Source organism: Periplaneta americana, chromosome 6 (genome assembly GCF_040183065.1).
Source record: "Periplaneta americana isolate PAMFEO1 chromosome 6, P.americana_PAMFEO1_priV1, whole genome shotgun sequence".
Taxonomy (NCBI): Eukaryota; Metazoa; Arthropoda; class Insecta; order Blattodea; family Blattidae; genus Periplaneta; species Periplaneta americana.
In genome coordinates, this window is record NC_091122.1 from 69,254,812 (window position 1) to 69,326,900 (window position 72,089).

At 34.9% G+C, this 72,089-nt stretch overlaps 1 pseudogene; it reads left to right on the plus strand.

The window, feature by feature from the left end:
* Positions 1 to 23,384: 23,384 nt before the first annotated feature.
* LOC138702252 (protein IWS1 homolog) lies at positions 23,385 to 54,378 on the plus strand (annotated as a pseudogene).
* Positions 54,379 to 72,089: the final 17,711 nt, after the last annotated feature.

Consider the following 72,089-nt stretch of genomic DNA (forward strand, 5'->3'; position numbering starts at 1 on the left):
GTTTGGGATTATACCTGAAACTTAGCAACATTCATCCTACCGCGTTGCAAAGTGTCACTCTTCCCTTGTCTCTTTCTAGTCAGTCGTACTCTGTCGTTGACCGAGTAAGCTACTGAGCTATCTGCTTCAAAAACATTGACTGCTGATATTATTGTGTGTGTAATAGTGAGAGTGTAGCCTATATACATATATTATAGCGTTAAGGAAAACCATTGGAAGTGATTCGTTGTGGTTTAGTGAAATAGTGTAAGTGTACATATATATATATATATATATATATATATATATTATAGCCTTAACACATAGACCTAATAATCTAGTGCAGTGCTTCAAAACATTCAATAGGTAGTTAACAACTTGTAAATATGGAGAAATCGCCTGAATGTTACAATAAGCTAAGTGTGAAAATAAGAGTACTGAATTCCAAAGAGAGAGGAATAGTGCTGAATGTATATAGGAACAGTGGCGCTTGTTCTGTGTCTCAGGCTGCCAAGCAGACTGCAGATGCTACCGGATTTTCATACAAGCTAGTACTTGCGATAAAAAAAGAATTCCTTACAGCTGGAAAATTATCAACTCCAGTGAAGAAAAGCCCTGGAAATCAGAAGACTAGGCTGCAGTTATATGATTCACTGACTCAATCTGGTATTAGAAGGCAAGTTCATTGTTTCTATAGACAGAATAAGTTACCCACTTTAAAAAAAAGTTAAAATCTGTTCTCGACGCTGATCCTGATCTTCCAAACATATCATTATCGACACTGAGATGGCTTTTAATTGACATGGGTTTTGAATTTGTGAAAAGAAAGAGAGACTCATTATTGATAGACAGAGACGATATTATTGCTTGGCGTCACAGCTATCTGCGATCTATCAAACGTCATAGAGCTGCGAACAGAAGTATTGTGTATATTGATGAAACCTGGATAAATGCAGGCTCCACTATTTTTAAATCTTGGATTGACAAGACAATAACCTCAGCATTAGATGCAAGAAGGAAATTGCTTACAACAGGGAACAAGCTGCCATCAGGGAAAGGTGGATGCATTATATTAGTTCACACCGCACTGGTACCGAGAACGGCTTCATTCCAGGAGCCCAATTGGTGTACCATGGAAAAAAAGATGGAGATTACCAAGACGAGATGGACGGTCCCATGTATGAGAAATATTTGAAAGAGAAGCTTCTTCCGAACATTCCACCAAACAGTGTCATTGTATTGGACAACACGACTATCCATTCTAGGAAAACTGAAAGACTTCCAACTAAAAACAATACTAAATTAGCAATTCAGTCTTGGCTGACAAGCAAGGGCGTACAATGGGATACTTCCATGCTTAAGACTGAATTGTTGAAACTAGTGGAATCTGTCCATCCTCTCTATGAGCCCAAATTCATAATCGACGAAATGACGAAGGAATATGGATATGAAGTGCTGCGTTTACCCCCGTATCATTGTGAACTTAACCCAATAGAAGAGACCTGGAGCCAGATTAAAAGGAAAGTTGCGCTAGAAAATAACACATTTAATTTAAATAGGGTGCAGGAGCTTGTGGAAGTCAGTGTAAATGATGTGACGCCTGAGCAGTGGAGGAACTATGTCTCTCATATTAAAAGTATCGAGCAACACATGTGGGACACTGACTGTTTGCTGGACGTTATTCATGACAGCGTCATCATAAATTTAGAAGATTCTTCGACGACAATAGCGACAACGATGACGTAGATTCTGACTCTGACTTGGGTGTTGCGGTGCTACCAGACTAATAATGCAGCTGGCAGGTGAGTTAAGTATCTTGACAATACTCTGTTCTGAATGTTTTGTAAATACTGTACTGTACGTGATTAGACTTACAGTGTTTCACGTAAGTAGTAGCGCAATCGCAGGCCGAGGTAACAAACCCTCTGCCCCTACATTCTGACCATCGTGGCTGTTGTCGCGGCAACGTCTTTGTGAGGGAAAGTGTGGGAACATCGTCTTCCCCATAAAGACCACAGTAACCTCAAGGGGTGAATCGCAGTGTAGAAGAAACTGTTTACTAGAAATATCTTCACCAGTAACAGATGTATAACTTTGGCCAGAATTTCTTTTAATCTTCTTCGCAGCACAGTCTCTTCTTGACTGTCCCTAGCGTTTCTTAGTTCCACCATTAACAGCTATCTCAGACATCTTCAAATAACATAATAAATAACACAACTGTAGTTCATACTCGTAATGGCTTGTCTCTCGTACAACTGATTTCAAAATGATTGTCACACATTCATAAATCGAGATATCGCAATGAAACTTTACAGGCATAACAATGCAACTATAGACACTCAGAAAATCCAATCTCCCTGACGGTATGAGCCCGTATTACGTAGAATTCCTCAATTACTCTCTAAAACTCATTTCACTTTGGAAAGGTATCTCATTTTCATTTCAGAAAGGTACGTAAATCAACCAAGTTTGAACAATTTTTTACGCTAAATTGTTTCAATTACGAGCATTTGCCTATACAGGATCTATTTCTTACCATTAGATTATGTAGTAGTTTTTCTTCGTTACTTTACATTCTCAGTTATTGTGGTAGACAGTTTTTTTTTCATTCCCTACAACTTTGTTTCAAGTGACTTAGGTACCTTCCTGCAATGACACATTCAATTATAGCCTATTTTCTCGCGACAGACCAGTGTTTAAATTAACAGTGACTGGATTTCAAATATAAATATACTGATAAGTCCACAGAATTACATTTTGCAAGTTAAAGAATAGAACTTTATTTAAGGAATAATGTCTAGTCACGCCCACTTTCTAGAGAGAAATTAAAGTAATTGCATATCTTGGTCTCGATTTCACGCTCCACCACCGCTCGCGACTCCAATGTACTAGTGCGCCAATTTTGATACCAAAGTCCAGAGTGCAAATTGACTGGAAGGATGCTAGGGATCGTCCTCCCCTGCTGAATTTAGTGTCCCCTGCTGAAATGGGTATTAATTTAGCCCTGCCAGGGACAACATTTTTTGGTGCCTTATTTATAGTTTCCGTACTTTATGTTACTAATGCCAGCGGTGTGCGGTGATGACTTTTTCTGAGAAGCGATTCTATGGAAACACTGTATGTAGGCAACAGGCATCAAAGCCCAATCGAGCAATGGCATACATTCAAGCACCGCTTCCCTTCATATCATGCTACCACACGCCACTGACTAATGCAATAAATGATAACTATCTCCATTTATTTTTTATATAGCCTACCTAATTTATAAGTTGAGTGCAACTACAGTACGAGTTGGTCAAGAATGCTAATGATTATGAACGTTATTTTTGATCGAAAATGAGCTTATAAATTGTTGTTCAGCAGTTGTAATTTAAATTTTCGTTTTAAAGGCAGCTACAGACCTCATTAGTTTTTACAGTTTTATCGGGCAGGGAAACTGCATGGGTAAGAATGAAGAGCAAATAATGAATACTAATTTTTTTTATATTTTAATTCTGGCAAAACCAAGTGGGTATTCTGGCTACCCCAGCTATAAAATTAGTGTACAAAATCAATATGCACTACAACCATACAGTAGGTGGAGTTATGGGGGGGGGGCACTGTCACCCCAAACCGGCGAAACTTTTTTTTCTATTAACATTAGAAAATATTGAATTCAAAAGATTTTTCTTGCTTTTGTTTGTGATTGAGTTTCTATGCTTAAATTGACGAATTAATATTTTCAGACCATGTATTTGAACTTAAATTTCTGAATGTATAAGAATTTCTATACCTCATTTGAGGAATGGAAGCACTGTAATGTTTTTTTTTGTAACAGCCTGTACTGATGTGTTAGAACAGGGATGTCGAACAGCACTCTCGAGCTGTGAAATGAAGAGTCTTCACTCCTTTCTTACCATGCAACGGTTGAACAGAGATAACAGGCAGATCGGGAGTAAACAAAAGCGAAACTGTGGTGGCTGGTACTTCGATAACTTTTATACATCTTACTAATTGATTAGGAGCTGATTTTAGATTTGAACTTGATAAATTCTGATGAACAAAGAATGTAGGCCTACATGAGGATGAATATTCCTGCTGCTGCTGCTGCTGCTGCTGCTGATGATGATGATGATGATGATGATGATGATGATAATACTTACTTACTTACTTACTTACAAAATAATAATAATAATAATAATGGCGTTTTATCTACTAGGTCATTCCATGAATGTTGTTCGGAAATAAATCATAATAATAACAATCATAAATCATGTTTAAAGTATCAACTTTGTGTGTATGTATTGTAGCAGTGTAATTTCAAGTTCAGAAATGTTTTGATGTATAAAATCAATTACTTTCAGCGTGACTTGAAATTTGTTCATAGTTTTTGTTATAGATTCAAAAATATCTTCCCCTCGAGTTCGATACCGTAAAGCGGGGTGACTTTGAACTCTGAGGTGACTTTGAACAGTAATTTAGCACCTTTCTAAATTAAATGCTGTACCCAATTGCGATAAAACTGTTTAAGTTGTCAATAAACTCAGTCAAGATCTCCATGAACATTGAAATCTGAATCGACACTCCTTATGAATATAGCTAGTTGAGCCGTATCTTTGCGGTCAGTACTTTCATCAAGAGCTGCACTAACTCTCATTTTTCATTCTTGCTATCAGTTGTCACTCCAAGTTATCTCCCATTTCTGATATGCGCTCTGCAATAATATTACGATATAAACTTATCCTATATTTAAAATCATTAACGCGTTCCGGACATATCTCTTTTGCAACAGCTATGAGACAGTCTTTTACAAATTCTCCGTCAGTGAATAGCTTTGAAGACGTTGCAATAATTTCACAAATTTTATAGCTAGCACGAACTAAGCTTGTTCTACTAAGACCCGATGATGATGATGATGATGATGATGATGATGATGATGATGATGACGATGATGATGATGATGATGATGGAAAGTTTTCTGAATTCAATCTTGATTTTAATCCCTCTACAGGCTTTTCACTAGTGGAACTGGGTAACTTTTCTGGTCCATAAGCTTCAGCGTGTGTTGAATTAAAATGTCTTTTAATATTATGATGGCTTATGTATCCAAATTCCTTTCTACATATTAAGCAATGTGCCTTTCCGTCCTTTAAGATAAAGAAATATCTATCTATCCACTTATTATTGAATCTTCGTTCCATATCCATACCAGCCACCAGAGTTGATAAACACACTACGTACAGAACACTGCTACTGCGACTCAAGTTGACCGTACTGACTGTCGTTTGAGCTCTGCTATGGTAGGAAACAGTATTAATCATTTCACAGTTTGAGAGCGCTGTTCGACATCTCTGTGTTAGAACTCTGCAGGTGTATAAGCAGCCACTTGGAGAAATATGCATACCATACTGCACAACAATGCAGATAAAAGAAAAGTGATCCCGGTATAATGTGTAAACTTAAAGACGAGATTAAATAAAATAATAATTCGAATTTACATTTCACACAATATCTAACTTTTTTTAGATAAACAGCATGGTTAGCACATCTGGTCATGAAACGAGTTGGCCCAGGTTCAAATCCTGGTTGTGACAAGTTACTTGGTTGGGGTTTTTCTTGAACCAATTGAAGCAGAATTGTTGGATAATTTCCGATGTTGGACCTCAGACTCATTTTGCCATCATTAACTCACATATCAACCATACAATAACCTGGGTTAAGTTCACAGAGCAGCGTGCTGTATTTGTACAAGAGCGCAGCCATTCAGTAACCCAATCATTCACAGAATAGGAGTGGTAAGCACAATAAGCCTCAGGCTGCAGTGCAAGACTTTGGGTCCCTCCTCCGTACAAGAGGGGGGAAAAAAAAAGTAAAATTGTGTGTATATTTTGTTACAATTTTACTTTATTACAATACCTTTATTAAATGATCATATTTCGATATATTGTACAAAGGTCAAGCTATAACTGGGGGATGAGATAAATGATGTCCCCCATACTCTCGTTATATTGGGATTCTATGGTTTTGCTTTGCCCCCCCCCCCCCACCAGGAAATGGTTCTCTCTCCACCTGTGACTACAACAGGCAATTGTGGTTTTGTTAAATAAGCTTCTCACATTACAACACTGCATTGTATACTTATTGTTTTATATTTCTGTTAGTAATATTATTTAGAAACTACCTGGGGTAGTCAGACCCGCTTATTATGGTATGGTATATTTTCTTCCTCTTCTCGGAAATTTGTCAAATTATTCGTTTAGTTGTGTTGGACTGACAGATGGACACACAGATGGACAGACAGACGGACAGACAGACGGACAGGTTGACAGAAGGATGGACAGATGGTCTGGCAGAGTGATGGATGGACAGACGGACAGACAATCACATAGACAGATAGATAGATAGATAGATAGATAGATAGATAGATAGATAGATAGATAGATAGATAGATAGATAGATAGATAGATAGATAGATAGATAGATAGATAGATAGATAGATAGATAGATAGATAGATAGATAGATAGATAGATAGATAGATAGATAGATAGATAGATAGATAGATAGATAGACAGACAGACAGACAGACAGACAGACAGACAGACAGACAGACAGACAGATAGACAGACAGACAGACAGACAGATAGATGAAGGTAATATAATGCCACTAAATAATAAAAAATTGCTTTAAACATTTGAAAATATACGAAAATTTATTGGTGTATTTCAACTACCCCGTTTGGTATAAAGAAGGTGCTGAAAGCTTGGGACCATGAAAGTTAATGTCCACCCCTGGAGAAGACATTCAATCTGCACTCTGTACCAAACTAAAGATCTCGTCTGGTGTGGAACTAGTGCTATGTTAATGAAAATAGCTAACTTTACTGGTGAAGGAGAATTTCAATGGAAGTCACCACTAAGTGTTCAGCAGTGGTTTTGTAAAATGTACGGTAAGCTAGTTTCAACAAGGAAATCAGTTTGAAATCAATAAGTATCAATGAAAATAGGTTTTTTGTCATGAGCATCACTATTCTATTCTGGTTCTATTGCTACCATTTTCTAGACCTACTGGATCTCTGGATTCTTTTGTTCTGTATTTAAGATATTGGCTATTATCCATTCTCTCCAAACGTTCAGACCAATTAATTCCATATTCTTTTACATGCAAATTGTGTTTCTTTTCCTAATATCTTCACTTCTCAAATGGTTATGTTAGAATCTACTGCTCTTAAAACAAATTACTTTGGCAGACTGAAATGCTTAATTACACAAGAAGAAAAGTGCATGAAGACTACCTAATCTTGAAAATGTGGATTGTATTCAAGTGTTCCAACGTAGCCTGAGGAATCAACATGACAAGAGAGCAGAAAACAAGATGATGTTTCCAGGTCATATGGATTTCCAGGTTTATCTGCGGATAGTGTTTTCCTTTACAGAACAATCCAAAATATTTCTACAACAATCCTTCTACATCTATGATTTTAAATGGATTGATAGTTCCATTGATATATTGATACCAGTGGCGGCTCTACAATAAGAACTGCAGAGCTGCAGAACCGCCATTTAAATGGACCTGTAAAATTAAAAATGTAAAACGTGCTTTTATGTAATCTACTTCATTGTCTCATTTATTTTTCCAATTCAGTCTCCTTCGATTCGAGATTTTACTGTCTGTAGGAGCCTTGAACTGCTGGAGAATTTTAACTGTAGTGTACTTTTCGGATCTGTGATCGGCAGTTCCTGGAGCTCAATGCAGGGTAGTCGGCAGCAGGAAACAGGTTTTGTTCACTGCCCCATAAGACTGCATTGGAGCTGCAACCGAAGCAGATCTGTTCGAATATACAAAAGAACCGCCAACACCCTCACCTCTTTATGACCTGCGTTAGAACACAGGCTTCTAGACTACTGTATGTCATTACGGTTCCAGTGTGTTATAGTACTGTGGGTGGTGTGATGTGATTAGTCAGTGTGTCTGAGGAAATATTTTATATTAAAAATGAATGAAATGAAAAATCTAATCGACCAACCCTTTTCGAAATTAAAAGAGAAATTCCACGTTAACTTAAGAAATTAGGACATCCTACACCAAATTTAAATATTGAAATTTCTGGAAAAATTCGAGGAAATCATGTAGCCTACTAGTCATTTTAATACCGAAATGTGTAATGGAAACGATTGGTTTTTTGCCGCGCTCATGAAAATGCTTTCTCCCCCACCCGTGTCTTCTGTTTAGAGGAGAAAATACATGGACAAAGACCGGAGTGAAGGATTTAATTAATTTGACTTAAAAACTGTAAGAGCATGAAAATTCGAAAACACATTTCAAGTCAAACAGATTTGTCACTGCTAGCGATATTAAAATATCCTAACACAGCTTGATTCTGCGTATTTGATTAACATTCAGAAACAAGAAGAAAATGTTTCTAAACAGAGATATGGAAGCAAGCTTTCGTTCTTCCTCTTCCAAAAGTCAAAGTTCCCACCGACCCGAACGACTATAGACCAATCAGTATCCTGCCAGCCATATCAAAAGCACTGGAAAGAATCGTACACAGACAAATTACTAACTACATGAACGAACACAAACTATTCGACAAGTATCAGTCAGGTTTCAGAGCTGGACACAACACAAGCACTGCTCTACTTAAAGTGACCGAAGACATTCGTGAAGCAATCGACTCTAATAAAGTAACAATACTAACACTTCTTGACCTTAGCAAAGCTTTCAACTCTGTAAATTTCGACCTGCTCACCCATAAATTGAGAAATCTGCATTTGTCAGAGACTGCTGTGAGTTGGTTCGAATCCTACTTACGGGAAAGACAACAATGTGTTGTATCCGGGAATCGAAGCTCTTCCTGGCTTAACATAACATCAGGTATACCACAGGGTTCGGTACTCGGACCATTGTTGTTCACAATATATGTCAGTGATATTACATCTCATGTAAGGCATTGTAACTATCACTTGTATGCTGACGACCTTCAATGCTACATCTCTTCCCGCTTAGATCGAATAAATGACGCTATAGATAAATTGAACGAAGACATTGACTCGATTGTGACATGGACAAAGAAATTCCATCTTAATATCAATCCTGGAAAGACACAAGCAATCATATTAGGACACAAACGGCAAACCGACGCTGTAAAGCACCTCGACATTTCCCCCGTTAAAGTAAGTACAGTGCATATCCCTTTCAGTTCTTCGGTAAAAAATCTTGGCATTCACATGGATAATAATCTCAACTGGGACATGCAAATCACAGAAACCTGCAGAAAAGTATATTCTATTATTCATGTGCTAAAAAGGATAAATGTTCATCTTCCTTCTTGCTTAAAAAAGTCCCTTGTGCAGACCCTTGTATTTCCCTATTTTGACTATGCTGACATTTTACTGACTGACCTTTCCAGCGACAACAAAATGAAACTTCAACGTGCTCATAATTTGTGTGTACGTTTTGTAAGCAATGTTCGTAAATATGATCATATTACCCCATCCCTGGAAGCAATAGGTTGGCTTAAACTAGATAAGAAAAGAAATTTACATTCACTTCTCTTTCTCTTCGAAATCTTGAACTCTTCTATTCCTTCGTACCTGTCGTCTCGCTTCACTTACCTTTCTTCCCACCACAATCTGAACACACGCTCTCGCCATGAAACAATACTAACAATACCATCCCATCGCACCTCTTCATACTCATCCTCTTTCACAATAGCCCTGCCAAGACTCTGGAACTCGCTACCTGCTAGCATCAGGGACTGTCGAAATAAAATTCAATTCAAACGCAAACTTACTAGGCACTTGGTCAGTAATTGAGACTCGTTCAGACATGGTTTCTTGTAAATAGTTCTTTTAATCTACCACAAAATATCTCAATATCCGGTAATTTCATCACTATAGAATTTTGTTATTGTAGGTTTAATTTGTAATTTAGTAAATACAAAAATATTCTTTGTTCTTAACTTCTATGATAAAATGTCTAGCTTTCATTAATCAGGTATTCTTGTCGTACTTTAATTTTTATTGTAATTGTAATTGTAAATTTAATATTAATTGTAATCTTATTGTTCATGTTATAGTTGTAATCCCCTGGTAGAGGGGCAGAGAAGGCCTGACGGCCTTATCTCTACCAGGTTAAATAAATAAATCTAATCTAATCTAATCTAAATCTAATATGGTCTATCTAAAATAATTAACTGTGTGAAATTCTGTACCGCATTTGAATTAGCGATGCGAGGACTTGCTGAATCCGAAGATTCAACAAACCGCGGTATATTTCGGGGTTTGACTGATTTTACTCCACATTTAGATTAAACTTTCAAAGATCATTTATAGGAGTCGTCACAATTCAAAGGAACTACGAAAACAATTCAAAATTAATTGCTGGATAACAATAAAATTATTGGAAATTTCTCTTCATTGCCACCAAAACAATGACGCTGAAAATTTGATGCAAACTATCTTAATGGAATATAGGCTTAACGGAAATTCAGTCATAATTGAACAACATGAATTAATTGTGCTGGTTTATGGTGGGGCTAACGTAATGAGTGGGAAACACGGAGAATTTGTATTGTGTCCCACAGCTCATTTCTTGCTAAAGAATTAAATTTAATAATGCAACAAACATGTTCACAAACTGGTCAAGTTACGATTCTTTATTGCAAATCTGTAGGAACTTCCAGCTCTCTGTTTTATAATTCCGTCTGCCGGTACATGTAAAGGCTAGAAAAGTTGAAGTAAAGGAATTCGGTAGGAGTTAAAAGCGTTCGAACAATAGAAAGTTCCTGATGGTTGTTCATTCAGGTATCAATGTGTGGGGCACATCTCCAAATGTAACTGGTTGTGCCATGTGGGAGAGGTGTAGCGCACGGGATGGGTAGGGTGCGCGAATTGTTGGAGTACAATTTCGGGTGCACAGTCAACTTCGAGAAGGAGCTGTAATTACACGCGTTATCCGATTTAGATGCAATAAACAGCATGCGTTTGCTAAATACACTATTTTTCATGCAGAACTGCCAACCTTTATAACCGCGGACCGCTACTGATTGATACCATACGGAAACATTTTCCTCGTTTATGTAGTCCATATGATACATATTGATTGCTCTAAAAGCATAAACACGCTTCTCCTTTAAATAAGATGAAAAAAAAAAAAGAACAAAAACGTTGAACTTCTGAGATATGGGGCGATCAGAGCACAAGGGAATCAAGTCACAAAAATAAACTTTTCAGAAAATTAGACTTAAAGTCTTTCATGTACCCATTAAAGGTGAGTGTGATTTTAAACATCTGCACCATTGCAAAGATTGTGAGGACATGTATGTATGTATGTATGTATGTATGTATGTATGTATGTATGTATGTATGTATGTATGTATGTATTTATTAACGCTACAATTGGGTATACACCCGGTGGCAGTGATATATAATATACAATAATTACAATTACATGAAATAAAATATATAAACGTAAATGATATAAAATAAAATAAACGTAAATCTTTAAATAGTAAATGCAATAAACCTAGGACTGTAAATAAAAACTATTCTATAATAACGCCTACAATAAGCAAAAGTAAATCTAACTTATAAGTACTTCTATTTCACCCAACTATTACCAATTTAAATAATTACATATCACCTTAATTAATTACATACCAACTTAATTATATATCATCTTAATTAATTACATATCACCTTAATTTATTTACATATCAACTAAATTACATATCATCTTAATTAATTATATACCATCTCAATTAGTTACATGACACAACTTAAATAATTACACTGCACTTCCAATTACATTTTCAGTCTAATCTTCTCAACCTTTCCTTAAATGTATTGATTTTAAGAGGACCACCCTGAAAGATTGCCGCAGGTAAGCTGTTCCAGTCTACTATTGTGCGTTTAACAAAGGTAAATTTTGCCACATCCGTTCTTTGTTTTCTACATTTAAACTTCCTAATATGATCAGCCCTTCCGAAGTATGATGGTGTTGCTAATCTAGCATTGATATCGGTCCATGCTTTGTGTCCCATTTGTGCCTTAAATAACTAATTACTCGTGGGACCACTTTAGATCCATAGAAGCATCGGACATGATTCTTTTATGATCTGAAAGTAGCCTCATCTGAAATATGTACAGGCGAAATATCTCCCAATTGAGTAAAAGTGGACTTGATTCCCTTGTGCTCTTGAATGGAAGGAAGTTTGTCTTTCGTAATTTTTTTTCACTTATGGCTTGGATATCCTTCACAGCTAACCTTGATTAAGTTGCATGTTTCCCAGTGATAGTGTGATATGGTATGGTATATGGTATATGGTTTATTCTTACTCTAAACTCTGGTCCTGCTGACCCTTCACATTTTAGTATTCAGGCCAGCAGTCCCGTTCATACACTATTTACAACTTATACACTACCCGATGTTAATGACCGACACCTATTCATCATTCCATTGTTCATCCACTATGTCTTTCATGTTCGTTCACCACACTTACTATATTTCTGCGTTTATTAACTATTCCTTCTAATCCTACCTTCTACTATTTCCTATTCATAATAAAAACATACCAATTTCTTTTACTACTCCGCATTCTCACAGACCCTACTTATTTACAATTACAATAGTGTGATATTCTTCTGGCAACATAATTGCCTCTTCTTTTTTTATTTGCTCCTCCACTTTTCCGAATATCCTGTCACAGAGTAGAAAACTGTGTCCAACAACAGAGAATAGAAACCTGTCATATTTCAGGGATAATGGAGCTTCATTGTGGAACAATCAACAGATCATCGATATCATAATAGTATTTTTGTGACCCGCATCCATCTGAGACTAGAAGAATCTTTTCAATTTTATTCCTGTCATTACATGTCAGTCTATGATGAACAACAAATACAACTTCAGAACTTCCTTTAGGAGCCTCCTGTTCTAGCCATGTGTAAGAAAATGCACTTTTGGTCTTAATATTTTGTCTTGTCTCTGCTCAACTACTGTTTCATTGTACATGTAATATTGCCTGGCTTAATATGTTGCTTGGCTAGGAAGACGTGGAAATACCAAATTCTACTGACAATCAAAGATCAAAGTGAGAAGGGCTGGAGTCACTTCATTCTTGACTTTATAAAAACTTTTCACTCTCAGCAGATGAAAACGTTGAGCAGTCATAGCCTGTAATCTTTTGTCTGACGTAGTATTGTCGTAATTCATGAAATAACGCTTATTACATTAGTTTACATCAATATTTTTCATAGCAACACAGTCCTGGCCTTATAAATGAGAAGAGAAGTGTAGACATATAATTACTGTGTAATTAAGCCCTCAACCAGGGACGTCGCTAGGGGGGTGCGAAAGGGTGCGCAAGCACCCCATAAAAAATCGGAGCACCCCTTTCCGCACTCCAAAGGGCAATTTATTAACAAAATACTAGGCATAAATTATTTTGAAGAACAAAAACAAACAATTTCTTGGATGTGAAAAAACTACGTCCCTTAGTGTATCGTAATGGATGTGATGAGCAATAATAATAATAGTAATAATAATAATAATAATAATAATAATAATAATAATAATAATAATAAACAGATGTATAGTATGCGCGCAAGTGCATGAAAGAACATTTTGGATTTTTTATGTACCACATTTTTACAGCTCGCACCCCATCCGCACCCCCCTTGCTCTGATCCTGGCGATGTCACTGCCCTCAACAATTTGATTTTCTGAAAAATCTTGCGATAAAACTATAACCACACAAACTTTGGCAAACATAGACTATTCTGTTTCATGTGCTCTGGAAATATAACGTAACAATAGGAAATATGGCCTATTTTGTTCTGTTTAAATAATGGTTGTCATATCCCATTTTGATTAGCCTAATTCATTAATAATAATACATCCCATTTTGATCTATGCACTGATTTTCTCCATGCATTTTACACGTCTAAAATAAAGCATTTTGAAACTGAACCTTTCACTGTGTAAAGTCTTCAACCCAAACTTGACGTCAATAACTCATTTTATAAAAAAAAGTCACATAGCCCATTTTCGATCTCGGGCGCCTCAATTATAAGTTTCACAGACTACTTTAGTTGCAAGTAGGTGATAAATTCAACTTAACTTTTGCATAAATATGCTGAAATTCTTGAATAGAACAATTTACTATAGGATACAATAATTTTTGGCGACAAGGCAACATTCCAAATATCTGGAAAAGTGGATCATAATAAGGCTAAGTCATAATATGGGATTTTGAACACTCGCATTAGGACACCAACATCAGTAGTGCTATTAGGTGAATACCAGTTTATAGATAATTTTTCCTTTAAGACTCTTACATCATTGTATATTCGCGTAATATTATTAGTAAATTATTAGTTTTTAGATTTAATTGAGTACCTCAGTGGAAAAACGGCAGATCCCAACTCAAAGCAATAGTGAGATAATTGCAGTTAAAGTTTATTGTAAATTACTACTGATGTATAGGACATACATGTATCAAACCTGGCTTAGAGGAAAGAAGACAGATGTACAAATACGACTGCAAATCGGTAGTGCCATAGTCATAAACATATGTATCAGTATTTATTCAAATTTGAAGATAGCTTTACAGGCATATATATGACTACTCAAACTCTGTCTCATCACCAATAATTCGATGTTTTCACCCGTACTTGTGTCATTTACAGTCTTAACATTTCTGTAAAAGCCATGATAAACAGGAGGAATTAGTGGTAAGAGTTTCATTAGGTCATTATACTTGGACAGCTTGATGCAGTGGCCACTTGGGTACCTGAGGTTGAAAGTGATCATTGTGCTTGCTTGCCGACCCCTTCTTTTGTGTTTACTTTCATCCACTCATCTTGATGGCCATAGGTATAACTGAGATCAATAATCTCAGGTTCATCACAGTGACGTTCATACAAATTAAACATTTCCTGAATAGAGTGGACACTTGAGATGTACGTCTTACTTGGGGTTTTTGATCTGCTGTAATGTGATTGGTACTTTGGAAATGACCGTATGTGTTTCCTGATCTCTTCTTTGTCCTCATCTTTGATTTTGTGTGGCCGACTTGTATGCCTAACTCGCTGATCTTGCGAAGGTGTGAGACATGCCGTCTTTGGAGACGTTGGTGTCGTAGCCTATTAATGTTTTCACCTAGAATGGGGAACCGCGTGAAACTCACACAGGAACACGTATAATAATAATAATAATAATAATAATAATAATAATAATAATACTAATCAATTAACAATAATACTAGTACTAATAATAATAATAATAATAATAATAATAATAATAATAATAATAATAATAATAATAATAATAATAATAATAGGCGTACGTCGTACTGTTCGCAGTCTCCATACAAAATATTGACAACAGAATTCGCCGATTGTTAATAGGATCACAGTACTTGTAAGTCCAGTTTCTTTGCGAATAGTCTGGATTCATTCTGTGTTTTTATAAGCCTTCCTCGTCATACATTTTTCAATAAGGGCAAAAAGGTAGGTGTTCTATCTGTTGTAGTCTCCCATATCATAGAACTCCATAAAGAGCGTTTCTTTTTGTTCCATGGTAAGGCTACTGTATTGGCATACCGACTCGGACATTCGACAACACGAGACCAAATTCACCCTACACTTTTTTAACACTTGCTTGTGTGATGCATTTATATATTCCTCCCCTCTATTTCTACATATTTTTCGTTTATTCTTCACCTAATCCTGGGAAGTTCGTGATCGTTTTCTAGCTTTCACAGCAGCAACTTAGCCTCTCCACTTGTTACAGACGCCATTCTAAGACTGGTTGGGATATGCCGATCTTCCACTAGACTAGAGCGCGGCAAGTAGTTTTGCAGAAGCAAAGAATACAGATTACAGCCAAACGACATATCCCAACACAACAAATCGTTTCTCAACATGTTACTAAATCATAGCAGTGTACAATTCTAGTGAAACATACATTTTGATGGCGAGTTGGGATCTGCCGTTTTTCCACTGAGGTACTCAATTCATAAAACAGGATTAATAATGATAATATTACTGTAATGATATATTAAGTATCACGACATATAACGGACTTCTTTATTCCCCAGCTAGATGACGATGTAATTTTCCAGCAAGGTGGAGTCCCAACCAGTGCTGTCATGGAGAACACACAGGGCCATACATCGTTTGGGAACCTACAATTTTTATAATTAATCGTTTGGGGAAAAGAAAATTTTGTCTGTATGGAGCCATACGGCATATGAGTGCCTAAGTTTAGTACGCGGAGATCTGTACAGATTTTATGTCATCTCTTGCTGTTCCTAATGTATTTTTTTTTATATTCATAAACAAAAATTGTCCACCTCTGCAGCACTGGAATCCAGAATTATATAAAATAATGGTTGAAACACAAGAAGTATTGCAAATACACACTTCAAGATTCATCGAAACAAGTGTGTGTCTATGATAGTGCTACATGGTGTATTCTTTAAATCAAATTTGTTGTACAATCTTTACTTCTTCTTTAATATTAAAAAAAAAAACATTAAATGACAGTCGGAGACATAGTTAGAGAGAGAGAGAGAGGAGAGAGTAAAAATATATCTCAAGAGAGAAAACAAGGGATGGGGCGTCTGCCAAGAAAAAAATTACCATGACAGCACTGGTCCCAACCCACTACCACAATAAGAAGCCACATAGCTTTTCATATCACAATAATGGATTGGGCTATCCAGAACTCCAGTTCAGAAGCAAAAATGAATTCCTGAATTTAGGGTTTTATAAAAGACAATGGATATTATAACACTCTGCCATAAAATCTGCAGAAGTTACGAGGAAATACAAGGCACTGTATTTCTTTAGTATAGTGTTCTATGGGTTACGTGAAATATAATCCACTTTGCAATAGGTCCTTTCTACGAAAATGTCCAACGTTTACAAATGTCCACATAGAAAATTCGTCCATGCCTTAAAAATGTCCTTACCTGAAAAGTCCAATATCAGCAAGTCCTCTTCTTAAAAATGTCCTACGTTCAAAAATGTCCACAAATAAATTCGTCCATTTCCCTAAAATGTCCGACAAGGAAAGTGCCGAGAAATTGATTGTCATTTCAATTATGTTATACATATTACATATGTAATACAAACGATACATCTATTGTTAAAAAATTATTTCATTATATATAGTGCGGTAAGTATTTTCACTGTTATTTGCAGTTAGGTAATATACTAAAACTACAAACTACTATACAAAACTTCCAACAATCCCATGCACTGTGAAAAGCTGAAAGAATTCATTTGGTACAGTCATGAACGTACCATCACTGAAAATCGTGTCACTGGCAGCCAAAAGTTCTAAATTTCTATTGGTGGCAAACAATAACACTCGTCCATCATTACGACCTGGCTCAAAGAACATAAAACTTTGTCCCCTCAGTGTTTTGTTGTAGGGTTCAACAATGTCAATTTCTCTTATTGATTGAGGAAGTGGAGGACGATTTAGCTTCTGCTAATAAGAAACCATTCTGATTACTGTATATCTTGGTGGAAGACTTACAATAATTTCTTCTTTATGAACTCCAGCAAGTTCCTGTCTGACAACAGAGCCGGGAGATGAGTTAGTAACTCATCTCTATTGAAAAACCTTGTATGTTGGACCTTTTTCTATGATGGACCTTTTCGTATGATGGGCTTTATAATAAGATGGACCACATAGCTGTCGGGCTTTTTCACACCATGGATAAATTGTATGTCGGACTTGAAATGTTGGACTATTTAGTTTGTGGACCTTTTGTACTTGTGGACATTTTGTTATGGGCCTTATAACCTGGAAGTGTTTTATGTAGTGTTCTGCCGCTGATAGACTGTACCTGGTGGACAACAATGCATCACTGCTGGGCAGAAAACTCTGTATAAGAACGAAAATTTGAGCATTTGAAATGAGAGACATAAAATGTAAGGAATGGTAAATTCTATTGGTTTCAAGTAGTATTGTTAATCAATGGAATTAATTGTTGGAACAAATACATTGTGTGCTGTTACCATGGAAATGAGTTTCGTTTGCTATTTATGTATGGAAAGTGACAGATTTCGCAGTGCTGATCAGTGCTTTCTTATTAAGTATGAAGAAAACAACAATAATTATGCTGAAATTCGTATTCTGTGCTTCAGTTTTATTCTCATTATCGCTTTTTATACTTTGCTCAATTATTCATCTTAACATGATCCAAACTTTACAGCTTAAAACTGCCAAGCTTCTAATTCTATGTCATTACAGTTGCACATAATGAACAATTTGTGAATTATTATTATTATTATTATTATTATTATTATTATTATTATTATTATTATTATTATTATTATTATTATTATTATTATTATTATTATGTTTAAGGGGAGATGTCTGCATTACATTGCTAAACATTTCATGATTCCTTTAGTTTGTGCCATTGCAGTTTGAAATTTGGATATGAGGCACAACATGTGAAGCATGTATAATCATTTTCATTACAATTGAACAAGTATTTTGGACAAGAGTGGATTTTAGTAATTTTGTAGTAATTTTCATTTTACTCATGTGCTGTTTTTATAAACACAAATGAAGATAATTAAATTAAATTTTCTACACTCTTACTTCTTATATAGTTAATTAATTGCTTTCTAGGGTATTTTTACAACACTTTGATTAGCTTATATGATTTTTTTAATAACGTTCCAATATTTATTTTTCTTTGCAACTATAAATTTTGTGCTAATTGAAAAATATGATAGCTATGAAGAGTTACCTCACATAAAAATAAAGCATATGGAAATCTATGTGATGATGATATTAATTTTTTAACCCTACAGAATTCTCTGTTATAGGTATTATTAATTATTAACGAAGTAAAATTCGCTCCAGCACTGAGAAGCCTTGGCGTAGCTCAATGATAAAGCATTCAGTACCGTCAAACCGTCTAGACTCAACCGCTTTTTTTCGTACTTTTAACGCTACTTCATAGACAATGCGATCTACTATATCACTGAAAATGGTATGTTATAGCGCACAACTCAAGGATTGTTTTCTGTTATTTTCATTTTATGAACTTCCACGGTCACTAAGGAAAACAAATTTTAAACACCGGTCGACTCAACCTTGTACATGGTGTTAAGTCGACCACCATATTAAAAATACATGTAAATGAACGTTTGCTCTCATTCCGGTCGATATCGACCTCCTTTTGGATGCTTTTATTATTATTTACTTTATTTTTTTATTTTTAAATGATTTGGGATATGAAAATGCGAACTTTAATACAGTTATTTTAATGTGGATACATTAAATAGGTTAAGGCTCATAAATTTAATAGAAAATGTTTAATTAATTAGCAGACATAAAATTACGTCAAACTACACACAACATTATCACATTAATGTACTAATTAACAAAATAGCCCTGAAAAATACAGAAAATACAGTTTCCTTCTCCTAATTGATATCATAACCCTGAAAATCAACACCAAATTCTACGAATTCCTTTTTCTCCATAGGAACAGGAGCACTTAGTTTTCTTTCTACCTGAACATAGTCAATAAGACTCACATCCTCCACCTCAGGATATTTGAACTGGAATCCACCACAATTTCTAACAAAACAAGTCCTTCTCGTGGAACCAGTTCCTCAATGCAACCGACATAAAATTTAATTGACTTTTAAGATGGAAACTTCACTAAAAGCTGATCCCCTGATTTAGGATCATCGAAATTGTCATTATCATTGTTATCTTCCTCTTCAACCCACTCATCTGACGAATCTTTAGTGGAATGTCGTCTGTCTTCATCACTATCACTGGACTCCTGGTATCCTCTCTGTTTTATTTTCTTGGTGGTTTTCTTGGCTTCTCTTTTTCTGGTCTCCTCACTTGAGACAGGATGAGAGATTTCTTCATTTGACTGAGATGTTCCGCCTTCAGTAGGCCTACTGATGCAATACTTTTTCCTGGTTCAATTTCAATTTTCCTTTTCCTTTTCTTGGCAGGCAATTATTTTTCATATCTCATACCCTGGAGCACTTTGAGGACCTCTTCTCCCACCAGTGCCGGTGTGGATTGAGATTCTGGAGACTCTGTCATATCAGACTGTGGTAGTTTATTAAGGACTCTTTGTAGCTCGAATGGATAAATTCCACAGGCCTGCATGGTCGACTCTGTACTGGAATACAACTTTAACTTCTGACATCTCTCAATAATATGGAAAAATATTTTTGTTGTAATATGTTGTTAAGCTTAAAATTCTGATTACAGAAATACAGTTATTTTGTATTGCATTACAGTTAAACAAGGCTAAATTGTTAAAAGTTAGACAGAGTACTTTTTTGTTACTATTTTTGGTATTGGCAACAATGAATTTTACATAATCAAGGATGCAAAATACGTTTGGCACTACCTTGCGAGATTGAAAGGGGAAGTGTTATCAGTCAGCTGGACGCAAGCAGTGGCGGCTAGTAGGCAATTCTATTGGAATAAACACGTGAAATTAGAAAGTGTACACAGTGGTCGAATCTAGACACCCAGGTCGACTCTAGACGGTTTCACGGTATCTATATATATATATATATATATATATATATATATATATATATATATATATATAAGGTCTTGGATTCGATCCCCAATGCCAGATCGAATTTTTCTCTGTTAATAATGAATAATAACCATAACAGAGAATTCTGCAGGCTTAAAAAATAAATATCACCATCGTATACTGTAGGTCTAATTGTGTAACACTTAACTGTTGGTTCCCAGCTGCACAAGTCACTTAATTAGGGTTGCCAGATGTACGGTTTTACCCAGAACAATACAGTTTTAGCTCTTTTTTATTCCGCGTTCAGTGCAAGTCTTGAACCGTATGCTAAATGTTCTGTTTTCAAATTTCAAATCCCGCGCATAGTACCTACTTCACATTTCGAGTGTGGTTGATGGTGGCATGTGACAGTACCAGAAAAATTGGTGTGTTTTATAGATTAAATTGGTGCACAAAAACCTAAAAATATTGTAATTGTAATAAAGTTCTTGCTAAACTTTTCCCCATTTATGGTGATTGTTTTCAGTAATGGCTACAAAATGGAAGGATGAAAAGAGTAGAATACTGCAAATGTTATAAAAAAAATGTGAAATTTTGTATAATTCAACAATGATTAAAACTGTAGTGAATTTTACAAGATTGTGTTAGACAAATAAATACCGGTAGTTAAATACGGCATACTCAAGTGGCAAATACAGGTTAAATATAGCAATATATAAATTAAAAGTATAAATTCACAATATAATTATATGTACAGTTATTCTGTATTAAATAATTATATATAATGCATAAATCATAATATGATTAATATGTAATAGATTGGTTGGGCCACTGACTGAGAAGAAACTCCCTATTGAAGGATGCACTGGAAAGAATGGTGAAAGGGAGAAAAGTTCGGGACAGAAGAAGATATCAGATGATGGATGACATTAAGATATGAATCATATGCGGAGACTAAACAGAAGGAAGAAAATAGGAAAGACTGGAGAATGCTGGATTTGCAGTCAAAGACCTGCACTTGGGCAGAAAACTATGATTGAAAGAATGAATTCTCTTCGTATACACTCAATAAAAGTCCCCGCCATGGCGTCGCGGTCTAAGGCATCCCGCCTAGGACTCGCATTACGGAATGCGTGCTGGTTCGAGTCCTCATGGGGGAAGAAATTTTCTCATGAAATTTCGGTCAGTGTATGGGACCGGTGCCCACCCAGCATAGTGATGCACTTGGGGAGCTATGATAGGTACGAAATCCGGTTGCGAATACCAGCTAAAACGACTGGGGGGATCATCGTGCTAACCACACGATACCTCCATTCTGGTTGGATGATCGTCCACCTCTGCTTCGGCATATGGGCGTGAGGCCAGCAGCCGGCTGGTCGGTCTAGGCTCTTCATGAGCTGTAGTGCCACGGATTATTACACTCAATAAAAAGTGTTTGTTTTTCTAAGAAACCGAATGTGGATGAAAGGTGTTCCTTATTTTGATCTCCAAATCTGGCAACCCTACACTTAATATATGAGTGCACTCCTATAATATAATTAGATACTGTAATGTCGAAACATGGAGTAGGCCGAAAGGGAAAAAATAAGGAAAGGAGTTTGATCCGGTACTATGGATGGAGCTCCAGTGTAGCTTAGTGGTAGAGCATTCAATATGTAGAATTGAAGGTCCTGGGTTCGATCCCCACTGTCAGAGGAAATTTCTCACCATTAATAATATATAATATGCAAAGTTAAGCAAAATTTCAGCATAATCCATCAGTTAGTTTCTGAGTTATGGGTACATCTTTGTAAAAAATTTAACTTTCGGAAGATGGAAGTGTAAAGTTTAGGATTATGAAGAAGAGTGGCATAGTACCATGACATTTAATAATTATTTTGGAGCACTTCCCAATAGAATTTCGAAATAGAATTCTGGCAACCTTACTTTTAAACTTCAGACAAAAAAATAAAAATAAAATTAAAAAGAATCGAATATTTCACCATTTTCTGAAAATGAAGAGTTAAATCACACCCACAGTAGTCGGAGACAAACAGTATTACCACAGTCTAGTATATACAGTCACGAAGCTTGAGTTGTTAAGAGTAATAGGAACAATAGACTGTGCCGACATTGTCTGTAATGAGGCGATAGTAGTGATCCTAGTGGTTAGAAACTATCTATGGATGCATATTCCCTACGTATTGAGCTTCGTGACTGTATATACTAGACTGTGGTATTACCATGTTCAACTGCAAGCTCTTCATTATATTTAGAATGATAAAAGTTGATTGTTGCTTGGTTGCTAATTATGATGTATACGTATAACTGTAGATATACATAATATTACTACTACTATGGTATGTACTCTTCTATGCTCCGTCCTCTTTTAAGTTGAACACATTGTACAAACTTGAAGTGTAGTGAATTTTTTTCTATTACATCTATGTATTCCATATTCTATGTAATTTAGTCATTATAAATTTTTAAGTTCACTATAATAATATGATACACACTGTAGATTTGTCATACTACAATTAGTTGTCTCTGCTGTTAAGATAGCACTCTTGGTCTGTTCGTGATCCACTGTGGTACATCTAAAAGTTTTTGTAATTAGTAACTTATTTGGCATAAAAAACTTTATGATAGTGCCGCAGGTTTTTTCCACATATACTTAAAGCTAGCAACTTGTCAGTAGCATGCTAATACTTGGCTTCAAGATTCTGCTGTAGAATTTTATTACGTCTTGTCTCGTATTATTGGAGTTACTGTTGTGAATCCAGTCATGGCATGTCTTACATTTCAAGATATTATTTTATATCTTTGTGTAAATATTTTCCAGTATTTCACTAATACTTTTTTTCTTTCTTTTCAATAGAGGGTTTGACGAAATGTCTGACTTTGAGCTTATGCTGTTGAGAAAAAAACAGATGTTAAATAAAAAGAGAAGGAAGAGAAAATATATTGACATTAACGATAATGATGATATTATAGCACACCTGCTGGCTGACATGAGACATGCCGCACAGGTGATTGCAGAGAAGATCATTTGCGCACACAATTAATTTTATTTGCTAGGGACTTTCAATTTTATTTACTTATATTTTCAAGAAATTACAATAACTTATTTTTAAGTGTCCTATGGAATTTAAATGCGCAATAACATTGCTATAAGCTTACTTTCAGTAGAGATTGATTGCAATGTACGGTTACCAGTACCACATTTGTGTGCTCATATCTTGCACAGAAATTAGTAACTAATGTTTGAAATTGGTTCGGAATTTCACTAAACAGATTTTATATTTGCAAATCCATTCAGCTGTATTCGTTTAAACTGAAATTTTCCTTAAAAGCAAGAATCAGCAACATTGTTTGTAGGCCTATTGTAGTTTTGCTAGGACTTCTGAATTAATTTCTTAAAACGAGAATGCTAAAACGAGTTTTACTGTAGGTAGAAAAATAAGTAAATATATATGCAGTTGAGCCCCACTTTTACACTTTTTGGAGACCAGGAAAGAAAATGGTTTAAAGTGAGAGAGATGGTATACAATATACCACTGAAATTTTGGATGTCATATTGGGTAACCAGAAGTTTCTGTAACCAGTCACATGGCTTACCAGTATTAGATCATATAGACGGAACACACACACACACCAATCCAGAAAATTAAATATGTGTTTGAAAATCACATGGGAAACTCTTAATTCAAAATATTATAAGAAACCATGAAAATAGCTGATCATGTTTAGAAATTAGCAGGCTAGTAACCTTTAATGATGTTTTCTTATAATTTACTTTTTCAGAAGAATTTATTATTATTATTATTATTATTATTATTATTATTATCATCATCATCATCATCATCATCATCATCATCATCATCATCAGGTTTTACAATGTCCTAGGTCATCTTCCTGCACCCATTTTCAGGATTTTATAGCCTTTCTCCATTCCTCTCTATTCTCTCACGCCCCATTTTCCATCCCCTTTCTCTCAACGGTCTAATTATTTCTTCTATCCATGTCAATTTTGGTCTTTCTTTTCCTCTTTGGAATCCATTCATACACCTTCTTCAGCAATCTATATTCTGTCATTCTCTTCATATGACCAAACAAACTTAATTGTTTTGTTTTAATATGGTTTGATGTCAACATTTACATCCATGTAAGGTGGACCTCACAATTTTGTATCCAGTGCCACAATTACATTAATTACAGATGTACCTTTTGTAGACGCTCTTATAATTTAATTTTCGACCCCATTTAAATTGATCAGTATTCCCACCTTTAAAACCAAACAACTTAATTTAAATCATTTAAAATTGACACTTTTACGATTCTGTTCTTGATTTTCAGTTCACTTATATCGAACATACACTGTTTCTAATAATATTTGTTACTAAAACATACTACACCATTGCTCAATATGTTCGTTATTATGTCTGTTTCTTGTGTACCAGTACATTCCCTTTTCAGATCTCACTAATTTTCTACATATTATACTTCGCTATCCTAGCTAACCTCCCCCACCATACTCCTCACCAATTTTCATTATCTCTATCGTTTTACTTAACTTCCTATTACATTCCTTTAATTCATTCAAAATTGACACTTTTATCACTCCGTTTTTGATTTTCAGTTCACTTAGTCTATATCGGACACACATTGTTTCTAATAATACTTGTTACTAAAACATACTATACCATTGTTCAATATGTTCGTTATTGTGTCTGTTTCTTGTGTAGGCTACATTTCATTTCCAGATCTGACTAATTTTCTACATATTGTACTTTGCTATCCTAGCTAGCCTTCTCCACCATACTCCTTACCTATTTTCAATATCTCTATCATCTTATTTAATTTGCTATTACACTCCTCTTATTAATTACTTACTAAGTCCTTAGCCATCTCTGGACCAGAAACATCCACTTCACCCTTTTCTGTTATAAACTCGTCATTCTTTTTCTTCATTTCACTTCTCACCATTTCAGATCTTGCACTCACACAAAGAATTTCACTTCTCCTCTCGGCACTGACCTTCCTTCCCATTAAAGTTTTGTTTTAATATAGTCTACAAGTGATTCTTGCACTTTCATGTTTTCTCTTAATTTCACTTAATCTAATATTATAGCAAGACTGAGCACTATTACATGTACTAAGGTTTTATGAACATTAAGACATGCTAGTTTATCTGCACTAAATCAATCAACAATCATTAATTATGTTCAACACTGTATTAGAAAGGTTTATATGAAGTGATCATATTGTTTACTTAGATAATCACACTTGTATCATCTATAAGTAAGACTATCTGGGGTAAATTATTATTTATAGTTGAGACCAGTGAATAATATAAACTAAAAACAATATGTTGTATGTTTAGTCAACAGTCCGAAAACTGGTTGAAACCTCATAAGCCATAAGTAACACCAATAAGACATTATTCATGAGGCAATTAAGCCTAGAGATAATGAGGTAGGGTGGCCAGTTCCTTTTCATCTCCATTGTATACATCGCTGACTAGTAACATATTACATTAGTCAGACTTCAGATGCATATAAACAATTATTGTTCTCTCTCTGACATATCGTCAAGTGAGATGTACTCATTGATTCTGGTTCACGTTAACACTCTGTTTAAAAAACGTAAAATTGTTAAATGACACGTTAAAAGTGTTAAATTAAAAAAAAAAAAGTTATGTACCTTAGACAGATGGTCCGTTTCGATGCCGGTGCTGTGTCATCTTCAGTGTCCTACGAACTACTGTTGTTCCTGTTGATCTTGAATTCTGCTATTTGCATTCGTCAGTTTTAGGGGTGAGGGTGTGTTGCTCTTATGGTGGGGGGTGGTTGTTTGTGTGCTATGCATCATGATGTCAAATAATGTGTGGGTATTGAACTGTAATTGTGTATTAAGTATACTGGTATGTTGTGGGTATGTTATTGTATATTTGTGTATTCCGTATTGTTCTAAGATGTTTAAGAGTGGACTTTTTGGTGTGATGTGTAGAATTTCCATATCTGTTTCTATATTATTGTAGTCATGATTATTGTTGATAATATGTTCTGTGTAATTTGATGTGATGTAGGGTTTGGTTATAGCTTTAATGTGTTCATTATATCTTGTTTGAAAGGTTCTTCCTGGCTGTCCTATGTAAAAATGTGGACAACTATTGCATTTTAGTGTGTAAACGCCAGTTGAATTATATTTATTTGAATGTTTGATGTGATTATTTAGATATTTCTGTGTTGTGTTATTTGTTTTGTATGCTATCTTGTATTTTAGTTTTCTGAATGAAGTTGCGATTTTGTATGTATTGGTATTGTGATATGTTAATGTTATGTATTTATTCTCATGCGGTGGTTGTGTTGGTTTGTTCTGTTTTTGTTTTGCCTTCTTTATTAGTGTGTCTATCATGTTAGGGTTATATCCATTGTCTTGTGCTATATATTTTATTGTGTTTAGTTCTTCAGTATAGTTTGTATGTATTTCAGTCAGAAACAACTACATGACTCCATTGAAATACTACTTAATAATACTGGAATAAAGGACGTCGATTGTACAAAATTTTTAGGGATATGGATTGATTCCAACCTCACGTGGGAAAGTCATATTCAATTCTTAACTGATAAACTAAGTCGTTTGTGTTATGCTTTCCGTGTCCTAACCAATATAACCCAAGGAACTACTTAGAGCGGTTTACTTTGGCTATGTTCACTCTGTATTATCATATGGGATAATTATCTGGGGTCGTCATCAAAACTTGCACAAGTGTTTAGACTGCAAAAGAGAATATTGAAAATTATAAAGAAAGTACCTATTCGCTCGGATAGTAAAAAAATATTCAAAGAGTTTGATATTTTGCCCCTACCTTGTATTTACATTCTTGAAACAGTCTGTTTCATCCACCAAAATTATGATAGTTTTAAAATAAACTCTGATTATCACAACTACAGCACAAGAACAGGCAATAATTTACATTTTAATCATCATAAGTTATCCAAAAGTCTCAATAGCTTATCACATACAGGGATAAGACTTTACAACAAACTCCCTGTTGAAACTAAAGCCCTTAACTATGCTAGATTTAAAAAGTCAGTGAAACATATTTTACTTTTCCACATGCCTTTTACTGTCAATGAGTATCTTAGTTTAGCACTCCAAATTTAGCTTACAGTAGTTAGTATCTCCTTTTGTGTTTACTGCTCTTCTTTTCTATCTGATTCATGTCTGGGGTGAGACTGCCCAAGAAGATAAGGAAACCAAGAACCTTGTACAAGTAATGGTCTGAAGAAAACTGTGGAGAATTGACTTCATTACTGAATGTGTTGATTGTATATTATTTGTATATTATTGTAGACATCTTGTATGTCGGAATAACATGTATGTAACCGCATATTTATTATGTATTCACTCTGACGATGCCATGAAATCATTGTATTTCCTAACGCTAATAAATATCTATCTATCTATCTATCTATCTATCTATCTATCTATCTATCTATCTATCTATCTATCTATCTATCTATCTATCTATCTATCTATCTATCTATCTATCTATCTATCTGTCTGTCTGTCTGTCTGTCTGTCTGTCTGTCTGTCTGTCTGTCTGTCTGTCTGTCTGTCTGTCTGTCTGTCTGTCTGTCTGTCTGTCTGTCTATCTATCTATTGTTCATTGGTATGCTAATTAATCTGTGTGTCATTGTACGGAAAGCTGCATGTTTATGTTGTATGGGATGGTTTGATGAATTGTGTATGTGTTGTAGTTGTGGTGGGTTTTCTGTATATTTTGAATTCATATCTATTATTTGTTTTGGTTATGGTTATGTCTAAGAAATGTATAGTTTGGTTATGTTCTGTTCCTATTGCATACTTTAATTTGGGATGTATTTTGTTGAGTTGTTGATATAGGTTTTCTATTTGTCTTTTGTTTCCATTATGTCATCGACTTATCGATGTCAGTACATTATTCTCTCTGTGTGTTTGTTGTTGTCAGTGTTTAGTATGTATGTTTGTTTTATATTGTGAATCAAGTTTTCAGTTAATAATGCTTTATATAGGTGAACCCATTGGTAATCCTTCTGCACTGCCTGATAATAGATGTACATATCAATCAGAACCAGAATAATGGACTTGCTCACGAAATTACTTGATTGTTTATGCACAGACAAGCTTTAAACTGGAATGTCTTCATATCCAACTTTTTACAAAGTCATCAGCATTCTGCATGTAATGCTGATAAAAAAATATAAAATAGGTATTAATTAAGCTGACACTAATCAGAAAGATGGAGTGACTTAGTTCTTAAGTATTTACCACTGAAAGCCAACCAGTCAAATAACATAGGTAGGCCTACTTATATTCAGTCTTCTTGAAGGTAATTTCTGCAAGTAATATTTAAGAAAATTTGTTGTGTAGCCAGCAGTATGTCTGTAGTTGCAATTCTATTACAGCAAGATCGGTGTCTGAACGAGCTGCAGATGCCTGCTATAAACAAGATTGCAATGCTTCCCAGAGTGATGTCCCAGCTGAGGAAACATAACTTGAAGCACATATTTATTGAACACGGCATGTTATCCTTGTAGGCTGTATGGTTAGCACCCCTGCCAGACCGCAGCTTACCCTCCCTCAAGATCAGGGATAACCTCCTCAAGCTGCTCTGGGAGGTAAGTCAGTCCTGTCCTCTCATAGCGTAAAGTATATACTCTCAAAGAAACTGACTGGCCTTGTTTTTTAATTGACTGCCAAATGGTACAGTTATCTGTATAAATTCAACCCGAAGTTACATTAACACAATTAAAACTAATCCTGATGTGCAAGATTTAGAATGGTCAGAAGCTATATTTATACGAGAAAATGCTTGTTGATCTAACAAATAGATATTATGGATATATGTCAATGACCTTCAGTGTTACACACATGCATCCTGTATCTCCTTCATAGCTGAATGGAAAGCACATCAGCCTCCTAAGAAAATGTTTCGTGTTCGGTCCCTGACTGTGAGTATTTTTTATTAGGGTCTATTATCACATCTTTACAGTTTGAACATATGTTAATCAGAATTATTTTATGTTTCCTGAATACATTTTGGAAGAATTATGTAGCCTGGAAAAGGCCCGTTTTTGGCTGTCATTCAGTGTACACATCAATAATCTCTATTATCACATACTTCTTATATTCGAGTGGGAAGAGATACACTAATTAACCCTATAATGCTATCGTACATAATTTTGACGTATAATGAGTAAAGAATTGATCGTAATTGGTTTTCCCGCCAAATTAACTCCTCCTTCTTCTAGCTATGCTCCATCTGTCAGTTGCTATCAGTCATGACAGCAGTTGCAACTTACACGCTTAGCCAAGTAGTACAGTAGTAGTAGTGGTGGTGGTGGGGATGGGGGTGGGGTGGGGTGGGGGCGGTGACTTGAATGAACTCCATTCTCCTTTTTGCTTTTGTTTCTTAGAACAGAGCAGTTTTTGTGTTGCACTAGGTAGTCAAGCATTTTATCAGTGAGCTACAGCACATTTCAACAATAAGATTTTGCCAATGTGCTTTCCACATGTATGCGCGGTGGTAAAAATCGAGGGCATCTGAAGACTTATTTATTGTCAAATTCGTGTATATGGAAGTTTCGTGAGTTATATCAATCAATCAATCTTCTTAATGTATCCAGCTGTTTGCTGACAACATAAAGTCCACTATAGTCCACTGTAGTCTATTCAGTTGTTTTTCACGAGAAATGAGGGGTATTTTGATCGGTGTTCATTATAGATGCCTGTTGCTAGTAGCCAGAGGTGGGGTGTAGTCAATATATACTGCAGGGCTGTGTCTTCTGCAACTGGTACTGATGATTTTAATTTACTTCTTTTGTGGTTTATGGATGGACAGTATAGAAGAATGTGTTCCTGATCTTCATCATGATTATTACACCACAGACAAGTAGGATTATCAGAAATGTAAAATCGGTGTAGGTACAATTGGGTGACAATGTGACCTGTTCTGGCTCTTGTTAAAAATGTTTGAACATGTCTGGGCAACATGTCTGAGTTATATAATTATGTAAATTAGACACAGATAACAGAAGAATAGGGTTAGGTTCGTTCAAAAGTCGTGGGAGGGAAACAGTAAGTGGAATCATAGAGATAGTATGATGCAAAATTTTCTGTACAGCTGTACAGCATGGCTGCTATGAAAACATTTCTCAGCTGGCCAGTTTTTCTTTCCATGAATGTACATATGGATGCAATTTGCAGCAGTCTTTTCACAATTTACCAAGCCAGTAGATTTAATGCAGTGCAATGGAATAGCACAATTAATTATAAACTACTTAATAATGTTATGCTCTTGTCTTTAGTTCACAGATATCAGTCAAGATACTCTTAAGCAATCTGGTATTAGAAAGGCAGTGATGTACCTGTATAAGCACCCCAAAGAAACCAAGGAGAACAAGGAGCGTGCTCGCAAACTTATTAGTGAGTGGGTTCGACCCATATTGAATATATCGGCTGACTTCAAAGGTAGGCACACTTGTTTAGATTTGAAGGATTACTTTATTTAAAAAGTGTAGATTATAGTAATTAACTACTGGTACTGCAGGACGCAACAATTTTTATAGAAAAAAATACTTAAATACTTAATAACTTTTGAATGTAGAATTTGACTTTTGAATTCATCTTTGTAGATTATCCAATAAGTCGTATTATGATGAACGAGTAATATGATTTCAGTGTTTCCGTCTTGACTTATTTATAATGTCAACCCAAAAAATATTTTTGTTAACACATTTTAATTATTTTGTGAACGTTTTCGCCCTGTGTGGGCATCTTCAGACAATATAGATATCTGTACACAGTGTATATCAAAATTACATAATACATGTGACCAATTATACAAACACTAACTTGAAGTTTTAAAAGGATATTAAAAACACTTTTAAAAATCTAACTAAAAATACAGCAACAAGATTAATCAATAAGTATAATAAATATGCATATTTAATATCATACTATGCAATAATTCGATTGATCGGTCAGTGCGTCTGGCTGCGAAACCAGGTGGCCCGGGTTCGATTCCCAGTTGGTGCAAGTTACCTGGTTGAGGTTTTTTCCGGGATTTTCCCTCAACCCAATATCAGCAAATGCTGGGTAACTTTCGGTGTTGGACCCTGGATTCATTTCACCGGCATTATCACCTTCATCTCATTCAGATGCTAAATAACTAGAGATGTTGGTAAAGCGTCGTAAAATAACCTACTAAAATAAAAAATATATATATCATACTGTGATCGTCCATGACAGATAGAGATCGCAAACGGGCTATTATGTAGGATCGATAAGCTGTATTGTTACTATTATGTGTGTGAAGACTCATAGGTGGACATTTATTTGACAATAGGACATATAATTAAATGTGCATATTTTGACAGAGAATAACATGAAAATATTTGCAAATCAATGAAGGTATATGGGGTCATAGATAACTAGTATGATTTTGAATTCGCGTTTAGGCGTAAATAGGACAAAAACATTTTTTTTTTTTTTTTTTTTTTTTTTTTTTTTTTTTTTTTTTTTTTTTTTTTTTACGATTTCCATTCTTAACTATGAAAAGTCATTGATATAGCAAGTTTCATCAAAATCCCAGAACGTCAGTCAGAATCAGTGTGTTTATTTGACACAATGACTCAATTTTCATTTGGTAGGAATAAATGTTTGTAAAGATTGAAATTCTTGAAGAACGTTGTTACTGAGTCAAGTACAATTTTGTGTAGCCGTAAGTAAAGAGGAGAGGAGGCAGCGTGATCTGGAACAGATGCCTAAGAGGCAACGCATCATGGACGAAAAAGATCGTCAGGATAAGCAAGACTTTAACAAAGCCCTGACGTCTGATGAAGCAGGGGAAAAGTAAGCTTTTGATTGGTTTGTTTATTTAAAGTTACCTTAACCTTATGTCATATCGCTACTAGAACTATAAATTAAAATATATACAACTTAAATAAAGCTCAATTAATACAGTAAAGATTACATAAACAGCAGCTTGAATTCATGAATTAACTGGTTACATTTAATGCTAACATAAGGATTTGATTTCTAATTAAGCATATTTATGAAGTGTCCCACGCTGTAACATCATGGTCTAAGCCCTCGGAAAGGATTGTAAATCCCTCTGTATGAGTCTTTCTGGTAGGCGAGTAAACCTTTGAGCCCTTGTCGTACCCATAGATTTGCAGCACACATTAGAACCTTGTCCCTCATAGAAAGATCAGGAATTTCTCGCACATGTTGAATTTTGATGTTTAAGGGGTTAGGTACAGCTTACAGCAGTAAAATTTAGGAAATGTTCAACATTTTTTCCTCCATTAATGTATCTTGTACAATAATGAAAATTAGTTCGTGTAAAACACTGTCCTTCTGCTATAAGATAAAAATATTTTTACGATTTAAAAAAAAAATTATATATTTTTTTTTCAAACTTGAAAATGGTGACAGTTCACTGTGTTGTCATGAAGCGTTTCCCTCAGAGTTCAAAAACTATCCACTAACCTGTGATGAAAATTTTTTTGTATACCGGTATTTATGCAAGTCATATTTACAATATGATGCAAAATCACTTCTCTACCTTAGATAGATTGTGTGATAAAAAATAAAGTCATTTAAAAAAATGGTCAGATGTAAGTATTTTCTTCTAACACAATATATATATATATATATATATATATATATATATTATTTATTAAGGAATGTAGTTGAAAGAGCATGATATTGTAAACATGAGTTTCAGCAATGAAATAAAAGAGAGAGAACATTAAAAAGTTAACAAGTTTATGAGTTATGAGGGAAATGGTTCATCACTGCACAGTGAACTGCCACCATTTTGAATTTTGAAAAAAAAAAAAAAATTTTAATCGTAAAAATATATATATATATTTTCATATAACAGAACGACAGTGTTTTACTCATACCAATTTTCATTATTGTAAAAGATATAGTAATGGAGGGAAAAAATGTTGAATATTTCCAAAAATTTTACTGCTGTAAGCTGTACCTAACCCCTCGATGACCTCTATGTTTGAAACTACCCCTCCTCCCTCTGAATTTGGTACTAATGTCATTCACTCAAGCATCCCTCTATAAGAGTGTTAGAACAGAAACTGTCACTGATGATTAATGGAACAATATTTGAGTATAGGTAGAAGAAACAGGAATCCCTGTGAAAATCTATCACTGAACATCATCTTCGTTCATTACAAATTCCAATTGTGCCCAGTGGAATTCGAACCCAGGCTACCTTTGTAGATGGCAAATGCTGTATTCATTTTTCTAATGCTGCACCCGCAGTTCTAAGTGTCGTAAAATAAAATACTACCATACTACTAATTTACCATGAAAATCTGAATACAGTTATTTCTTATGCCTATATCGACAGTTTGTACGTAGTTTTGGATCTAACATATGCATAGCAGCATGGTAAACTCTCGATTATATATCAGCATCATAGGCGGAGTTATGGGGGGCATTGTAACCCCAAACTTGTCTGAATTTTTTTTCTATTAACGTTAGGAAATATTGAATTCAAAAGAACTTTTTTGCTTTTGTTAATGATTAAGTTTCTGTTCTTAAATTGATGAATTAATGTCTTCTGATCATGTGTTTGGACTATAATATTTATTTTAAATTTCTGAATGTATAAGAATTTCTATACCTCATTTGAGGAATGGAAGCACTGTAATGTTTCTTTTGTAACAGCCTGTACAAGTCTGCAGGTGTTTAGGCCGCCACTTGGAGAAATATGAATAACATACTGCACAACAATGCAGAATAAAGAAAAGTTATCCCGGTATAATGTGTAAACTCAAAGACGAGATTAAATAAAATAATTCGAGTTTGCATTTCATAATTATGATATCTTCAGGAAGGTAAATTTTATAGTAAATGTTTCTGTTAGCACTGTTACGTAGGTTTATTGATGTATGCATCTCTGTACGAGAGAAAGAAAAAGGAGATTGTTTTAAGTTATGCCCTATTATAATTTGTACTAAACCTACAGTTCAAGCCTTATACAACTTGGTCTGAAACATCGTGGATGTAAAAAAAATAATTGTAAGAAACATGCCCTCGAAAATACCTTTATTAAATAATCATATTCCGATATACTGTACCACGGTCAAGCTATAACGTGGGGAAGGAAATAAATGATGTCCCCCATAACCTCGTTATATGGGGAGTCTATGGTTTTGCTTTGCCCCCCCCCCCCCAAGGAAATGGTTCCCTCTCCACCTATGATCAGCATGCAAATTAAGTGATCTAGGATTATTTTAAATCACACAACCACCAACCAATTAAACATTCAATTATAAGGATTCTACTGATTAATCTTGTGCCATTTTTTTTTAACTTGCAGTTTATTCATATTGTGACATATTGTATTTTTATTGTCATTGACTTTCTTTCGCATTATTCTACGGTTTAGTTCTATTCTGCGCGATAAGAAGGGCATATGTTATACATTACAAGTTTGAGTAGAACAAAAGCAAAGTTTGAAATGAAAACCAGTATCATTATGATGGGCTGGATGCTTAACATCTTTATGGAATAGGATATACATGTGCCCTTTATACCATCTGAAGAAGTACATTTTTCGTATTCACATGGAGGTCGTAACTCAAAACCACTAATTTCTGACTTACGACCTTTTTACCACAGTCTAGTATATACAGTCACGAAGCTCAATACGTAGTAAATATGCAAACATTAGGTAGTTGCTCACCACTAGGATGCTAATATTGCCTCATTACAGACAATGCGAAATAGTATTGGCACAGTCTATTGTTTCTAGCACCCTCAAAACTCAAGCTTCGTGACTGTATATAGTAGACTGTGTTTTTACCGTGCACATTAGAGTTCATCGTGACTGTTTATACTTCTGTGTAAATTTGTGTTTAGTGAAAAATACCTGTGTATTACAAGATAAATTTTTCCAGTAGGCCTTGCAATGAAAACCATGCTGAACAGAATGCAGATGTGTTTTACATTATGATAAGTCAGAATTGCACATCATAGAGTTAGCACACTTCTGATGTAAAACAAGATTCATTAACTCCCATAATGGGCAAGAATGCAAGAATGGCGACAGACAGGAGATATTTCTTTGCACTTCTTTCTTGGCTGGTGATATTAATATAAGATCGTTTAGGGACATCTCAACACACTAAGGTAAATGTTTATTTTGGGACCAATTTATGCAAATTTTATCCTAATTTTTTCCCTCTATATGTATGGATGTGTTTTCCGTACATTTACACATCTGGACAATGTAATCATTTTATATATCAGTATTTAAAATCATACAAATCGATGCCAAAGTATCGACTTCTCCCATAATGGGGGAGATTTCGACATAGTATGACAAACATAGGAAACACTTTAAAACCCAACATTTACAACACAAACTTTGCTCGTGCAATATATCTTAATATTTTATAATATTTTTACTCATGTTGGTCTCATGTGAATTTTTCATCGGTGCTATTTTCCATACATGCCTCGAGAAACATTTTTTGGCATTCTCCAACACACTGAAACCAAAGTTCTATTAATATTTTTATCGTAGTAATAATATCCACTATACATGGCACAGTAGGTTCTTTTTTATTGTCCAGATTGTTTGATGAACTAGCTTCCTCCTCATACACGCTGAACATTACATCCCTTCCATTTGTGGGAAAACTTAACTTCATTTTGCTATTTAGTCTCCTTCAGCTGTTTCCTATTGTTTTCAGACGTTATTATGTCTGAGTCTTGCAGTTTTTTTCCCATCAGATGAAGTATTGGCGACAGTTTTTCAAAGGAAGTATCAGTAGGTGAGGAATTAGATAAACCTAAATGTCTTTGTGCAGATGGTGTCTGTGTGTTCTTGGGAAAGTGGTAATGTCTTCTTCAACGCGAATTTCACATCAATTTTCGGCTAGAACCAGATCGTAATCAAACACGTTATCTTGCAGTATGTCAGTTTTCTTACTTCATTAATTGTTAATCCATACAACCTTTCATGTTTGTATCGAGAGTTGTGACTTTTCCTATTTGTCTGATATCAATGAAAATTAATATATAAGGTTTAATTAAGATTGGTTGAATGGAAAATGAGTAGTTTCATACATGCAGGCAGACACACAGAGAGAAAAACAGACGGACAGAGTGGCACTAAAATGCTCTATGAAGGATTGCGAACTCTTCTAAGGAAAAACACAAAATTTTGATAGAGACAGTCCTCCAGTTATCTAACAAAGAACAAAAGCGAAATCAACGAGAACTCGACATATGTCGAGATCTCCCCAAAATACAGTCTTGAAATCTCGCCGAGATATGCCTTCATTCAAAAGGTCACAGCACACTCGAAATAGAGATAATTAAATAATTGATTAAATGGCGATCTTACTCGTGTTAATTCTATAAGCTTGTGCGGCTTACAGCTGTTTCGGTGTTTCTTCACACCATCCTCAGAGCCTACTAGATCTCGGCATCATCTCGAACTTCGCTGCCTGTTGTGTGGCTGCGTTCGATTGTTGAAAAGTGTTGAAATGTGGTGTCAAATAGTGTGTGTGTTCTGAAATTGATCTGTGTGTTGAGAATTTGATCAGGGTGTGTTTTAGTGTGTCTGTATATTTCATATTGTTCTAGTGTGTTGAGTTTTTGGTTTTTGGGTTGTATGTGTAGCATTTCCATGTCTATATTTATGTTATTGTATGTGTGGTTGACATTAGTTATGTGTTCGGCATAGGCCTATGTAGATGTATTGTGTCCTCTGGTTATTGCTTTAATGTGTTATTTGTATCGAATTTGGAATGATCTGCCTGTCTGTCCAATGTAGAAACTGTCGCAACTACTGCATGTGAGTTTGTATACACCTGTGTGGTTGTATTTATTTGACACTATTTGACACCACATTTCAACACTTTTGAACAATCGAATGCACCCACACAACAGCGAAGTTCGAGATGACGCAGAGATCTAGTAGGCTCTGAGGATGGTGTGAAGAAGCACCGAAACAGCTGTAAGCCACACAAGCTTACACAATTAACACGAGTAAGATCGCCATTTAATCAATTATTTATATTCAAGTGTTAAAAGTAGTGTACGAAAGATTCAACATAGAGATAATTGTTTGAGGGTAATCATTTTGGCGCATTTACTAACCTGCAAAAAAATATATACACACACACACACACACACACACATATACAATAATTTGTGCATCTACTAATATCACACACATCCAGTCAACGTACAATACACTAAAGATGGTATAATATATTATATTTCATGACCAAAAGGAAAGTGTAACTCACATTTATAGATTTATTGTGCTTATTGCCTTCTGTGAACGTAAAACAGAATTTGAAGCTACGATATTCACTTACACAGAGCTTACAAACACAACACAGATCTCATATAGTTGGAACTTTTTTTCACTCGGAACAGTGCTTGCAATGGCTACTTTTCTTAAAAGTGTCGAGATCTCCCAAAATGACCGTACTCATAATTATCGCGACATCACTTGTAGCTTTTATAAGGTTAGTTTCAATGACTACACAGATCGTTTGTCATGTTTCAGATCACTCTGCCCCGGAGAGAAAGGTTGGGTAGCTAGGGCACGTGTGCCAGAATCCACTAATAAAGACTATTTTGTGCGACCCAAATGGGAAAATGAGACGGACATTAGTGTGGTAAGTGTGCCATGATTGACAGCAACTCTGTTGTGTTAAATAGGATGGTTCTTGTAAGAAATTCAGGAACAACTATGATTTTTAATTTCTCTTCACAATAATTGTAATTTCCACTTACACTAATGAAAGAGAAGATCTATCATTTTGTAATTTTATATTGAAATATTGCGATGTTGCGTAATGTTTTTGTTTTGCATGTTATAATTCTGTAATTTGGAGGCAAAAGTTGTCTTATCAATTTTTGGCGAAAACTATATTTTGTAATATATTGTGCATCCTAAAGGTATCTATGTTGTGACAAAAGATGATATGCATATCTCTGGTATTTTTCTTTCTAACCCATTGTTATGTACTGATTATTATGACTTTATACAGTCGTTAAAACCTTAAAAGCATCAGTAGCGGCTCGCCATAAAAAAATTAGGTGAAGTGCTGTTCACATACCAAATACATGAACAGTTTTACCAATATATGAGTAGGCCTACTATTCGTAAACTACGTACAATTTTACTAGTTCTAGAACACATCCAAACAGGAAAATTAATTTATTTCAGGACTCATCCAATTTCTTGCATGCCAAGTCAATCCTCCTATCTCTTAGTGATGTAGCATTCCAGTGAAATTTTCAATATTTTCAAACAGAAAAGCTTCTTTCATCGAAAAAATGTTTGAAAGTTATTTTATACAACTTCTCTATTTTCTTAGCACGTTTTAAAACAAAGAACAAATGAAACTGTAGGTCGTCCAGAATTTAAAACAATTTTTATTCTCATATTTAAGTCTATAAAACGGCATTTCTAATAGATTACAAACCGTGTCATTTTCGGGATACATATTTCGCACTCATTTATCAATATTTTCTGTGTACTTGTACCTAAGTAATTGAACATATAATATACACTATGATGTAGGATGAATACACTATATGCATTTATCATTAATACAATCTAAATACATTAAATAATAAGTTAATATATACGTACACACTATTAAATTACATATGTACATTTACGCACGCATTAAACTTTCAAATATAAGAGCTGGAACAAAACTGGCAAGCTGATAAGCTCATGAGAAGAAATAATACCCGCCTCGGAAAACAACTTTTAAACTTTGAAAATGTATGTGGGGTGTATTCCTGAACCAGCTAATTTACCACTGCAGGGGTGGCTGCTTGGACACAAGGAATATGAATACTATTTTCGAGTCAGGTAGTACATACTGTAAAATTTCACAGCCCTTAAACAATAGCCCCCGGCCTTGGAGACTAGCTTCAACCCTTCTCTATTATTAGTATCGTTAGATCTGCAAACTGGTTACTCCACCTACAAGTCTGACAGTTCTCCTTAACTGAAAGACTCAGAAACGCACTTCACTCATACAATCTTTCTTTAGTGCATGACGTCACGTTACCACGGAAACCAAGTACTGTATGAGAATGGGAGCCCAAATAATTTAAACCTCTACAGTATTGTAAGTTCTAATAGACACCGCTCGGCGCTAGTAACAGTTGACATTATTCTATTCAGCGGATGGTTACAGGTACTATTTATACAACTAAACACTGTTCAGAAAGACTGAAAAGAAAACTTTTTTTATTATAGAAATACGGTACCGGTAATAAATAGAATTAATTATTAATACGAGATAATATTGTGTTTTACACGTAAATAGATGAAGTGGTACTTCACCTACTTCAACTGAATAGCCGCCCTTGAAAAGCATAGGTCCTGAAAACTGCAATAAATGACATATCACATTTTGTCTTGAAGCCACAGATTTAACGGAAATATGTTGTTGTCTAATGGAAATTAAAAGTTGATTTGCATCATTCTTTCTCTCGTTTGAATTACACCTTATCTTGGTACCTATGGTGAGACACAAACCCACAATCCCTGATATCCGAAATATGCAGAGCCTATATGCATGTTTAACAATTTAAGGTGTATACATTATTCAGTTACTGCATTACAGTTTAGCAAATACCGTACACTATTTACAATATTTACAGCTAAGGGTCATTTTCACCAATGCTGGTAAATTAATTTATTATCTCAGTTTGCTAAATCTCTGTTAATAACATGGTCTTAGGTAACACTCAACTCTGTGGTCACCACATCTTTTATTATCTTAGTTTTCTAAAATGTAAATTTTGTTTCAATTCACTTTGATACTTAAAATTCTCAACTTGGAACCATCACCATCTGTTTGATACTGCTCGAAAGGAGACCATCTTGAAAGAAAAACTGACTAGCACCATACCATACAGTAAAAAACAAATGAATATGAGTTTCTCGACAGTGTAATTGATTATAAAGATAGTTTTGCTGCTGTAAAGAACAATGCACAATGATGAAAAAAGAAGAAGAGAAGATCTAACATGACATACAAAGAGAGAGATCTATTATTGGAACTCGTACAAAAGCACATAAATGTGATTGAAAACAATATAGTCATGGAGTTACACTCAAATTTAAAAATTGCTTTAATAAAATCTCAACTGTTAGTTACATCTCTGTATCATACTTAAGCCATTTTTACATAAAAAGGTAACAGTATTTATTTACTTGTTTGTTGGTTGGAAACTCCAGCTCATGATCTATTATGGACAGGGCTGACAAAGCTGAAACTTTAGATAGCTTGTAACGCATAGCACCTTCTTGTATCCATCTAGGGCAGGAATGTCAAAGCACCTGCACAGCGTGCTCTCAAGAATCCACACAACATTTCCTTAAGAGCGATGATTGTACTTTATCTTTCTAAGAAATTAACCTTATTGGATTTGTATTGCTTGTAGTATGAGCACGTAATACAGGCGCTTTGACATCCCTGATCTAGAGTATTTTATTCTGTACATTATTGTTCAAATTCATCAATACTGTCATTTCACTTCATTATTATCAGGTTCCAGTCACGTATAACTCGTTTTCTTTTATGCAAGTTTTCGTGGATAATCCTGTTTTACTGGTCAGTCTTCCACAGATAAAATATAAACTGAGATAATGTCACGAAACCAAGACATTATGTTGATGGAATGAAAAATAAGCGTTATTGTAGTTTTTCAGTACAAAAACATGGATAAAAAATTATCGTGTTGGTGAAAATGGCTGTAAGAAGGTAATCTGTCTTGAAATGTTGGAAAAAAATGGTTTCTTGTTGTACTTTCCTTTTCAGTTTCGGTTCTCGCCAATTTTGATCCCATTTTTTAATAATATGTTTCGCTTCAAGTAATAGATGCAGTACTTATATTGATGTCTTACTTGCACAGTTTCAGCAATAAAGAACAAGTAAAGTGTATAGTGAGGATTTCCTTGCAATAGTAATAATAATAACAACAACAATAATAATAATAATAATAATAATAATAATAATAATAATAATGATGATGATGATGATGATGATGATGATGATGATGATGATGATGATGATAATGATAATGATAATGATAACCAACATATACACATATTCAAAATGCTTTAGCAATTTGGAAAAACATATGTTCGGAAGTGGGTTTATTACCAACAGATGACAATATAATTGATAGTCAATTGGTAATTGCAGAAGAATGTGCAGACATGGATTATATGACAAGAAAACTTATAGAGGAATATGGGAAATGGGATCTGAATATAAATCTTAAGAAAACACATTGCATGGCAATAGGTGCAGAATCAAAGGATTTAATTTTGGAAAATGTTAAAGGAAACATTGTGATGAATACACATATTTAGGAGTCACAATAACTAAAAATGGAAATCACGAAGATAATATAAATGGAAGCATTAACAAAATGAGATCAACAATTTAAAAATTAAATAGTATTCATTTTGGATATTGGTATCACAACAAAAACAATTGTTAAAAGCACAATATCATATCATACAACTCACTGCCGAGAAAGGAAAACCTCGCTCACAAATTTCTGCAAAGACTAAACTTCAAATCCTATGCACATTGTGCGCATTTCATTTCATTCATATCATACGAATCAGAAACATGGAATTTGAAGTCGCGGACAGTAACAAAACTACATTTTACAGCCAGATGAATTTCCGCAGAACTTCAAGAGTATCAAGGAAGGACAAAGTTAGGAATAATGTTATAAGAGAAAAAGTGAAAGTGCAAGAATCTCTTGTAGACTATATAAAAACAAAACAGTTAAGGTGGTTTGGTCATGTGAAGAGGATGACAGAAGATAGATTGCCAAAGAAAATGTATGAATGGATTCCAAAGGGGCAGAAGGAAGAGGGGAAGACCAAAATTGACATGGGCACAAGGAATAATTAGAACGATATGAGAAAGGGGATTGGAAGATGGTGCATGGGAGAATAGAGAAGAATGGAAAAAGGCTATAAAATCTTGAAAATGGGTACAGGAAGGTGCCTAGGATATTGTGAAACCTGATGATGACAACAATAATAATAATAATAATAATAATAATAATAATAATTTATTTTATTTATTTACTTATATTTAATGTGCTGTACAACAGCCAGTGGTCAATTACAGTTCAGCACAAAGACATATTACAAAAACAATAGCAATGATATAAATTACAATAAAAGTACAATGGATCATTAAAATAATGGCGATTAAATAAAATGATAATTACAAACGAATTAATGGAATCATATAAATGAAGAATGGAATCATATAAATAGTATTACAAAGATATGCAAGATGACGAGAATATTATGGTACAAATCTAAACAAATGGCATAAATTAATAACAACTGACATAAAACTCAAAAAGTATATACCGGTACCGGTACTACACATTAAATGGATCCAAGTTCAATCCATGCAAATTAGCATATTTTATACATCTGCAGACCGGAGAGAGAGATTTAGAATTCCTATTATAAAAAATTTTATGAAATCTTAAACCCTTAGCAGGAATACGAAGACTGATATTGCTTATGAATGATTCACAATCAATATCACCCTTTATGACTTTACAAAAAATAAATAATCAAGATCCTGACGTCTAGTAAATAAACTACAGCAGTTAAAATACTGTATTTTCAATTAATCTCATATTTATAATTGGAATTAGGTAAAAATCTATGAGAACACAAGGAAATAATTTTTTTTTAATATTCTCCAATTTAGCCGAGTCAGTGGAAGTAATGGAGTTCCATGCAACAGATGCATAATGATAATAATAATAATAATAATAATAATAATAATAATAATAATAATCCAATGCCGATGATCAAGTCATAATTTCCAATTCAGAGGATAATTTACAAAGAGGATTATACACATTAAATAAAATATTAAAAGATTTTGGGATGGAAATTTCAGCACAAAAATCAAAAGTAATGGCATTTTTAGGACAAGACCCAGTCAGAAGTAATATAATACACAATAACCAATGCCTCGAACAAGTGCAAAATTTCAATTATCTGGGTTGTGAAATATCTTATCAAAATGAGAAAGATGTGAACAAGAAAATTACCAAATTTACACAAATTCTAGGAATAATAAACAATACATTAAAAGTTAAATTAGTATAAAAATCTACAAGAATAAAAATATATAATACACTAGCATTACACTCCCTTTTATACGGAAGCGAGATTTGGACATTAAAGAAAAAAGATATGAACAGAATCAAAGCAACGGAAATGAAATTTTTCAGGAGGACAACAGGATATACTCTTTTAGACCGAAAAAGGAATGAAGAAATTTTAGAACAATTAGAAGTAGAGTCAGTAGAAGACAAAATCAGCAGATACAAATTCAATTGGCTAGATCATGTAAGAAGAATGGAAAATTCAAGAATCCCAAAAATTAAGATGCAGTATAAACCTAGAGGACATCGTCGACCAGGAAGACCTTTTAGAAGACTGCTAGATGGTGCCGAAACAGGTCTACAGAGGCCTAATTCGTGAAGGATGATGATGATGATGATAATAATCCAGATATATTCCATAACCCATTTTGTGATATATATCAGTCGCGGCTCGTGGTTTTAAAATTGAGCAAGGCTCTAGGCTGAAATGGCAAATTTTCAAGGTCTCGAGCATGAGTATTTGTTTATTTATTTATATTTGTTTATTTATTTATATTTGTTTATTCATGTATTTCCGTAACTGGGAATTTTTAACAATAAGTTATTATTATTATTTTTAACAATAAGTTATTATTATTATTATTATTATTATTATTATTATTATTATTATTATTATTATTGACTTGACTTACCTTAATTCATTTGCTGGTAGACGAAATCGGCCCTTCTCTCTTTGATATATCACACACGCAATTCATTGTTCTCAAATAAACACTCGCAAAAGGTTCTCACAATCACAAGTTCATAACTGCATACAATACCGATAGGCCTACTCATATTACGAAGGACAATCCAAAACTAATTTCCGTTGTTTTCCCTTCCCTGACGGAGGTTTGAAAAACATTCACTTTGTGGGATACTAGAGATACAGTACCAATTGTGTCAACGAATAACTAAACGACTTCTTCATCTTATCATCACAATGTTGTCCTAAAATGCCAATTAGGCCTATGACCTACCGTAAAATGAATGAGAGACCAGACACGTAACCTCAAGAATGGAGTGTCAGACATTGTTTCTTTTCTCTTCTCCAAGAGAGTTTTTTAAAACTCAGAGCTGGAAAATGTTGGCAACGACTCAAGGCATAAGATCTCTATGCTTTAGCTGTACCCTTATTAGCCAGACTCCACTAGAAAACCTCCCCCCCCCCCCCATCCTGTTTCTATTGTGCGGAAGAGACAGTAAAAGGTTGAGCCTTTGTTATTACTAGGCTTATAACCTATCTCAAAAACATCTATCGGTACCAACAGTTCCAAATATATTGATTCAGACATCGGATTCTAGGGCAAATGCCTATTTTGTTTCTTTAGGAGAAAAGTAAAAATAATTATTAATATTTGTGTTTCATGGAAATTGAAAGGTATTCAAAGAGTTTTATAGTGCCCTAAAATGCCCTAAAACGGTTATTAGAGCCTAATTTGTTAATATTCGCCTAAAAATGCCTAACTCACTGTAAAGTTTCGCATTTTACTCTTACTTTTTATAATTTATACATGCATTCACTGCGAAATTTAAGGCATTTAAAAAGTGGAAAGTTTGCTTCACACCGGCCATGAAACCATTGATAAAGGAAACAAAATGTTTTGAATCTCACGACACTCGCAATAGATTTCACCGAATTTAACATGTTTGGAGGCATAAATGCCGACAAAGAACCAACCTTAGTTTTGAAGCAGGCAACAATCACAACATGTGCTACTACCGATTCAGAGATATACTATACTATAAAAATGACTGTTTTCGGTCTGAAACCGATTAGCTGTACTGCCCTTCAGAGTGTCATAAAATCACAATTTTTGCAGAAAGAGTGTTTTTGAAATATCTATGAAAAGTCGTAAAACTGCGAATTAGTAGGGTAAACAGTTACAAAATATTTAAAAGAATGGCCCTCCTAGTGTTAACACTACCAGGAAATGCATCAATAAGTGGAACTTTGTATTTTTGTCCAATTGAATCTCAATAACAACGGTTCATTTGAATGCTCGTTAACAGTTGCTCTTTCCCTCACCTTATTTATGTTGAGAAGTTTTGAGCAGTAGGACGTTTTCCTGTGAAGTTTAACGCGATAATGCCGAAAAATATAAGTGCAAAATCTACATTGATCTGGCAATGGCTAACAGAATATTCAGAATTCACTTATGATGGAAAAATGATATTCTGCAAGATTTGTAGCAAACAGGTATGTAACAATAGTTGAAATATATAAATTCTATTAATTTTAATGAGTAGGCCTATAATATTTATACATTGACTGAGCTATCCTGAGGTATAATTCTTTTTAAGACCACTACACTTTAACCTTTCAAATTCCGATAGTTAAAGTATTTGCAGGTCATTAAAATTTTGATTGTTGGAACCCACTAACTTTGTGATAGAAATACGGCAATACAACAATTAGGATTTTATTTTAATTCAGTTTACTTTACATTTTTAGATTTCGCAAGAAAAGAAGTGCCACCTAAAGCAGCATGTGCAAGGAGCGGCTCATAAGGCTAAAGCTCAGCAGAAAAATCAACTGCAACAAACTTCACTAACACAGCCTACTTCATCCAATCTCAGCAGCAATTTCTATGCTGATTTAACCAGAGCGTTTGTTGCTGCTAACATTCCCTGGAATGCAATTGAAAATCCGGTTTTAAGACAGTTTTTACAAAAATACTGCAAACAAAATATCCCATCTGAGTCGACCCTAAGAAAAAATTACTTAGACAGAATATACAATGAAACTTTAGCTTCTATTCGGGAGGATATAGGTGATTCTTACATATGGGTCTCTGTGGATGAAACCTCAGATCCTATGAATAGGTATATAGCAAATATGGTAGTAGGAAAACTTAGTCCTGATGGACCTTCGATTCCACACCTCGTATGTGTTAAGGAACTTTCGAAAGTGAATAGCCAAGCCATTGCTTATTTTGTAAATAAAGGCCTACAGTCTTTATACTCAGGTAATATAGACGATTCTAAAGTTCTGTTGTCTCGTACTGATGCTGCCTCATACATGGTTGCTGCAGCTCCACTTCTTAAAACATTTTATCCTAACCTCACGCATGTAACCTGTCTAGCACATGGCCTTCACAGGGTTTCTGAAACAATCCGGAATGAATTTCCTCTTGTCAATTCGTTTATTTCTAACACAAAAAAATGTTTTTGTAAAGCCCCATCCAGGATTTCAATATTCAGAGAGAACTTTCCAGATATCCTACTCCCACCTCAGCCGGTTGTTACACGATGGGGAACCTGGATTCAGTCAGTGGTGTATTATTCTAGGTATTTTAAAGAAGTCGTCAGAGTTATTGATAAATTACCTGAAACTGATAGTGCAGCATGTGTGAAAGCAGTGAAAGATTGTCTGAATGACTCACGAGTGAAAAACGATATTGCCTACATAACATCAAACTTTTCTTTCATACCTGCAAGCATTGAACAATTAGAACGTGAAAAACAATCTCTTTGTAGCCAAATAGCAATAATAAAGGAAGCTCAAGTGAACATACATTCTGCTTTGGGCGAAACTGGGAAAAAAGTTAAAAATAAGTGGGACAACATATTAAATAGGAATGTAGGATTTTCATTGTTGGAAAAACTATCAAGAGTGATATCGGGGGAAAGTGTAAATGTTCCAGTAAGTATTGATGTTTCTATTGTACCTAATTTAAAATTTGCGCCTCTCACATCAGTTTCGGTTGAAAGAAGTTTTTCTGCTTTCAAAATGATTCTCAGTGACAAAAGGCAAAGGTTAACTGAGGAGAATTTAGAAAAAATTCTGGTGGTGTACTGTGCAGATAATTATAATAAAGTCTGAGCATGGAACTGAATTTCAATAACTTAAAATGAGTAATCTTGATATCAATAATCATTATTTCATTAGTTTCAATATATTAAATTTGTGCAGCTCTGTTTATAAATATAATATAGTATTCTTTTTTAATGTTTAAACATACTTTTTTGTGCGTATTTTAGTGTATAACTAAAAATTTCAGTGAAAGAAATAAGTATGATACCTTGATGTGCCTAAAATGCCTATTTTCATTAAAATAGAGCCTAATTTTACAAATTTTGAGCTTATTTTAGGCGACTAAAACTGCAATTTTTAGTGCCTAAAAATCCGATGTCTGATCATTATTAACGAACGAGTAAAATTTCGATGTTTCTTCTCTATTGAAAATCTTTATTCTACTATTAAACACAAAGAAATGACAGGATTTTTGTAGGAGATCTTTATAGGAGTGGCTCCACCTAAGAGCCTTTAACTACGAGCTGCTACATATATATATATATATATATATAACTCAACTGTGAATATATTTTTTTAAATAAGTTAATATTTCAGTATGTGTTGTAAAGCATAGCAGTAGCCTAAACCTTCCTCTACGGTACTAGCCCAAGCTGTGATATTGCTCACAGCTTTAGAACAGCTTTAGATACTTTGCACTTTAATAAGATAAGAGCACAAATGGCCATAGTAGTTGACGTGCCCTTCTTAAACGCTATTAACTAATAAGATGATTCCCATTATTGTAAAGGTTTAATGATAACGTCAGTCGAGTATATGAAGCTAATTTTGCTTGCCACTTATTGTTTTGTTTCAGCCCATAAAAAGAAGGTTGAACCCCTTTGAAAAATATTTGCTGAACATGAAGCGAATCAAGATGCAGGAAAGGCGAACTGTGTGTGTGACTGTATCCAATGATGGTCGCAACATGATCATGTGAGCTGAGTAGATGCATGAAGAGTCTAGGAGTGAAAAAACTTTGCTGCCATGTAGAAGTTTTGTGTAATGTTGATATTGTGTTTGTTTCAATGTTGAAATTTTATTTAATAAAATTAAATAATGCATTTTATTTCTGTTATATTGCAATCTCTTTCACCAGTCTTGAGAAATATTTCAGAGTTTCTTATCGTTGTTCACATACCCTTTTTAGTGAAATTCCTACTGAGGAAACAGAGTGGTGGAGACAGTGCCAGTAATTAAAGTTTTCTGGGACGTGATTTTTATTGCCTTTAGGTTATTCATAAAAGAAAACCGGTATAACTTAGCCAAGTCAAGTTTAAGGAGAAATGGGGAAAGAGCAACTTGGAATTTGTATTCCACCTTCAAAAAAACCTTAAGAATAAATTTGGATTAGTTTTCTCATAATTTCTTGAGTAAACTACATACATTATATGATGAAAGAGTAATGGAACGGAGATGCAGAAAATCTGCATGGAAATATCATATGTACTTCGGTACATTAAAATAATATATAGACCTACATACATTATATTCAGTTCATTTAGAATTGCGTTACCACTATTTCAATGTTATCACTATATTTAACTAAGTTTCTGAGTAGTGTATACAACACCCAATTGTTGCAGTCAATTATGTAAAGAGCGAATAGTCAGCAGACAGAAAATTTTCAAGTATCGGTATGCATTCAGTGAAACACAATACAATGCCAGTGCGAAATTTTTGTCATACTTGGTATATCTTCTTCCCATAGGTTTTCTTTCTCTTAGTTTCAACTGAGATTTAAGGAATGAATCATCTACCACCGATTGAACACATGAGGCTATCAAATGCAAAACTCGCCTTATCCAGGTAGAGTGATTTGTCAGAAAACAGGAAAAACCTCTGCAAGACAAACCGTAAAGATTTTGAAATGTATTTTAATGCTATCATTTGCTTACAAGGCTCCTAAATCTAACATGCATCATAAGAAAAATCAGACACCAATATTATGGCAGTGAAACACAATCTAATTTTGGATAAGGCGAGTTTTGCACGGTACTGTTGTGGATAAGACAAGTTTTGGTTGTTACAACATACGCTTTTATAAAAAATAGCTTTAATTTTCTCATTTACTATTCACTATCTTTGCTTCATAACATAAATGAATAACTTCTTATAATTTATACAGAATGTCCCGTTTATCTTGTGCGCCTATTATAACTTTTTTGCTTGGATAGGTATTGAAATTTTTGTTTTTGAGAGTTATGTTAGAACGAGGGCCTAACATGACTGTAGATATTTACTGCATGTAACTACATTATGGTATAAGATACACGTGACGTCATCAATTTTTCAAATAGAACTACATACTTTAATCATGTTACATTGATTACACACATTAAGACGAGTTCAAAAAGTATCACAATGTTACCTTCCCAATCAATAACAACAACAAAGTGCAAAATGAATGCCATCAGAATGTGCCGTTTGTTGTGGTGCCCCATTCATCTTGTGCATTGACTTACACAAAACAAAAGACGACTTACGTCCGTACACATCATGTGTTGTGTGTTTGCTGTCTTAACATGTAAACACACCACAACAATTGTCGACGCCACAATCCACGTACAGTAGCCTGCACGTTCTCCGGATCTATCGTCACTTCACTTCTCCTGTGAGGAACTGTGAAGGACAGTGTGTACAATGACATCTGACAACACCAGACGACATGCTGCAACATGCCGGGCAGTCCTACGGCCTTTCGGGGAATGCCTTCGAATGTGCATTAATGTGAATGGTCACCATTTGGAACATTTTCTGTGATTCTCAAAACATAACATTATCACATTGGAAGTACGTTTTTGTTTCGTTTTGTTGTTATTGATTAGGAAGGTGACATTGTGATACATTTTTTAACTCTTCTTAATGTGTGTAATCAATGTAACATGATTAAAGTATGTAGTACTTTTTGAAAAATTGATGACGTCACGTGTATCTTGTACCATAATGTAGTTACATACACCAACTCTCCACACTCATGTTATCTCCTCGTTCTAACACAACTCTCAGAAACAAAAATTCCAATACCTATCCAAACAAAAAAGTTATAATAGTTGTACAAGATAAATGGGACAGCCTGTATGTTAACACTTTCACAGTATAAAAAGATAAATGAAAACTCTCTATATTCACATATGTAGCTTTTTTTTCAATATTTCATTTCAAATTCTGAGTTGTTCTCCTTCAACATCCATGAAACTATTGCCAAACACATCCTATTCATTGCGATCTGCTGTAGTATTCTGAGAAATTACATTTTTGTAATAGACAAGATTTTCATTCTCCTCCCGATTCTCACCAAACTGTTTCTTTAATAAATTAACTACATCTTTAAATTTTTCTTCCTTTATTGGAATGCCTATATTCAGATTCCTTGCAGAAAGCATTTCTAAGTTTTTTTCCACGTTTTAAAATGGTCTTGCCCACACACAGATCTGACCGATAATTCTCTCTTACTGCTGTTCTTTTGTGACTCTGTCTCCACCTCTAAGCTCTTTCGGTGCCAGCCCAGTTTCAAGATGTCTTTTACATACACACATATAGGCTATGCAGAATGTCTAGACATTTTTTCTGACACATTTGAACCTTGTACACATTTCACGTGATACTTGGTTGAGAACCCCTTTCGAGAACCACATTTAACTGAACGTCTGCGTTGAGGTTTAACAGTTGAGCAATATGTTAATATGTTATGCAGTCTTGCTTAATTTAAGAACTGCAGCTTTAGAAGACTTGGTGGAATTTTCTTTTCATATTTTTGCACCTGTATGTTTTTCCATTGTGATTACAAAGTAACTTTGGGTCTAGACTTGCTGAATCCCTTTAACAACAGAGAATATGTTTTAAAAGAATGAACATTTGAAGTAGCCCCCGAACAATGCTGTATAGGACATTTTCCTGTTTTTACAGTAGAGACATAAAACAATATTATCATAAAAATGAACAATAATTTAATCCGTATATCAAGGTAACAGGCACATTACAACCTCACAATACAAATGAACTCTTAATCAGCTGTCTACTACTGAATGTTTTAAAATTGAAGTAGTTTTATAAGGAATATCAGTGGAACAACGATGTATGTTACTTAGTGGAACTACGCTGTATGTTTTCTATTGATGAACACTTACTAATAAGACATGGATTTGTGATCTTATAAACATTAAAAACAAAGAAAAAGCACAAAAGTAACATAATGCATACCAGTATAACACTTTAAGGTTCTGTAGCATGTAAATACTTTTTACATCTTGATTACACAACCTTTAACACTATATCACTTCGGAAAACGTATTATTTGTCTTTCTTGTGTCAAATTTTATATTACCTTGTTAACATGTTTCAGCCTGCTGTCGGCCATCTTGAGAGCTGGTTGTTGCTGGTCTTGGCGCCTTTTGTTTGTGTTTCCTGTGGGGATGTGTTTGTGTAGTGTAATGGGGAGTCAAAGAGTGTGTGTTGAGAATTTCGTTTGGATATGTTTTTGTGTGTCTGTATATTTTGTGTTCTTCTAGTGTGTTTAGTTCCTGGCGTTTGGTTGGATGTGTAGAATTTCATGTCTGTGTTGAGTCTCTGTAGGTGTAGTTAGCATTTGTGATGTGTTCTTCATATGTGGAAGTGTTTTGTAATTTTGTTATGGCTGTCATGTGTTCTTTGTAACGTGTTTGAAATGTTCTGCCTGTCTGTCCTATGTAGAAGTTGTTGCAGGTGTTGCATTTGAGTTTGTATACGCCTGTGTGGTTGTATTTGTTTGTTTGTGTGTTGAGATGTTTTTGTAGAGTATTATTTGTTCTGTATGCGATGTTGTAATTTAATTTCTTGAATGAGGTTGCTATTTTGTGTGTGTTTTTGTTTTCGTATGTTAGTGTGATGTACTTTTTGTATTCTTGTGTTTGTGTTGTTTCTTTTACCAAAGCTATTGACTGTTCATTATAAGTAAGTCTTTAATATTTCTCATATAAATGCAACTTTTATTTCCAGTGTCATAATAAAACAAACTTCTTTTCTGGATTTTTCTGGGCCAAAAACCCTAGGCTGAGAAGAAAATAATATGGTATTCTATTAAAATTCCAAATAATTAACTTTAAAATAACTATTAATAAAATAGGGTTAGGTCATTTCTATGTAGCCTACATACTGCTGATCCATTATACGAGTATTAAAATTATGATCCATCCTTCATAGTAGGGCAGAGTTGGATAAAACAGGATGGTATGATAAAACGGGATACCCGACTTATTTCGTTGGAAAGTGCTGCAACTTACCGAATGATGCGAGGACTTTGTTCTTAGACTAGAAGGAGACATTATGCAGTGCTCACATCCAGAACGAACACGTTAATTTTTGTTGTGTAGAGAAAAGTTTAAAATCAGCTGCTTAACTAAATTGTTTCGACTGATTTTAATTGGCATATTCTGGGATTAAATTTACAGAGTTGAAGAGGTAAGTCTCTTATATAAATAAAACATTATTAGTCTTTAATTGTTTGTAAAGAAAACCGCTGTAGCTTTTACCGTTTTGTTGTGACGCCATGTTTTTCTTTACAACTCCTAGTCGGACAAAACAGGATACCCTATGGTTTGGCAAAACAGGATAGTATCCCGTTTTATCAAACTTGCATTGCATATGTGGGATTTCACTTTAAATTCTGAATTGAATATGTTCTCGCTATGACAACCAACAATGACAGTAGTTAGGAAGCAGAGGATGAAGACAATGACGAGGCGTGCATTTATTGTAACCACCTTTTCTCGAATTCAAAACCTGAAGACGGATGATGAAATAAGTGTACTCAATGCCAAGAATGGGCTCATCAGGTGTGCTGTAGTATAGAATCGGAAGACTGCGAATAATTCTACTGTAACTTTTGTAAATGAAAAATTCTTCAATAGGACTATGAATCAATGTCAACAAACAGGATAGACCTTACGTATAATAATTTGATATTCTTCATTTAAGCCCACATACATATTTTAGTATTACTAATATATCAAAAAAAAGTTTTGCATCGCCTGTAGAAGTGGTATTTACGTCCCACTTCAAGAAATATCCATAAAAACATTTGAAAGCTATCCTTTTAACTGTCTGAAAAACGTAAACAATGTTGAGAAACAGTAGAAGTCTACCCTAGAAACCGACTGAAAAAGTAAACAGATGTAAACAGATGTGCAAGAAATCTCATCTCTCAGCAAATAACTCAAGGTAAAACAGTTTCATTTCATTCTAAAGAGGTTGAACAATTGCAAGGCGGTCAATTACGAACTTCAACCGTGTGAGTATTGTTTCTCTATGTCAGAAAGGACTGTCTTCAAGGCAAGTAGCGAGGCACTTAGGATTGAACCAGAGTGATGTGGTACGAACCTGGAATCGCTTCCGAAACCCAGGTAATGTCGACGACATGCCTCGTACTGGTCGTCTACGTGCAACAACAGAATATGATGACCAATATCTGCGAATTATTGCCACGAGAAACGCTGAGAATACTGCTGGCATGATTAACAATGACTTTCAAACTGCGACAGGGAGACGCATATCCAATCAGACTGTATGAAACCGATTATATGATAGCAGACTGCACTCCAGACGTCCATGGCGAAGTCCAACTCATAAACCTAGGCACCATGGACAACCTTACACCTGGGCAAGAAATCATCACCAATGGACTGTACAAAATTGGCACAAAGTTCTATTCACGGACGAATGCCGAATATGCCTTGCGCCAGATAATCATCGACAACGTGTGTGGAGAGAATCAGGTAATGCTGCACGACTCAGACACCCCTACAATCAAACGCATCAAGGTAGTGGGTCAGTGATGTTTTGGGGTGGCATTATGTAGGGTCGCGGACACAATTGGTGTCGATCCAAGGAATGCTGAGGGCTCCACAGTATAGGGACAACATTCTTCAAACCATAGTAGCACCATTTAATCAGCACTTCGGAAAAGGATTGATGTTTATGGACGATAATTCCAGAATCCATCGTGCGGCTGTTATCAATGACTTCCATAATCGTGAAGGAATTGCCAACTTTGAATGGCCCGCATGTTCTCCAGACATGAATCCAATTGAGCATGTCTGGTATCAACTAAAGAGAGCCATTCTTGCGCGCCCTGACCCCTCACGCAATCTCGAAGACCAATGCAGAATTGCTGTTGAAGAATGGGACAGAATGGATCAACAGTTGATATACGTGGTGGTAGACAGTATGCCACGAAGAGTCCAAGCATTATCAATGCAAGAGGAAGCACTACACTCTATTGAAGTTGCTAGGATAGAGATTTAGTACTCCAGCCAATACTCAATTTCCATTTGGCTATCCACACCATAGCTATAATTTTGTCAGCAACTGTTATTTCTTTGTCAACAACTGTTAAAAATAAATACATTTTCATTCCTTAACTTTCCTTCTTTTTATCTTTTATTGAAGGTCTGGTTGACAGGTGATGCAAAACATTTTTGAGGTGTTTATTATGCATTTTAATAAAAACACATATATTTTTTCAGTTTCTTAACAATATTTGCTTTATTTTAAATAAGTATCCTCTTTTACCCAACTAGTCGGCCAAAACGGGATACTTGCGCACTTTCCAAGAAAATTGTTTTCCCACTTTAGCTATATCATTAGAAGTGAAAATCAAAATGTATTATGAAAGTACATAGAATAGTGGATTCATAAGTAAAAATTGAATTGTTTCCTATCACTGCAACAGGAAATATACAAGATTCCGTGTTAAGTATCCCGTTTTGACCAACTCTCCCCTACGTTTAGTATAATATTTAAAAAGAACTTAAAAATAGCCCATAAATTTATAGGAACATGAGTATCATTTATTACATTACCGGTAACCACTTCCCTGAAGATCAGTTCTGAGGGAGATACGAGTGAATCGATCGGATGGTGAGTTAGAGTTGAATGTTGTACTTACAATTACTATATAAATAAGTAACTTTAAACTAGAACCTAGTTTTAATATACCTCAAATGAGATATTTGAACCTTTTAAACCGAGGAGGTTTAAAAGTATCCCTCAATTATCTCAATCGAGTTTGGAATTCAGACATATACAACTTTTGAAGTTCTTGTGTTAGTGCAAGTCAAGAATGTATTTTTAAATTCAAGGGAACATCTTTGACATTGCAAACAATGCAATTAAATGATTTCAAACTGACTGTGAATGCGGAATGATATTGAAAGAGCTAGCTGAACAAAGTATGAACATTAGGGCGAATATATTTGTAAATAACTACAAGATACAGATAAATTTGTGTCGAAGAGTCTGCTTCAAAGAGATACAAGGACGCTGGTGAGATCTCTAGGAAAGCTGCAAAATTTATGAAATAAAATAACTTCTGGTAATATATTTCTATTGATCGTATTAGTAATTCCCTTTGGGTTTCATGAATGTTCAAAATCTGCAAGATCCCAACGACTGATTTTTGCAGTATGTAAATATTAAAGTATTATATACAATTATTTCACTCTATTGGGAGAGGTAAACAATTCGTGAAGTAGACTAATAATTTAAATGAGTAGGCACATAACACCTACAGCGAGAAATAAGTAATGCGTTTGTCGAGCTATGGAAAATGTTTTCTTTTCGCACGAAGTAACGCTCGAAATAAGGCATACGGTAGTGGCATTGGTCGGCTAGCGATTTTTTTGAAAACATAGCTACCCCACCACCTATATTTCCCGCTCCCACAGGTAACTAACCTATTTGTAGCCTATAAAAATTATATTACGTGAATGAAATTGAACAATTACTAGAAAGTCAGCTGTTCAAATTTATGTAACATTACAGCAGAACTCCAATTATCAAGACCAGCAGGGGGTAGTATGATCCAGATATGCAGGAATCCGGATAATTGGGTGGGAAATGAAATGTCTAGAAACAACAGTAGTAAGCTACTGCATGTAATTAAAAGTGCAAAATGGCTATAGGCCTACAGTTTATAATGAACGAAGTTATTTATTTCACTGAAGTTATGCATTAAAATACACAAAACATGTCACAAAGAAAGTATCGGTATATTTAAGAAATGGAGGCAGACCAGGGTTGCCAGATGTCCCGATTTGGCGGGACAAGTCCCGATTTTCATATAAAAGTCCCGGGTCCCGCTTCGATTCGAGGCGGGACGCAAAAAGTCCCTCTTTTAGAGAATTAATATCACTTGAATAATTTTATTGTTACCTAGTAACTATTTTCTTCTAGGCCTAAATAATTACATTAAATTTCAATCAATTTTCTTAACAATGTAGGTTTACGCATTGAAAAAAAAAACGAATATTTTGGCAAGTGTAAGGTTTGTGACAGTGAATTCAGTAGTGAATATGATATTTCTAAACATTTAAAAAGAGACGTTCATTAGAAATGTATGACACAGAGAATGCATAGAGGCTTGTTGAAATTGCTAAAGTTCAGTGATAAATATGTAGGAAGCTCTAAAAATGTATATTATATGCTAAATGATGAGTTTGGAGCAGTAATATGCTAAGGCACAAATTAAATATGAATTTAGGTATAAATAAATTTTGTCACTGTTATCAATTATTAAACATTGAAATTTAAATATTTTGTCACGTGTGATGCCAGACAGAGCTATTATTAAGTCATTTAAGTTAATAATTTGACATAACATATTATTGCCACAAGCCCTTCAGAAAGAGATCAGAGAAATGTGATGTAACTTACTGCCAGATAAATATTGTTTGTACTTGAATAGCTGTATCTATAATATGTCTTTTATTCAAATTGCAATTTTGAGATTCATATTACTTTTTTTCAGGTGCGGAATAATTTTTATTTATTTATTTATTTATTTTTATTTTGTATAGTCATGAAAATGTCAAATCTGCCCAAATTCATATCACTCTTTCTTTAAGACAAACCGTAAGTACTGTACTACATATGGTGAAAAAGGATGTCCCTCCTTGGTACATCTAAAATCTGGCAACCCTGAGGCAGACAACTGTCAGGGGCGGGTCGTCCTTAGGGGCCATCGGAGCCATGCCCCACCAATATCTCGTTCCCCAGCAATTTTTTTTACTAAGTTATTTAACGACGCTGTATCAACTACGAGGTTATTTAGCGTCGATGATTGGTGATTGCGAGATGATATTTGGTGAGAGATGAGGCCGAGGATTCACCATAGATTACCTGACATTTGTCTTGCAGTTGGGGAAAACCTCGGAAAAACCCAACCAGGTAATCAGCCCAAGCGGGAATCGAACCCGCGCCCGAGCGCAACTCCGGATCGATAGGCAAGCGCTTTAACCGACTGAGCTACACCGGTGGCCCTCAGCAATTTTCTTTTCTCATTTAAAATGCGTAAATTTTGTCCAGGACAGTGTACTGGATTCATAATTATTGCTTCAGTATATTTCATTACATGGCGCAATGTGTGTCAGAAAAACGTCAAAGATTGTATGACACTAAAATTTTGAGCTTGGGCCAGCGATAAAGGGCCCCACAACTTGAATCACTTTAGCGCTCAACTGCCATGGTGCGATGTATACAACGTTCGCTGTAGACGGAGATTCACGAAGTGTTACGAAGTTACCGTCACGAGTATAATGCTTCTCGTTGGGGCTCTGGCCAGCCTGCCGGACGAAAGCGTCAGTCGCCATTATTTGTTGTATTGTGAATCGTAGTGCCACTGAACAATGGGTTAATTCTAGAAGTGTCCGTGTGAACTTTGAATAGTGCATGCGAGCGAAGTGTGAAAACATGAATAAAGTGGATTACCTATTAAAACATCGTTTACTGCGTTAAAATTAGAAGATAAACTTGAAGTTAGACGACTAGGCACATCAACCTAATGACTTCAGTTTTACACAGGTGGATGGTAGCCTATGAAAAGAACTTTCTGCAACTCGTGGTTTACAAAGAAGGCCTGGCTAACTGTAAGTTACGAAGAACAAAGTTTATTTTGTTTCTATTGTCTGTTGTTTGGTGGCGAGGGACTGTGGACGTTGACAGGTTGCAAAGATCTGAAACATTTAAGGGAGTGCATCAAAAAACAAGAAGAAAGCGCAAAACATTTAGAAAATGCTTGTAAGTTTAAACTATTTGGGACAGTAAATAACGCAACAAAAATTGATTCCGCGGTAAAATTTTCAATCCAGAAACACAACGAACAGGTCACAAAAGACAGACATATACTAGCAAGAGTAATTATTGATTCTTTAGTATTTTGCGAAACTCACGAATTGTAACTGAGGATTCAGAACGGAAATCAGGGATCTGCAAATCGGGGAAATTTGTTAGACTTGTTATCTTTACTTTCCAGTCTTGATAATGTATTGGATGAACAATTCAACGTCTTAAACAGTATTTCTGTTTTTAAATATACTTTACACATTATACAAAATGAATTATTAGAAGATTATGTATGATGTAGCCTATACATCAGGTATGCTCAAAATTGTAAAAGCCCCGATTACATGGATGATGCTGCACTGCATAACACACACAGTGTACGAACTGGGCTCCGCAACTACATTGCAGCACCGCCCGTGGCATAGTTCTTACACTCTTACAAATATGGATAATAAACTGAATTTGAAAAAGGAAAGAGTATACACTGCAATATTCAGTTATTACACTATTTATTATATTTAATATAGTTATGGCATAATAATATCATAGATAATATCATTTTCATATTCCACCATATAGTCTACTTTGCGGTCTATTCAACATCTGCATTCTTTTCTGCAAGTAATCGGGAATCTATTTCCAACGAATTTACTGCAATGCGCTAAAGATGCTCATCTGTTAATTGGGACCTATGTTTGGATTTAGTAACCTTCATTCTCGAAAATAATTGTTCGCACACATATTATGTCGAGGCGAAGGTAGCTAACATAGTGGCAACGAATAAGTTCATCTTGTAATATTTAGTTTTGTTCATTTTTTAAATAATTCTATGCTTGTCAAGTCATATTCTCTGCATTTAGTTCTGAATTCTACGTTACTTAGTAAATCAATTAACTCGTCCTGGAACTGCACTCTCACGGATTGTACTAAATTTATGAAAAGATTAACAAAAATACTAATATCATTCTCCATACTTCTAAAATCACTAAATCTATGTTCTGTGAATTCACATTTGAACTGTTGCAGTACAGAGACATAATTAACTATATTTTGTTCAGGCACCATACATCTCTTTACAAGTTCACCATCCGTGAAGGGTTTTAGTGCCTTAGCTTATTCCCAACATACTACATAGGTTAACTTGCTCCAAAACACAGACTCTGAATTGTTCGACTCACTTCAATGTTTGGCCTTTCATGAAGTGCTTTCAATTCTTGAAGCTGTAGTGCACGTTGCACCCCTGCAAAATTATTTCATCAAAATATCTATTTCTGCTGGAATAAAATAACCACAATAACAATAATAATAGTAATAATAATACGTCTAATAATAATAATAATAATAATAATAATAATAATAATAATAACATTGGTACATGAAAATAGGCTATACTCGTATTACAGAAAACAACTTCTCTGTCAATTCGGCATGTTCTGGGTAGCAGAGCCTATAATGTAGTTTTATGTTGCTCAGTAGTATTCCTGACAGTACCTTACAATATAGTAATCACTTTCCGTTTTCACCGAACGTACAACAAAAATAGTCTTCCTCCCACACTGTACGGAATGATCGTTTGCTTACAGAAGACTTTGACTGTGATATTGTCCCGCACTGTTCGTACGTTTACTAAGTACTTGAACTGCCTTCTGCAGCCATTCGTCGAGCTTCGAACGAGGAACAGCACGCTCTACATTGGATGGTTGTGATTACAGAACGTAATCGGGAGTCAGAGAATGAGCATACCTGCTATACATCGAAGATCTGAAACAGAACATTAATTCTACAGATTTTGTTGTTGTGCAGGCTGACGAAATAACAGACATAACTTACAAAAGCCAATTTGTTATTATTTTGAGATACATAAAAGGTTGTAAACCTATGGAAAGGTTTCTTTCTTTCAAAGACGTAAACAACCGCACGGCTAACGGTCTGAACAAGGTTCTAAAACCAAGTCTACAACCTTTCAATTTAAAAAATAAACTCATAGCTAAAGCATATGATGGTGCTGCAGTAATGAGTGGAAGTTTTAGTCGTATTGTGCTGAACTAATTTTTAAGCAGAAACAATTAGCTAAAATGAAATAAAAATCTTGGTGCATTATTTAACGTATACCGTAAAATATGTGAAATATCTGGCCCCACCAACAAAAATGATCACGAGCCGCCACTGACAACTGTACATTATTAAACACAACTATATAAATTTAGTATAATAATAACAACACTTATTTGCTTACGGGCTTTTAAGGAACCCGGAGGTTCATTGCCGCCCTCACATAAGCCCGCCATTGGTCCCTATCCTGTGTAAGATTAATCCAGTCTCTATCAACATATCCCACCTCCCTCAAATCCATTTTAATATTACCTTCCCATCTACTTCTCGCCTCCCCAAAGGTCTTTTTCCCTCCGGCCTCCCCAAAGGTTTTTTTCCCTCCGACCTCCCAACTAAAACTGTATTACATGCATTTCTGGTTTCGCTCATACGTGCTACATGCCCTGCCCATCTCAAACGTCGGGATTTAATGAATAATAATAATAATAATAATAATAATAATAATAATAATAATAATAATCCGAGACACAACAGCCCAATAAGGATCATGGCCGAACAGCTGGCTGCTGTCCTCACGTCCACATGCCGAAGCAGAGGTGAATAATCATTCAACCAGAATGGAGGTATATGGTTAGCACAATGATCCCTCCAGCCATTATAGCTGACTTTCGTAACCAGATTTCGTTACCTATCATAGCTTCCCAAGTGCATCACGATGCTGGGTGGGCACTGTCCCATACACTGACCGAAAATTCATGAGAAAATTTCTTCCTCCATGAGGACTCGAACCAGCACACATTCTGTAACGCGAATCCTAGGCAGGATGCCTTAGACCTTGGCGCGGGACACAAATTTGGTATATTGAAAAAAAAAATATTAATAATAATAATTATTATTACACCTTTAAAGTTACTGAAATTCAGTTCCACGGTCATTCTTTTTCATAATTATCTGCACAATGCATCACCAGAATTTTTTCTAAGTTCTCCACAGTTAATTTTTGCCTCTTTGAGAATCATTTTGTGATGCATTAATTACACTTTCCAAGTTATTTATTAAGGAATGTAATTGAAAGAGTATGATATTGTAAACACGAGTTTCAGCAATAAAATAAGAGAGAACATGAAAAAGTTAACAAGTTTATGAGTTATGAGGTTCATCACTGCATAGTGAACTGTATATTTTGAATTTTGAAAAAAAAAAAAAAAAAAAAAACTATACTTATAAATAATTTTTTTAATCGTAAAAATATTTTTTCATATAACAGAAGGACAGTGTTTTACACATACCAATTTTCATTATTGTACAAAATACAATAATGGAGGAAAAAAATGTTGAATATTTCCAAAAATTTTACTGCTGTAAGCTGTACCTAACCCCTTAATCACCTTCACACTTAAGATATGTAGGCCTATTTATTTTTCATTAATTCTGCTAGTCAGTTCAAAAAACGTTTTATGTCCGCGAACATCACAATCTAGAGATAAGATTTTGATGTGAGTGTGATGTGGAACTTATTTGTCTTTGGCCAGGGAAAAATGCAATTGGTGCTGGAGGAACTGCAAAGCGTAAGTTAATATTCGTTTATTATTATTATTGTCTGCGTACAAAGCAATATATGGTCGTTGATATCGAATAAGCCTACCTTGATCACATTGGAAAAATAAAACGTGGTGAAGACCACTGCGAAGTTCATTTCAATCAACGAAATTCAACACAAGAAAGAACTATTTCGCCGCTTTTTCAACTATAAGTATAAATGTTGTTATCCTACCAGCAGACATATAGTGCACGGAAAATAGGCCTGTATTCCATCTTTAAAAGCAGCACTGTTCTGCTTTCCGATTTCCCTTGTATAATTCAATATAACGCGGAAAGAAAAAAAAAACTTTGAAATTGGTAACTTTATGCTTGGAAAATATAGGCTACTGAGAAAAGGAGCTTTAAATATTATGTGTTTGTGACAGTGACAAATAAAGAAAATACGACAATGAAGGTAAATTGTTCCGTGAACCCTATAATAATGACGGGTGTGTTTTGATGACCAATGACACTGTAAAGCTACACGTTTCACTCGTATTATTGTTACTATTACTATTATTCATGCATTTTAAGAATAAAAAATGCAGTGCCACATTAGTGTCATGGTAATGGAATACAGATTGTTTCATCCCGAAGCGTAAATTACGTCAGGGTGTTGTGAAAGTACGTCACGAAAAGTTTATTTATTGTTAAGCAAAGGATATTTATTCAACTCATAAATTTCAGATTTATTTTAAGACATTCCTTTGAACTTCTGTAATGTATCGGAGCGGGAAAGATTACCATAGCCTATAATTCGCAGACCTTTACGATATGCAATACTGGTCAAAGTACAACGTTTGCGAAGTTTAATTGCGTCATAGGAAATTTGGCCATTAACAACAAGGTTAAAGAGACAGAATTAATACTATTATATTCATAATTTATTCTTTTTCGAATGGCGTAAGTTTGATTTGAATATACATTTTAGTTTTTTGTAGGTCTACATTAAAAAAATGAGAAACCAAATGTATATAAAAATTAATGTAAGAGTAATTACGTCACATTTGAAATTGGAGATACATGCTCATATTAAACGAAACGAATTTCATGTAAGATGCTTCTTGTTCGCTAGTGTTCCTCTATAGATATGCCTGGAGAGGGAAATACTTCCTGCGACAAGGAATCTGCATATTCTTGTCACTGTCGCGACTCGCTCACGCACAAAACGACTTCCTTTCTAAAAGTTCGGTGAATCTTTGTCGATGTTCTTCCCATCCTGTTACTTACAGCTAATATCCGGCGTTAAAATTGGACAGACGCCTCAACTGCTGAGCCTGAATCATAAAAAGGAATGATTCATCGCTGCAAGAGTGTGTGCTGCAAATTTTGGAGGCTCACTGTAATTCAGTGAAAGATGATGCTTGTGACGATGATACCAGTGGCGGATTAATCATTAGGCCAACCAGACAATGTCCTAGGACACTGTCTTTGTAATGGTATAGGCCGGAGCGTGGTCGTCGTGAAATTCCGGCCTAATTTAGGCCAGTAACACACTTGAGTTTTCGCTACCAAGAAATGTGTTGCGAGAAAGAGGCGAAGAGCCTTCCTCCACACACTTGGCGAGTTCTCGCTATCACAGACCACACCTCGCTATGATCATCTATGCACTACCTTCATGCAGAAAGCATTTATCTGATTATTGTAATGACTCGTTGGGGGAAATATTGCAGGTTATGTATTTACGTATATTGTCGTACTTAAATATATAACCTGTAAGTATATTGCGTACTTTACAAATTACATACGAACGCTTTGTTGAATCTGAGTATTCAGATGATGAGGAAATGAAGTTACATGAACATATTTTGTTCATGAAAAAGACGAAGTAGGCCTAAAATTAAAGCCAGAAATATCTGAAAATCACATTGTATCTTACGAAAATAAGGGCGAGTTTTGGACACTGGTTTCGATTTGAATGATGATACGTTTAGGCGTTATTTCAGGTTCAATGGACCACAGTTCTTTTGCCATTCATGATATGATAGAGAATTTTTTGCTATATTCTGATTAACATTACGTAAACTGTTAAGACATATAGATCCATTATTTCAAATGTTTAATTCATACTATAAAATCTCTTCAAAATAAAATATAGCCCTATTTATTTTCAGATAATCTGATATTTGTCTCCAGATTTCTTCTTTAAGTTTCGTGTTTTTATAGTTTTCATCCCATGTATCTTATAAATAGGCTTACGGGTGATATCGTACAAGTTCGATAAGTTTCTGACTGGAATTATCAGCCATCTTTCCTCATTTTCAAATAAAAACAATACAATTCATCGCCACCTGTGATATCTTTTTCTACATTCAATCGTCATAAAGAGTATAAATGTCAAACATCTTTGATAAATGTGTCAAGAAAATTCGCTGAGCTACCGATTCCAGCGAGAAACTCGCGCGAGGTTTTTGCCTCGAACGAGAATCTCTTCCAGTTTGTGGACGTCCATTTGAATCCATGTTATCAATTTTTTAATTTTCTCGCAACACATTTCTCGCTGGCGAAAACTCTGCAAGTGTGTTACGGGCCTTAGCGGCTTGGGCTCTACTAGCTGTGTTTGACGGCTGCTGTGAGCTGCATTCTACTGCCTAGATTTGTACTGCAAGAAGGTGGCTCTATTTAATGTAATTTTTTGCATGTGAAAGCCGTGGTCTACTGCTCCGCTCTGCTCTGACCCGGCTCCACTCCTGTTGTTCAGCTGAAAACAGTGTTGCATGTTCTTTGTGTACTATAAGATCAAGCAAAAATTGCAGTGAAAATGAGCACAGTAGGTTATTTATCAAGGCGATTGTATGTTTGCTCTTGGTTCGCCGTCGTCGAAGATTACATCAAAGAAAAAGGTGGATACATCCAATATTAAGTACCGGTAACAGAAAACATGAAGGCATGTTTGCTGCAATGCATCACAAACTTAGGGAATATCCAGCTAATTTTTTTTAGTTCTACCGGATGTCGGAATTTTGTTCTAAGCATATGAAGTAATTGTTCTGCATGGTTGTGAATCTTGGACTCCCACTTTGAGAGAAGAACGGAGATTAAGGGTGTTTGAGAATAAGGTTCATAGGAAAATATTTGGGGCTAAGAGGGATGAAATTACAAAAGAATGGAGAAAGTTACACAACGCAGAACTGCATGCATTGTGTTCTTCATCTGACATAATTACAAACATTAAATCCAGACGTTTGAGATGGGCAGGGCACGTAGCACGTATGGCCGAATCCAGAAACGCATATAGAGTGTTAGTTGGAAGACCGGAAGGAAAAATACTTTTGTGGAGGCCGAGACGTAGATGGGAGGATAATATTAAAATGGATTTGAGAGAGGTCTGATATGATGATAGAGACTGGATTAGTCTTGCTCAGGATAGGGACCGATGGCGGGCTTATGTGAGGGCGGCAATGAACCTGCGGGTTTCTTAAAAGCCATTTGTAAGTAAGTAAGCATACCAAGTAATAATGCTCATACATAGGGGATGTTTCGCCTCATGAACAATTGGACAGACGTTCGAAACAGGAGCACGAAACATCTAATCAAATCAGAGCTGAAAATTGCAGTCGACTTTAACGATTACGCAAGAAAAATCTGTCTCAAAATAGTCGTAATTTAAGCCTAGCTGGCGAAGTGTAGAATAAAGTTGTTTTTAGTAGCTAATTGAACGGAATATTTGTGAATTTTTATATGCGAAATTTTGTCGATTCCTTAATCTCCCGTATTTTCTTCAAAACAAGTTAGCAACCCAAATTTTCGGTGCAAGAAACTTATCAATTTCAATAATTTATTTGCTCACTATCAAGCTCCGTTTTACAAATTGCAAACAATCAATCAACAATACTTTTGTGACACAACTGAAAGCACTGCGAAACGTAAACTGTTTTACTACAGCTGCCAGCTGACTACTACGGCCAGTGGAGCCAGGCGTCGGCGACAGATAACGTCGCGAAAATGGAACACGTTCTATTCCCCCGGCAGTAGAACTTGGCACTGCCGCCGTAATTCTGTTAAGCGCAATGAAATACTGCCCATATAGCCGCCTAGACTTGTTCAGCGTGCATTCCATTTTCAGGCAGTAGACTGCAGCTCACAACAGCTGTCAAATACAGCTAGTGGAGCCCTAACTTAGGCTTGTATGACATCACAAAACGTCCGGAGGTTACATTTTGTTTTATATTTATATTTGTTTTACCTTCAACATCCGAATATTTTATAGAATTTTATTTTTCTGAAATCCTCCAAATAATTTGTTTCTCGTGGTATTTCTTTTATTTTGTTTCTCTTTTAAACACTGCCTAGGGTTTAAGAACTGCTCATTTCTATTAATTTTACGAACCAACTTGTTGGTAATGCGTTTTTGTACATCATATTTAATGTGACGTTTTTAGTTTGTATTAGCATTCTGCTTATGGTAGGCTATTGTTTGTTTTTGTTTTTGGAAGTATTTTAGGTAAAGGCGCAAATAGCCATAGTAACTGAAATACCTTTCTTAAACTCCATTAACTAACTGTCTCACCTCCCTCAAATTCATTTTAATATTATCGTTCCATCTACGTCTCAGCCCCTCCCCCGCCCCAAAGGTATTTTTCCCTCAGGTCTCCGAACTAACACACTATACACTATACACTAGACTTGAAGGGGGTGGGGTAAGTTCAACTACCTTTCACAGTGTATCTTGCAGCAGGTGAGGAGAGGACGGCAGCAAACAATAGTAATATGCGTTACAAGAGCGGTATGTTGAAGTTTTCATGTTTGAGGAAAAGTTTGAAAAAGCGAAACGTAGTTGAGCTTTTTTAATTTCCGAGAATTGAAAGAAAACATACCGCTCGTGTATCGTACATTATTTTGTGCGAAGATCGTTTATTACATACCTGAAAGAGAAATTTCTAATTAGTTGCAATGAAATCTCCATCTTGGTTTCTGTTCAATGACGGCTAATTTGCAAAGCAAAAATATCTATCTTCAACATTGTTGCTTTAAAATGTTTTCTGTGTTTACTATACTCCAGCAGGCCGTGATATATGTCTGTCTTTTTTTTTCCCCCAGTCTATAAATGCGAACTTAAAACAAACGGTAAGGTTATGTAATGAGTCTGGAATATTGTTGATTTTTTTCACGGCTTCCTTAATGTTACTTGCATCACGAATGCAATAACTTTAGTGGAGTTGTAGAGCTTACTTAATTTTGCAAATATTTAAAAACAATAATTAATAGTGCAATTTAGGTGACATTGCAGTGGTAAGTTTCCAATTTATAATTATTACTATATTGAACTTCTCTAAAAATAATATGTTAAAAGCCTAAAGCAGTAAAATCAATATGTCACTTAAGCGGTAAGAAGAGGGAAATTGTTATGTGTGTTAGGTTGTGAATACTGAATGTGGAATTTTAGACTTTCCGCGGATTGGTTTTGTGCGGAAACCAAGCAAATACGCACGATCTCGCACAAATGTACTTAGCATCGGTGCAATACTTCGCGAGCTAATTTGGGGATAAATCTTCGCACGAAAATGACCTACGTAAACTCCGGATAGAGACGTAACTGTTATTTGTTTAGTTTGTGCAGTTTAATGTCAGAAAATGTAAATTAATAACCCGAATGAACAAAATAGCTCGTGTCCGGGCGCAGTTCAACAATGAACGCAGAATTATTAACTTACAATGCAATACACTAACAATTCAGTGGTGTAATAATTTTATTGTAAGCAAGAAATACGTACAGCAATAACAAGAAATAATGTTAAAATCAGGAAATATGCCCAAATTAGTGAAAACACAATTAGGATTGAAGTTTCAGTTACAATTAATGAAAAAATAAAACTGATGTAATTTCGTGAACAAGATGTAATTAACATTACAGTTTGTTGTTTTACGAATCACTAAATCAGGGCTCCGCGAATGATTCTCAGGGGCTCCGTCCGCGGAAGTTATGGAGATGATAAAAATTGCTAATTCCATCTAGTCTCTAGCGGGGAAAACGGAAACTACTTCCATCAAGCGAAAAATACTTTCTGAGAAAGTATTTTGCATTTTTCTTCTTGCTACATGGAAGCATTAATATTAGATCTACTCGTCACTGGAACTATCTCGATCTTTCTTGCTTGCCAAGTACTCAATGATTCTCGAAATTTATTTTATTTTTTATATACTGGGCAAGTAGCGCTTGTTATTCGTGGTACGTGGAATCTACAATCTATTGACTGTATATATATATATATATATATATATATATATATATATATATACTGTATACCTGCATGTTAATTTGATAGCAGATGTGTTAGCTAAACTTTCGTTGAACCGGAACTGTGGCTTAAGACGTGCTCCCTAAGACCTAAGAGTCATTAGCCATCAACCAGTGCTCAGTCAAAGGGAGATAACAACAGCTATAACCTTACTTCCAAAGAAGATAGTGCGAATTCCTGGGAATTGAGTTCGGAATATGTTGAACATGATCCTATCTCAGAGTCTACGATGCCTAGTGTAGAGATATTGAAAGTAACAAACGAAAATATTGTGATTTATATTTGGACATGGGATTCACTGGGTTTGCTGATGAACGTCCACAGTGTGTGATATGTAACAAAGTTTTTCCCAATAGTTCTGTTCCCTGCCAAACTTAGACGGCATTTCTCAATTCAAAAATTCACAAATAAAACTGCAGACTACTTCGAAAGAAAAAGTGACGAACTGCATGCAGTTCAGATAAAATTTTACTTCGTGTAAAGCAAACAACGAGAAAGCACTGAAAACGTCGTACTTGGCTAGACAGGCTCTTGCTGGTAAACCTCACTCTTGCTTAAAGCCTTATGAAACCACTATTAGTGAAGGTAGTGAAGTGTATGGTGGACGAGAAAACTGCAAACTTGATTTCCAGTGTGCCCTTATTCATTCATTCATTCATTCATTTATTTTATTCCGTAGATCTTACATGAGCAATGAAGCTTTAAGATGTGGAACATGTCAACATTTTACAATATTACAATTACAATTTTTACAAATTTTTATAGTTTTACAATTTAGTAATTTTCTACAATTTTTACAATGTTGTACAATTTTTTTTTACATTTTGGCGAGATGTAGTGAGATGAAATGAGGTCCGAGGATTCGCCAAAATATTACCCGGCATTTGCCTTTTCGGTGGGGGAAACCTCGGAAAAACCCAACCAGGTAATCAAATCAAAGGGGGTAATCAACTCAAAGGTGTTGATGCCAAGGACTCGCCATAGACCATCCGGCTTCAGTCCCACGGCTGTGGAAAACCTCGGAAGAAACCAAAGTCCAAAGGGGGATCCAACCCAAGCCCGAACGCAGCTCCGGAACAGCAGCCCAGCGAGTCTGCCGACTGAGCTACATCGATGGCTCTACTAAAAGTATACAATACATAGCCAATCAGATTATTAAATTTACAAACGCAAACGATCATTCATAAGTTGAGCTATATTATAATACAAAACAATTTAATTAAATTTAAGGTATAAACAATTCAACCAGTTGTGATATACAGAAATTGATAATACATATCATGCAAACTACTTCAAATTACAAACACAAACAATTTATCAGTAGAGCTATATAGATTACTATTCAATTTAAAGCATATACAATTCATCGGCCAAAACTATACAAATATATACAATACAAAGTAGCATACTTTCATTAAGCTATACAAATTTGTGCAATTAATATCAAGTAGATTAATTCAATTTATAATCATAAACAATTCATCAGTTGAGCTATACATATTACCATTCAATTTACAGTAGGTCTATATACAATTCATCAGTAGAGCTACACAGACTAGTAATCATTTTAAGAACATATACAATTCATCAGCCAAACTATACAAACATATACAATCAAATTAGTTCAATTTACAAACTTATTTTCGTTAAGCTATACAATTCATATGAAGTAGATTAATTCAATTTATAAGCTTAAACAATTCATCAGTTGACGTATACAGTACATACAATTCATCAGTTATGCTAAACAAAAAATACAATACATAGTAAACAGATTAAGTCAATATAAAAACATATTGTAGTTGACCTATATAAAATTGTACATGTCATTTAAGTAGAATAATTCAATTCACAAGCATAAACAATTCATCAATTGTGTAGAAGGTATGAGTATGTAGAAATTTGGTTAATTCTTTTCTGAACCTTTTCTCGTTGTTCTTCAAATCTTTAAGATAAATAACACTGTGCATAATCGAATCCAGAATCTATGAAAAGACGTAAAAAATATCATGATTTCCCGTATCAGTTAAACGAAATTTTCTTTACAACTCGACAAATCCACAGTCGTTGCCGGATGAGCTATGTTAATGATGTTTGTGCGGTATGAATTTTCAGGTTCTTTCATGAAATATTTTGTTCTGCAGCCACTGCCATTATCTACAAGCGGTACTGAATTTTTTTCTTCTTCATTGAAAACGCGATACCGTGGGACAATTGTATTGACGTGTGCACAGATGGCGCAAAGGCCATGGTAAGTCCTGTTGCTGGCGGTGTTACAAGGATCAAGAAAGTTTTAAAAACTGAACAAGTAGTCACTGTGTACTACACCAACACGCCCTCGCAACGAAAAAATGCCAGCGTTATTAAAACAATTAGACAACGCCGTCAAAATTATCAACTTTGTTAAGGCACGACCTTCACAGTGTAGGCTACTTAAAAATCCTGTGTGAAGATATGGGTAGTATACACAAGTCATTGTTAGTAATATTACACACAGAAGTGCGATGGTTGTCGCGCGGTAAAGCGTTGTCCCGATTACATGAACTTCGAACGGAAATTTCTTGACTTTTGAATTACCAGAACAGTTTGCTAGCAGATTATTTGAATGATCAGGAATGGTTGTATAAATTATGTTACTTAGCAGACATTTTTCAAAATTGAATTCAGCACATACATGCAAGGTAAACGGAAGACTATATTCGATGCTGATGACGAAATTGTCACACTGAAGAAAAAGATAGCGTTCTACATAGAAAGCGTCGACAATAAGGATCTTACGTTTCGCATTGACTTCAAACTTTATAGAAGAAAATAACATAAATGAATGTCTCATTCATAGCAATAATGAAAGAACACCTTGACAATTTGCTTCAAAATATGAATTCATACTTTCCAAGGGACACTCAGGAATCGATTCTAGAGAAATATGAGTGGATTGTAGATCCATTTCCAGTGATGTCAAAACCAGCAGCCCTCACTGCTTAATATGTGAGGTCCTTATAGACATGGTTTCGAACAGCCACTGTCAGGCATAATTTAAAAACAAACCATTTCTTGAATTTTGGGCTGAGTTAGGGAAGGATCTTTTGATATTAAGTTTAAAAGCTAAATTTCTCTCACTGACTTTTGGTACTGTGTACCTCAGTGAAACGACCTTTTCGAGGTACACGGCTACAAAAACAAAATATCGAATTTGTTTGGACACAAAAGACGATGTACGTCTTCAACTGACTTCTATGACACCGGACATTGACAAACTCTGTTGCAAGAAACAGGCACATTCTTCACATTAACTTCGGGTGTACATGTAACATTGTAACATTTTTTAAATATCTTAACTACTTGTTAATATCATTTTGTAGATTTAAATAAATTATATCCAGTACTTTTTCACTATTTTTTTCTTTATATATATATATATATATATATATATATATATATATATATATATATATATATATATTCATACTTCCGTTAATGTATCGTGTGAAATATGCTTCATAGAACGTAGACAGATAAAACTAAAAAGTAAACATTTCTTGGGGCTCCACGAG